The sequence below is a fragment of the Diadema antillarum genome, unplaced genomic scaffold (assembly GCF_040938485.1).
Source record: "Diadema antillarum isolate AM-2024a unplaced genomic scaffold, OU_Dant_1.0 seq00000263_RagTag, whole genome shotgun sequence".
In the NCBI taxonomy this organism is placed as follows: domain Eukaryota; kingdom Metazoa; phylum Echinodermata; class Echinoidea; order Diadematoida; family Diadematidae; genus Diadema; species Diadema antillarum.
In genome coordinates, this window is record NW_027271301.1 from 897,044 (window position 1) to 954,040 (window position 56,997).

The 56,997-nt window shown below is 37.9% G+C and overlaps 2 protein-coding genes across 2 annotated transcripts; one reads left to right on the forward strand and one right to left on the reverse strand.

Annotated features, from left to right (window-relative positions):
- Positions 1-12,572: 12,572 nt before the first annotated feature.
- LOC139729772 (betaine--homocysteine S-methyltransferase 1-like) lies at positions 12,573-19,615 on the reverse strand (the record flags this gene model as incomplete). The annotated part of the gene is made up of 6 exons (XM_071640706.1): positions 12,573-12,856; positions 13,335-13,416; positions 13,807-14,006; positions 16,250-16,361; positions 18,321-18,515; positions 19,391-19,615. Coding segments are annotated over 6 exons (1,098 nt in total), but the record flags the coding sequence as incomplete, so codon positions are not given.
- Positions 19,616-30,111: 10,496 nt separating this feature from the next.
- LOC139729773 (alkaline phosphatase-like) lies at positions 30,112-37,943 on the forward strand (the record flags this gene model as incomplete). The annotated part of the gene is made up of 9 exons (XM_071640707.1): positions 30,112-30,143; positions 30,250-30,478; positions 31,086-31,260; positions 31,977-32,149; positions 32,792-32,996; positions 33,717-33,857; positions 35,907-36,098; positions 36,875-37,009; positions 37,615-37,943. Coding segments are annotated over 9 exons (1,611 nt in total), but the record flags the coding sequence as incomplete, so codon positions are not given.
- Positions 37,944-56,997: the final 19,054 nt, after the last annotated feature.

Consider the following 56,997-nt stretch of genomic DNA (forward strand, 5'->3'; position numbering starts at 1 on the left):
AAGGGTGGAGGCCTTGTGTGTTGTTTGTGTTGTAGACTTGTACATACATATTTTTTTTTTTGACTGTTGCCTGTCGTTTTGAGTTTTCCAAAAATGATGTCATCAGTTGCGTTGTTATGTTCGAACTCGCGTCGTGCTTCGCGGAAAGAGCAAAGGGTGGTTTCAATTTGTTGGAGGCCCGGAGGTCAAGAAAGGGGGGAGGGGGAGGGGAGAGGTTGAGGGTGAGGATGGAAACCTTGTGCTTTTCTTATTATAGCTCTATTTTGTTGTTGCTGCAGTTCAAGTTTGATATGAATTGCCTTGTAATTATGATTTTGTTTTCACTCAAACTAATCAAGGCAGGAAAAACGGCGAGGAAGTCGAGGGTTTACCCAATGCGGTCCTGAATGCCCACAATGTTGATGGCATGGTTTTTATTTTGTTTTGTTCTTTTTTATTGACTTTTGTTTACAATGGACCCTTATTCATCAAGATTTACACATGACCTTAGTCTTTGTCAGCTCTCTTTATTTGGCATTCTACAAAATGAATAAGCCAAAATCATTTATCGTCGAAAACAACTAAGTTTCAGTTTTTCAGTTTAAGTTTGTTTAATTTGTCCACTTGTAAATTTGTTTTAAGTGCAAGAAATCTACAACAATTTGACGATGATGTGACAAAATAATTGGTAATTTACATTTTAAAATACTCATAGCTTTCTTGAAGACGTTTAGATGCATTTAGGTACATGAAAGAAAGGACACATACATATTTTAGGGTACCAAGTGGAGACCGTCATCAATAAGCAGTTGATGTGCTTGACTAGGATGACGACCTCGGAGTATGATTATAACATAATATAATACTATATGTACTAATTGGAACTGAAGAAACAACAACAGATAAACAATCTTCTACCTCTAGGTCATACATGACAGTAAATTTAGCGTAGCAATACTGTCACTGTGTAGCCTGACGAGTCTTGTCTAGAAAGAATTGCCTTGAGTTTGAAAACGTGTGCAAGCGCAGATCTCAGTTGAGCGATCTAGGCAGAGTATGTAGGATCCTACAATGTACGCAGTGTGTGAGTGTATTTTTTGTGTGTGAGTGTTCAATAAATTAGCAGACTTCGCTTAATCGGAAAAAAAGGGTATTCTCCTATCGGTGTGGTACATGCAATTGTAGACAGAACAAGAACATTAATGCATCATAAGTACTTGAAATAAGCAGATGTCGGGCAGAGGTGGACGTGATCTAATTACGCTATCAACCTATTTAAAGATGATTGTCCAATCAGTGATTCCAGACCCAAGTCACTTGGTATAGACCCCGCTTTTTTTTAATTCATGAGAGAAGTACTAGTGCACGTCTATACGTAGTCCCACCCCACCCCCATCTTGAATTGTTTTTTATATCGTCCAGAGGGAACGCCATGAGGCACTTGCCAATGATGCGTTACAGTGGCACTGCACGCAGTTTACCTCGACCAAAGATTACCAGTCCAGTTATCAATGTTCCTACTGACATTTCATCTTCATTCTCAGCAATCGAAAGTGACATCAAGCTAGGGGGAATTCTTGGCACGACGACGCACAGATATGTCAGCAGCATCGAAGCTGGTTAGCAGTCCAAAGTGTTGTGGGAAGGAAAAGTTTCCGAAGAAACTTTCTCATATTATGTATGAATAAACAGCACAAGTTCCGCTACACCGCAAAGCACCGCACCATAAGTATCTCTGCAAAATGCTATAATATTTGTTTATTGCTGCCATCCATTCGACTGCTCATCGCATAACTAAACAAAAGAAATAAGATAATGTTACCTCAAATGAAATTCATTATGCGTAACTGGTAACATGTTTGGGAACACACAAAATTTACAATTAACACTTTTTCCTCAATGATATCACACTTTATACGTTGTTTATCAAAGTTCTCAACAAAGAAAAGTCTTTCAGGCAGTGTGAGAAAAACAAGTAGGGCATGAGAAGTCAGTAAAAGTAAGAAAATCTGTGAGAAAAAGTACACAAAAGGACATAATGTTTAGCACTGATTGAACACGAGTTGAATAGCGCAGATAAATACATAAAGGTACCGACGATCTCCTGGAAAAGCCGTGAGATTCAGTGTGAATCGCTACCATAATACATTGTACCTCAAGTGTCAACAAAAATAAAATGCTGCAAGAACTTTACGACCTCTACAGCAGCGCAGAGAAAATAAATGACAGGCTAACCATGATGTACAAAATACACAAAGATATTGATTATTTTTGGCACAAGACTATGATATCAAACAGGTTACACAGTCGACGAGAGCCAGCCAACCAACCTTTTCTGAGGGTCCCATATCGTACAAGCTTTGCTTTTTAATGGGACTTTCCATTTCCAGTCATATCCTTATTCAATTTGTACTATGCATATGTGTATGTTAATAAATACAATGTTTTTATTCATTTTGTTACTCATTATCAAATTTTTTAATTTAATTTTTTTTACAATTATTACAAATAGGTTGTGCTTATACATTGTATTTAATTTTCTCTATTTATTTGATGGAAATGAAAACAAATTTGAACTTTGAACTTTGAACCACATTCCTATCAGATACCATACTCTAGAACGGAATCGCATTTATTCCACTCCCTAAAATGTAATTAAATACTAATCAGTACTCATAGTATTTATTATGCTCTAGGTTCCAGTCATTCTTTCCGAGAAGAGTAAGGAACTGGAAATCCCTGTCCTCTGGAATTGTTGCAGCGCCATCTGTGGGAGCATTCCGTAATCGACTGACCAGCTGATAACAGTGGCAAGTCTCTTCTTATTCGTATTTGCTGTCTATGTGCTTGTAAGTATTGGCACTCGATTGGACGTAAATAACGGTGAACACACATGGTTTGAAAGAATCTTCAGCTTCCAGTTTTTGTTGTATGAAGCAGACTTAAACAGAAGAAGAAGTAGTAGTAGTAGTACTATGCTTGTATTATCAGCGTCATATTATCAATGACTAAATGTACAATGGTACATAGATGAATTTAACATAAATACATCTCATTGGTATATAGGTGTTGTTGTTTTCTTTTCAGTGTTGCACGTCCTACAAGCTTGGCTTTTTAATGGAACACTCTTTCCCATCGTTATGACTGCTTCTCCTTATTTTTTTAATTATCATGGCAAAGTGTGCATTGTTCTTTTCTATTTTGGCTATAATACCATTCGTGTATATATTTTATATTGTGTTCAATGATCTGTCCTTTCCAGCCGGTGTACCGCTCTTTTAATGGAAATAAATAAACTATTCAAATTGAAATTGAAAAGAACTGAAATCTAATGACTCTAAGCTCTTTACAGGGGGTAGCGGGTTGACAGAAATGTTCAAATCCCTTTTGCTTTAGACGGAGATTTTAGTTTTTTATAAATGTTCTGATCTGTAAATAAGAAATTCACGTTACAATGAAAGATTTTCAGTTTGTTCGTGGTTTGTTGTTGCTGTTGGTGATGATGAGTTGTTGTTCAGGCCCGTAGCCAGGGGGGGTGCGTCGGGTGCGTACGCACCCCCCCCCCCCCCCCCAAATTCTGAAAGGTCCACTTTTTCATAAAAACGGTTTTTAGCAATTCTCAAGATAACAATCCAAATAAATATAAAGACACATTATATGCTACGTAAATGTGGAAGAGCACGTTTAACAATGTTAAAAATAATTGTACGAAACCCTTTTGTTGTATGAACCATCGGATCGTCCCCATGCACACAAACACAAATGTTACAAAATGTATCAATTTGTGCGAGCTATTATTATATTGGCACTGCATGCCATGGCCCTTATGGCGCGAGTGACCAGTGTTTTTTTTTTTTTTTTCCACTGGCCGCCCGAGTACGTGCGATTCGTGGATGACATTGAGGTTGACACTTGCATTTTTTCACAGGAACAGAGGTAAGTGGATAAAAATCCAATAGCCTCAAGTTTACATATATGATAAAAATTAAAGAAATTTCCTCGAAATTACTATAATCGAAAACCTGAGACATTTTATATCTACGTCTCACAAAGATATAGTACATGTATATATAAGTACATGTTGGCATGATAATGCCTGGGGATAGATTATTATGTCAACTATTTTCCATTATGAATGCATGCTCCAATCAAATTGTGAAAAGGTGGTCATGAATTAGCATTTCTTACGAACGATCAGGAGAGACAAAACAAAATGAAAGACCTGTCTTGCTCCAGTTCTCTTGTAACACTCATTGGGCCATTATGCATACCTAACGAATTATGATAGCTGCTTTTTCTAGCCCTTTTGCTAGTACCAACATTCGAGAAAAGATCATCTATCAAGACATAGTAACTGTACGATCTCCGTGCATAATCTAATGCTTTTAAATACACTTGCCTACTCGCCTTCAGCTGGCATTTGCTTACGGTTCCAACAAATTATTAGTTATACATTTTCTCATGTTGTGACAGTTCGATTGGTTCTCATTTTGAAGTGAGCCAAAACCTAAGAACATTCTCACTTATAATTTCCAAAGAGTATTATGCAGGCACGCAAACTCAATTTAGTTGTATTTCATTTAAATGTAATGGGTAAGAGGGTATGAGAGAGAATGCTGAGCTATGAAGTAAAATGGTAAAGTAAAAAGTTTGTCAGATAGTATTACAAAAGCCTGAATATTGCAAGAGCTCCGGAGTAAAAACAGTCGGGGAAAAACCCTATGTATGATAACATTGTGAGAGCGTTAGACTGCATTGTGACGCGTCGTTATTTAATTTACATTCTTTATTCATAGTTTTCATAAAAAACACAGGTAATGAGCCGGATTGGGTTAAAATTCTTACTTACAGCTTTGTAGAAGTCTGAGTCAACAGTATCACACAGTACTTCAAGACGTATTAGTACAAACGATTTCTTGAGCCTGCACCGTTTCAGGCTCTGTTCTGGATACGGCGGTAGAAACTCATTCTTTTTTGTTGTTTATTTTATCATTAATTACTAATCTCTTTTCTAACTTACAGGTAGCGGATTTCTTTGCAGGCCAAATTCGGAAATGTACTGTTGATTATTACTTATACATTTTCTCATGTTGTGACAGTTCTATTGGTTCTCATTTTAAAGTGAGCCAAAACCTAAGAACATTTTCACTTATAATTTCCAAAGAGTATTATGCAGGTACGCAAACTCATTTTAGTTGTATTTCATTTAAATGTAATGGGTAAGAGGGTACGAGAGAGAATGGAAAGTGCTGAGCTATGAAGTAAAATGGTAAAGTAAAAAGTTTGTCAGATAGTATTACAAAAGCCTGAATATTGCAAGAGCTCCGGAGTAAAAACAGTGAAAAACCCTATGTATGATAGCATTGTGAAAGCGTTAGACTGCATTGTGACGCATCGTTATTTAATTTACATTCTTTATTGATATATTTTCATAAATATCTCAGGTAATGAGTCGGATTGGATTACAATTCTCACTTACAGCTTTGTAGAAGTCTGAGTCAACAGTATCACACAGTACTTCAAGACGTATTATAGTACAAACGATTTCTTGAACCTGCACCGTTTCAGGCTCTGTTCTGGATACGGCGGTAGAAACTCATTCTTTTTTGTTGTTTATTTTATCATTAATTACTAATCTCTTTTCTAACTTACAGGTAGCGGATTTCTTTGCAGGCCAAATTCGGAAATGTAGTGTTGATTATTACTTATACATTTTCTCATGTTGTGACAGTTCTATTGGTTCTCATTTTAAAGTGAGCCAAAACCTAAGAACATTTTCACTTATAATTTCCAAAGAGTATTATGCAGGCACGCAAACTCATTTTAGTTGTATTTCATTTAAATGTAATGGGTAAGAGGGTATGAGAGAGAATGGAAAATTGCTGAGCTATGAAGTAAAATGGTAAAGTAAAAAGTTTGTCAGATAGTATTACAAAAGAAACTCATTCTTTTTTGTTTGTTTATTTTATCATTATTTACTTATCTCTCTTCTAACTTAAAGGTAGTGGATCTCTTTGCAGCCCAAATTCGAAAATGCCTAGAGACAGCTAGTAACCAAATATGCTACTATAATCTAATAAATAAGAAATAACCATTCCAGTATGTATCTTAGTGTGCACAGTAAGACAGATCAAATCAAATAGGAAAACATCTGAGCACTAAGCCTGAGGTCTGAATTTGCACTCAACTTCTTCCAATGGCTAACGGATGTTTAATTTTTGAATTTCACTGACCTCCAAATTTCACAAAGAAAACCTTCTTAGCATGATGGTTAATATGACATTTGACTGATATTGGAGATGTTTGCGAATCGGATCTACTACCTTTAATATTATTAAATCTAAAATGATTATTTGAAAGTTCGGAAATGCTGGAAATATCCTACCACAAGGAGGCAAAATATAAATGGTTCACATTTACAATTCATTTTGTTTTAAAAATTTTCTTATTTATTTTCGTTTTTGACAAACTCGCATACCAGGCTTCAGGCCTGCTAACGCGGGTATACAATAGAAAAAATAAAAGTTAAAACAACACCAGGAAAATCACTATTCTCAATTTTGCGGCGCGCTACGCGCGCAGAGTCTCGAACACAATTAAACTTTGCAACTTCCTGGCAAAATGAGTTTTTACTATTTCCTAGATGAAATACCGTAACGCGATTGCATGCAACAGACAAAAATACAAATTTCCTCGAGACTTTAGAACGTCATTAAAACAGTCAAAATTCACAATTTGCGGCGCGCTTCGCGCGCAAATTTTTATACAACTTTTGTAGTTCGGTCGTCCAAAGAATATATAGATATACATATACATATATATATATATATATATATATATAAAATTGTGTGTGTGTGTGTGTGTGTGTGTGTCATCATTGGTATTGGTACCGAAGGTCCGTTTTTTTTTTAGTGACCGCACCCCCCCTTGAAAAATCCTGGCTACGGGCCTGTTGTTGCTGTTGATTTTTTTGTTGTTGCTTATTTCTTGTTATCACAGTGTGAGAATACACATGGCAATTTAATATCTTGACATCTGTGACTGCTCCACTAACTGACGTTCAATATTATGTCAATGCCGGTGAGCGCTATCCACCTCCGTAGACTTAGTATAACAATGAAGACTCACAAGCGGAGTAATACTTTAGGTGACAGATACCACGATTAGTCATTTAAATTGTTCCCAGAATATTTTGTTTGTTATCTGTAAATTGAAAATTTATCAAATATTACACCGAAACCGTGCACCAGATCGTTGAAATTCAATTCTAAAAATGCAAAAGCTTCCTCGTGTGGGAGGGGTACATCTCGTTGCATATATAATACTCATTAAAAGAACGGGATGGTGCTATCAGTTCAGTGTTGATTGTAGAGGTAGTGATGGCGGGTAAGAAATAATAACATTGCGAAGGTCACTACGAGAATGTCTCCGTGTTCTGTAGTTCTGTAACACTCAACGAAATTGCATCCTAATCACGTGATAATTCGTCAAGTATTTGGTAGATGATTGAGCAATGGCACTCTACATCACGTTTCTAATAACCAGCCAAAGTTCACACTTTCCGAGACTCATGTAATAGAATGGAAATGAAATTTAAAGAGGTTTTATATGTCAAATATTTCCCTTAATGTTATCAAGGATATGACCCACTAATGGCTTATCAAAGTACATGCTTATTCAGTCACACAAAGCAAATATGTATTCACGCGCTCACGTATTTCTTTTCTTTGTTATGATTGTATTTCCGATCAAGCATCGTTCCCGTATACGATAAAACCGAACCTACTAATATTTTCAACGCAGGCACTAATATTCACAGACATACACGCTAGTGCAAAGACCCAAGTGATTTCACAGTGTAACAAAGTCAGTGGCGGATCCAGAAGGGGGCGCCACCGGCACACGCCCCCTTTATTTTTCGTAAAAAAACCCCAAAAGAAATAAAAAGAAAAAAAATGTAATGAAACCCGGAAGTGGCACCAGAAATATTAGTTGCGCCTCCCCCTTTACAGAATTCCTGGATCCGCCCCTGAAAGTACATGTATTGTCACATATAATGTGTATACACGTTGTATGAGTGCATCTTGCGCAAATACAATACCCACAAAACATGTCTACCCCCCCCCCCCGACTCATACACACAGAATGATCTGAATACAGATGAATGCATGTTATCTACTCGTCCATGTTAGTTTTAATATATTTTTCTTTGAAGACACAATACAGCATTAAAAGTGGCACATAAACAGAGCAAATTAATTTATTGCTATGCATGTTGAAGATGGAATGGTGTATTCATTTATGTAGCAAATAAAGTCTTAAAATAAACATATACTTTAAAGAGAATGGTGTGTTCTCTTTCTGAGATCGATAATTGCTCATGATTGCCATTTGACGTTCATTCCTTTTTCATTCGCATAGCTTTTGATCCACTATCGATCATAAATAAGGTTGAGTTTACGATTGTAATGTAAAAAACGATTATGCTGTCATTGTGCTACATGGAAATTACATATTAAACGTATTAGGAGCATGGCAGCATTATTCTATTTCTCTTCTACCTTAAAAAGTCTTCATATGATACACAAGTCATGTTTCCCTCAATAACATTGAGTACGTATGATATAAGAGTAGCATGATATATAGGCATTAGACAATGCTCATACTAATGATGTGTTTCCGATTTGTAAACTGCAATGGCTTGTGATTAGAGGTTCTTTATCGTAGACCGTTGATATCGATTACTTTGCATGTTTGGCAGTTTTGTTCTCTTTTCTTTTCAAAATTGTATTCATTGTTTGAGTTGATGTAAATAGATTCAATATCTGTATTTTCCTCGTCGCTAGCATATTTCATTACATTATGAAGCAAATTAGGTCTACAGCGATCGAAACACGTGCTTTTATGTTGACGCTGACACAAATTGCAAAATTTTAGTGCGATTCTCTGTTTTCATCTTTTCTGATGTTCAATGTTCAAACTAAAATTTCACTTTTGGACAGCGGATTGTATTAAGGGGCGTGTTGTGGCACAATGCACATACGATATTTTGATAATACTCGGACTTTATAGAAGTAATAATAAGACTAAAAGTCATTTTATGTCACTTTACATGAACTGATTTGTCATTCAACTCGCAGAGCTAAAACTTTCGGTGCTTTACGAACATGTCTTTGCTTGAATTCTGTTTGCCCCTTAGAGTCACATCATGTACGTTGGTATTTGCGATAAGGATACTCTAAATAGAAGACTGCAAAATATATCGTTCATTAATTCATATTGTTCAACATTCTTTAATATATGAATAAACAATGAGACATAGAGGGTAAAAGTTGCCTTCTGGATTAAACAGGAGACACAAAGCAAAGACAAAGGACATCACAGAATAACATGTAAATACATCTTACATGAGAAAAGACACACTCTACAATATCAGTTACACAATCACGAACAAATTGACCACAAAAAATACATTTAAACACAAACGAATTAAATATGCAATATTTGATTCTAAAACATACATTTTTATCTTAATAATACGATTTTGTCTCATTCTTCTGATTTGTTTTCTTCTCTGTCCCTCTTACTACGTCATTATCTTTTTCCTCTCTCTCTCTCGCTCTCTACTTTCCCCTCCTTTTTCTTAGACACATCTCTTTCCTTTCTTATACCCTTCTCCTTACTCCATAACCCTTTAATTCATTTAACACCTTATTGATTTATTTTCCAAACACTCCACTTTAACCCTCTCATTAAAGAATAACAACAATCCATTAACAATACAGAATCATAGACCATCGGATCTTATATAAAAATATATTCACAATAAACTACATCCCGAATTATTTGTTAAAGTCTGAATATAAAATCTTAACACTAAAAAAGAAAAAAAAGAAAAAACTTTACTAATGTTATAAATGATTATACAAATATATTGTCTAAAATCATCAAACGCCACACATTATATTCCTCTCATAATAAATCGACCCCAAATACCGGGTTCTCTTTTTCACAAGGCTAATTAAGGTGTAACTAAGGCTTTGACATTCCACGTGGGTTCTTTACGTGCATTATAGATGGCATTAGAGGAAACAACTGATATTTTAAACAAGGCATCGATGTAGGGTTTCATTTTTGCCTGTTTATCTACGAACCTGTCAAACTTTCAATATCAAATTCATATGTCGATCACATAATATCATTATACTAAGACGCATTCGGACCTTAATCGGAGCGGGAGTAAAAACAGCTCATTCTTGGTGTTTTATGATAATAATAATAATTATGACAAGGTCTTATCTATCCATGGTAGCCTCTTCAGTGTTTCCACTGCGCTACCAGAGGGCCCTACTATTATCATTATCCTAGGGGTTGCCAGGTACCCATTTATACATCTTGGTCGAGAGGGACCTGGTGGGTAAAAACATCTTGTCCAAGAATGTAAGCACTGGGCGGTAAGCGCCTTTTTTTTTTCGTAACCAAGCGAGAGATTATCTTACAAATATTCATTTATAACCCCATCTCACTAGACGACGATTCCGCTACGATCATCAAAAATCGACAAAGCGCGACGGATCGTGGCTTGATCGCTTTAAATCTTCTCCATCGTATCTTGAGCGGTTCAGAAGCGAGGAGGATCACCACCATCGCCATGGTCGGCGACCTCGCTACGGAAGTTTTGAACATGTCCGAAACTTCCGTAGCGAGGTCGCCGTAGTTTTAGAGCATATCACAATCGCCTCACGAGCGCATAAAAAGCGCCACATTCGTAACTCTGACGGGGTAGCAACGCGTGAGGCGTAACTCAAGCGCATCGAAAGCGGCCCTCACCGCTCATGAAAATTACCACTTTTACAGTATTACGTAACAGGAACCAACCATGAACGAAAGAAAGTGATGCACAGACCAGGAAGGTGGACATGGAGAACAGCGTGTAAAATTCATTTTTCCACGTACACTCAGTACGAATCTGCTCTGTTTATCAATTGTTTGTTTGTCACATATCATTGCAAGTCAATGAAACTAAATCAAGTTGTAATCTTTTCAAATATATTTTCATAAAACTGTCTCATTATAGGATACGATTTGTAGTTTGCTCGTAAGCCGGTTCTTTAATATCATATACACATTTTACCCTTCTAACTGAATGAATGACTTAACTGATAGTGCAATTTCACATCAGGTTCTAACTGGCGTGTTCTAGAATGCTAAGATGTAAGGGTAAAACCATATTCTGCATATCCATGTTGGTTTGACACTGACATCTGCTTGAAGAAATTCAATCGTGAAACCCATTTTATACCCCGATCGCTTGAGATCGTAGCCTGAGTCCGGCGTTAACGTATCACTGTCGCTCCGATCGTATCACTGTTGTAGCGAGGTCTTGATAAGCGCACGAACATCGCACTACGATCGCTTTGATCGCAGAACCAGCGCGTCTCGTCGGCTTGGAAAAGCGGCAAAAACGTGGCAGCGTCGCAGCATTATCTTGGCACTATCGCCTACAGCGCAAGTTGAGCGAAGAGAAACCGTAGTGTAATCGCCTCGGAGGCCAAAAATGGAGACGGACGGCGATCGCGCCACGATTTGTTAAATCGTCACATGGTCGCCATGGTCGCCTTTCTAGTGAGATGGGGGCCTAAGGCCAGCAAAGGCCTCGATTTTCTTGAAGTACGCCTAGTTCTGAGCCGCATCGTACTGTTTAGTGTGTGTTCACACAGAAATGTTGTGTGTTGTGTGCGTATATATATATATATATATATATATGTATGTGTGTGTGCGTGTGTGTGTGTGTGTGTGTGTGTGTATGTGTGTGTATGTGTGTAGGTGTACGCGTGTACAAATCGACAAATCGTCGGTGTGCTTTATATAGCTATCTGCACGCAAGTTGTTGCGTACACCACCCGCGATCTGAATTTGAAGATATAGAAATAAAAGTCTTAGGCAACTGTATTTCAAATAAATTAAGGAAAAACACCCAACACCCACACCCCTTTCCCCACACCCCACACCCCTTATAAAAATGCGCCTCCTTGGTAGAACCATGGAGCTATTTCCTTGGTAGAAATGATGATAGTATACAAGAGACATGTGTTTGGTTTAACAATATTTTTTCCTCATGTTTAGGGATATGATTTCAAGCTTTTTCTCTTTCTTCCATTACAAAATACAAAAAGTCTGTTTTTCTACCGACTTCAGAACAATAGATGGATCATGCAAAGGTGCAAACTAGACAATGACGGGAGGGCGCCCTATTACATGACATGATCAAATTACAATGTCATTATGTAGCATGACTTCTCCCAGTCACATAAGAGGAAACATCGGAGAAGTGTATTCCCCTCTTCAGTGAAAAAGCAATAAACAAATGACGCTAACCTTAGATCTTAATACTGTCGAACAAACAGTTAATCGATAATCGATAACAGTACATAAATAGATACACACAGGTGATTGCATTGAGCAATGTAGATACACAGAAACATAAAATAAAATATACAGTATTTTTCAGTAAACAACAGAGATAATTGAATGCAGGAGACCACCAATCATAAGCGATTAAGCTTGAAATGGATTAACACAAAAGGCAATGCCTACTTGCCATTTTCTAGGAGATATGTATCTGGCCTGTCAGAAGTATACTTGTTAATGCTGTCATCATTCCCAAATACCATGTGCAGTGACATATTTGGTGAAAATCGTGAGGCTTCAGGTTTACGACCGAGGCTCTCCGCCAAGTTTCTCGTGAAGTGAGGCGAGTTTCCACAGCACAGTCCGACGTACTGGATTCCAAGTTGGGCACATTGTTGTCCGAACTCAATGATGTCACTACGGCTGCACAGACGGCAGTCGAGATCCAGAGGAAAGCATCGCGCTCCTTGAAATAGAATAAAAGAGGAGGTGAATTCAAAATGGATCATGATGTTGATGATTTTTATTAATGAGATAGCAGTGTTTACAATTTCAATAGGAGAGCTCATCTTGTATACGATGAATGAACTATGAAAGAAAAGAAAGAACAAAACCACGAAACTATACCAAAGTTGAGAAAAATAAAAGGCAGGCTAAAGTTCTTTGCTTTTAATTGTCTGATGAACCTGTGGTTACATTTTCAATTGTCACATGAGATGTATAGACCAAGAACAATTAACGAATACTTGTGGTTTATGGATGTAACTTACCTACAATGTTATTTTTTTTTTTGTCACGCGCACAAAAACTATTGAACATTAGATAGCAATGACAAGAACTCCAACAGTGCAAATTAATCAATGCAGGATGATGCGCTCATGACTTGTGTCTTTCTGTATTCTGTCTCGGACTAGCGTATTAAATGACCACATGAATTACAATACCTGTTCGTGGATCCTTCAATGTAAAAAATGTTGGTTCTTCCTTATTGGTGCGGTATGGAACAGGCAATGCTGCGAGTGGTGCCTGTGCCAAAATAAAGGAACAAATACAATTTGTGTATTTTACTTTAGATGCGGTGTTACTGTAGTCTCTTTACGCTTCGGGTGTATACATTCTATGACGAAACGACAGGGTCACAAGACTATAAGCTGACACCGGTGTGCGATGATTCATGACTTGAATATTCATGCTCCATAACCAAAGTCTTTGAATGAAAACCTGTTGCAGTTTGATAATAGAATGATAAAGTAATAAAAAACTTGTTGATTTGGTAGTAAATTATGTACTGCCTTATAACAAATAGTTATTGAAGTTTGTTTGTTTGTTTGTTTGTTTGTTTGTTTGTTTGTTTGTTTTTGCAATACATAAGTCAGCTGATCGGTATCATACGTATTTTTAGTTTTGCGTACTGACCTTGATTCCTGCTCCCCGCGCGTTCTTGAGCAAAGGGAGCATAGTGTCCGGTCCTCGAGAACAGTTGAGCCCAACTACGTCGGCGCCTGCCGCTTCTAGACGTCTTAGAGCATCAATAATCTCTACGCCATCAGCAGTGCAAAGTTTTCCCGCGTCGTTTCGTCCAACCTGGACCGAAAGTGTGATTACTGCGGGTAGTCCTGTTTGGCGAAAAATATAGGGGTTCCGTATCAACTCGAAGACTGTCTTGCTTAATAAAAGATTTATCTATTTTTGAAGGGGGTTAAAAGCACTACGCTCTTAAAATATTGGGTAAATTCAGTTGGGTAATTGTTGGTTGGTAAAAAAGTAAAAATCGTCATCCTAGGCGATTATCGCCCAATTGAGCTTTTAGGTGATTAAGCCAACATTGGGCAGTTATTTCTACTTAAATATTGTGCGAATATTTACCAACAGAATTGGTAATGGAGAGTTGGGTACTTTTTGCCCCGCTGCTGTTGTGTAAGTGACGCATTCCCTTTGCGTGTTGGGTAATTTTTGTTGGGCAACTGATACTTGGGTAGAAATTCGCCTTATATAATTTACCAACATTATTTTGCACATTAAGCCTGGGTATTTCTTACCAGTACTTGGGTAATTTTCTAACGTTCCTTTCTAAGTTGGTAAATTTTCATGGACAAGTAAAAAAGTCTGTGCGTGTACGCGTGTATGTATGTGACGGTGTGTGTGGTATAGGCCTACGTATGGAAGGATGGCCGAACCTTACGATTTTGTAGGGGGTACCAAGAATTGCTATAGGGTGTTCTCCATTTTAGGAATGGGGGGGGGGGGGGGGGGGGACACACACACACACACACACACACACACGGTATTGTCTATATATACAGTATATATATATATATATATACATGTATATATATATATATATATCATTATTAATATATATAAGCAAGAGCTACATCGTGGACGTATTTTGACGTAATTTTCTTACGTTTCCTTTTATTCCGTCAACACCGGAGGGGTCAAAAAATTAACATTGCGAGAGCAAACTACAGGATACTCCTACAATATTTCTAGTTTGTGTTTTGTGTGTGTTTGTGTGTGTGTGGGTGTACGTGCGTGTGTGTGTCGGTTTGTGTGCAAATAGTTAGATGACACAATTTGAAACCCATATACCTGACTGGACTTGCTTACCACTTCATTCCAGATTACAACCCAGTAACTAAAACATTGAAATTTTGATACCAGTTGATACCAGTTGGTTTCTATTGGTTTCTAGTGTGTTTTTTTTTTTTTTTTGGCTCATGAATATTCATAAGCTATTCAAATTCTCTTCGTGAAAAAGATAAAATATTGTTTAATTTAATGTTTTTTATGATCTCAATAAACTCTGAAATGTATTAGAAATTTATTCAATATTATTGCCGTGATATTCATAATTTTAACATGTACCTTTGATGAGGTATTTTCATATTTTTAGAATAAAAGTGTAATCTACATGGTAACCATGTCTTAAAGCATTACAACTAAATGGCCTTTGTATGTGAATGAAATACCCCTGGTACTAACTAGGTCTAGGATGTAGGCTAAGCCTAGATGTACTTGTAGGTATGGGTTTTACAACTAGCTGTAGGATTATGATAGGGTAGATATGAACAATGTCTTGACATACACATGTTCTGGTAAACACCCATCCATCAAATGATTCAACACAAAATTTTTGATTAAGCAAAATTCAACTTACCAAACAGTTGGACAAATGGAAGTTGGGCAATGTCTTATTGGGTAAAATTGGTTGGGCAAATGATTACCCAACTCAAAATATAACCAACGGTTGGGAAATTGCAAAGTTGGGTAAAGTCTGATTGGTCAACAGCTGATGGGCAATTTAATTTGCCCAACCACATAGCAAACTCATTGCCCAACATCAGCTGGGCAGATTTTAACCAATAGTTGTGTGGACAGTATGTTGCCCAGTGTTGGTTAAAAGTTGGGCATTTTTTGCCCAACTATTTTAAGAGTGTGTATATCAGGCACATCATGGGTAGCAGATTGGACGTCTGTATCAAAGTCGATATTCTGAGCGCTTATGTTTCTGAGTGCAACATTGCAAAATGAATGAGTTCTTCCCAGAAATCTATCTACTTATTTTATTCATTATTCAAATTATTTCCTGTATGTCTTACTCCTATGTGTTATTTCCTTGGTCGAGCTCTGCATCAAAATTGGTTGTTCTTTTTTTTTTAGTTACTTTCTAGTATGTTTACATTTTGCTAATGAGCGTTCATCAAAATTTGTTCCTTAAACGGCCCGGATATCTCCATTAAGTGACATTTTCAAATTTAGGTCCATGTGTACAACTTGCACCTATAGTATCTGTAAAGTTAACTTTGAATTCAATATTTGCTGTAAATGAAAGGACTGGTGTGTCAAGAGAACTTACCTTTTCCATACTGTTTTATCGCTTTTAGGGCAATGAGCGCCTCCTCATAGTCGACGAACGTTTCTCCAACTATGAAATCAGCGCCTTCCGAAGCTGCCCACTCCACTTGTTCCTATCGCGGGTAGAATCGAAAGAATTTTAGTCAAACAGAAACGCCTCACATGTAGCCTATTCATTATATCATATACATACATACACACACACACACACACACACACACACATATATATATATATATATATATATATATATATATATATATATATATGGCCTATATATTGACCCTAAAGAATTTCAGATTCCTGCAAATTTCACATCATTTGCCCAGCTGCGTTCCAATGGAGTCATCCCACCACGAGTTTGACATTATTTAATGAAAGTAATGAGTCGTACAGCCCACAAGTCAAAGAGCCCACGAGCTTGACACTAGGCAAATAACGCCCATGGGTTAGACATTGGGCAAACAAGGCCATAATACTACGCTTGGCAAATAAGCCCCACATGCTCGACATTATCCAAATACGGCACTCGAGACCGACAGCGATGTAATCTCGGACTCGTGTGCCTTTTTGCCTGGAGTCGAGCTCATGGGCCCTGGTCACGTAATGTCTAGCTTATGGGCTGTGGGACTCGTGGGCTGTATGACTCGTGGGTAAATTCGTGACGTGCACTTGTTACCACTACGTTTATTCGCTACGTTTTTGCTACCTCCGTTTATCTACTGTATTTTCTATGTATGTGTGTGTGTGTGTGTGTGTATACGCGTGTGTGTTTGTATGTGTGTGTGTGTGTGTGTGTGTGTGTGTGTGTGTGTCTGTAGATGATGCACGTATCCGATTTCCAAGAAGGCAAACCTTCTAGAAGGACAGCAAAACTTCAAGGACATTTTGTAAGCAGTCCTATGAATGGTATTTGGCATCGAAGCAAGTGAAGCTGACAGGAGTGCTGTAGGTATAGAGCAACACAGTTCTGGAGAGAAAGAAAGCGCAAAGTATCTGCTGTCTTTACACTGCTGTAATAAAGAACAATGAATAAATGAGCTGAAATTGACGATTTAGCTTAACTGGAGGAAAAGGGAAGAGTAAGGAATTCTTTAATAGTCTCTTTTTGAATACCTTTATTTGATATTACAAAAATCACCACACCAATCAAATTCGTCACATTTTTCTACAATACTTCTAAAAACATTACTATGATACTACCATCTCTCCGTTTATAAGTCAATTACTGATTAATTCATGGGAGCGGAATTCATCTCCCATTTTGCCTGGTACCAAGGGAAACGGAATGATGATGGACATGACCTTGACTTTTTAAGTCTGCATTGTGGGTTTCACAGCGAGCCTATTGTATGGTGTTAGGCAGACTTGCTGCCATAGTTTCTTTTTTTCTGGATTGAACTTCCTTCCCCAGGACATGCATGAGTGGGACATATTATGATTAACTTTTACGTGTCCTTTCTATACTAACACTGAACAATGAAAACAGACATTTTGATATTAAAAAACGTGAACCATGGACTGAAGAGTGTAATCACTTGTCTGTTTTTTGTTGTTGTTTTTTTGTTTTTTTGTTTTTTGTTTTGTTTTTTGTCATCGCAGGTAGCAGGTGAGTGTATTAATTCACATTTGGAAAGCATGGCATGATAAAAAAGAAGGCAGTGCAATGTACACAATGTATAATTGCCAAATCAGCCAAATCAAAATTTACATTATGAATTAGGTTAAACTGAAAAACATAAGTTGGGTTGGGTTTTTTTTTTTAATGTGTGTGTACTTTATTCCTCGATACCTTTACTGATAGTACATCTGCTCCGCCCCCCCCCCCCCCCCATGACACCTGTAGTAATTTTCACACATACACTGAAGTCTTATTTTGAACCTCACTATGTTTACCCATGTGCTCATTTATGGATGCATTATGCAGCGCCTTAAACTGCTTTGCTCAAATGCTAAGAAAAACATAAACGTATATACATTGTACATAAATGTACCTTGTGACCGAAACAGACATGATATAACATTAATTGATACATAGGACTAACCGTTACATTTTGTCAGTCCACTCCTACCTTGAACATATCTCTGACCATGTCGTTTCTAATCTCATCCCCGGATACAAACTCTCCCGTATTGCAAATGTCTCCACACATCAGGGTCCCGGTTTCGTCGGCAACCTCCCGCGCCATCTTAAGAGCTCGTCGATTGATTGTCTCCAAGTCTTTCTCACGCGATACCAAGGTCATTTTGGAACGGCTGGCATAGTACTGCACAATGAAATACATGTACAACGAAAAAGAAGAGATATGAATGTAAGACAACTCAATTTCTTACAAACTTTTTTTTTTTAATTTGTCACTCTCCAAGCTTCACAAAATTCATATCTATTTTAAAAGACTAATGCATTCAGCGATGAGAAGTGAAATTTTGCCCTGATTACAGTTTTTTGTGGGGGTTTTTTTCAATAACAATACAGTAATAAAAATTGATATTTTAAGAGCGCTTTTTCCACTAGATACAAAGCGCTATGAGATGTCATCCCTGGTCGCCATAGGAATTAAAATGTATGCAAATTACCAGCCAGTGACAGTACAAGTCCAGTGCATATATAGGGATATCAAAATAAGTAGGTCTTCAAATATTATTTGAAGTGATACAATGTTGTCCTTTGTCATTTCGCCCGCAATGCAGACGCTCGACGACAGAAAAGGCTATTGTATACTGTATACTTCAAAAAGCAAATGGCACACAGATAAAACCTAATGCCGAGAAACATTCGTTACCTTCACGAGGTGATATGAAAGTTGCAATGAGTAGCAACTTGAACCTGCCCAAATATAGTAAGTCAGTTCATAGTTAGCATTTGGTCTAATATGAACTCTGAACCACAGACTTTTCAAAACATGAATCTTTCCATTTTAATAGTGAAGTTCTTACAAGAATTGGTATGTACTTAATTTCAAATGTGCCAAACTTCAACATGTAACAGTTGCCCGTATGTTTGTACATGAGCATGTGCCATTGTGTGTGTATGTTGTTGTGTGCAGATATCTATTAAAGAATAAAAAAAAACAAAAAAAAAAAAAAACAGAGATGATCAAGGACAATCTAGACCGGAGAGCACATTTTGTGTCATACTCACTGTAAACGCCTGAACTACATCACTACCAGCTCGAACGAAATCCTTGTACATTTGCCGGACGAGTTCAGGGTGTTCAATAACGACCTCGGGAACAAACGGTCCGGCCTGGATGTAGCACAGCTTTTCGAAGGCGAAAACGTAACCCTCGGCAACGATCACGGACTCCCCGCGGTTCAGGCGTTCGAGGAGTCCTAGAGGGACAGGGACGGACAGGATGATGAGTGACGTTTAAAATTTGTACAAAGGTGGAATAGGGCCTATAGTCAGCGGGTGTTAATAAGGCCTGGATAGCAGCAGGCATTTTGTCGGCCCCACATTAGCTACACGCTTTTCGTTAGTCCAATTGCCTTTAGCAGGGTCAACCCACGAGTCCGACACTCCGTGATGTATTGTCGGTCTCGCCGGCCTCTCGTGGCCAAGAAAATAATAAGTTGGAGAGGTTAGGTCATAGCATCTAGGCCCTACCGATGATTCATACGGAAATTGATCATCGGATGACGAAGTTTCTTCTACACTGATGTTCATCCTTTCATCAATGTACTTGAAATGATAACAGCATAAAACTGACTGGGAAACCAAATCATGAACCAAGCGAACCATGAACAGTGCTTAATTTGAATAGACACGCAGCTTTTATGCCTACCTTAATTCATGGCATTGAAAATGTACTGATATAGATTTCGGTGAACGACTTATTGTTCCTTCGACAATTGCTCCGGTCTTATGTTCTCCATAGGACTTTGGGTTAGTGTTTGGGTTGTGATAGGATGTTAAGTTTACTTTGATGTGAGGATTAGGATTATATGGTTAGCCTTAGGGTTACGTTTTTAGCTAGATATTATTTGGCTCAGCGTGCAGATATTTCATAAGAGCAAAAATTGACATACCTTTTTCTTTCCCTTGATATGACATGGCAGCGTACCTAAAGGTGGCTAATGATAACAGTTCCGATGCGTTCCAGGAAAATAATTCAACATAGACGCTAAACAGCCTATAGCTCCACAATATGGTTTAGCCAACATACAAGTGTATTCCACTCCCATCCAAGAAATGTCGCCTGAAAGAACGATCAATATATTTTCCTCTTGAATGGAGCTAAGCTCCATATACAGGCAGCATGCTCAAGTACGACACACACACTCTCGGCTTATTATCTACACTACGTCACGGAACCGGTCTGCCATGCATGAGCGTGTATGTGTGTGTGTGGTTTTTTTTTTTTTTTTTTTGGTTGTTATTGTTGTTTTAAATCTGCGAATCTTTATGATTAATAGCCCTGTTTCGTCCGTAACACACAGGGTAATGGGGTCGAAACAACACCCTTATCGGTCGGTTGAAGGTATACTGTGTAAACAATGAAGTGTACTCGACTTTTACACAGGAGCGTTTAAGAGTAAGCTTTTCAGATCTGACTTTAATGATTATATCTGAGACTTTAAGGATTATTTTACAGACCCATTTCGGGGTCATTTCTGAGTCACTTCAAACTGGATCTGCCGCGCAGATAGGAAGACAATTCACTCTTGTCTCATTGCATAATCATCAGCCACTTTCTAAAAAAGTTTTGTAATAGTAATTACTTTTCGCCATCCCTACATATATAATTGATATACAATGTTAAAGGCTTTTCTTTTTTTTCTTCTTGTAATTCCTTCATATTTTTCTTTTTCCTTGTGATCTGTATATTGTTATGCTAATATGTTGTTATGAGTCCAGAAAATCAATGAAAATATAAATACATATATATTTCGATCTTTGTGTAGGAAGCAAGGTAGAGGGTCAATGACATTCGCAAAACGCAGCTTACGGAATGCTTGCGACTACACAAACGTACAAGCAGCAATACTAACCAAAAGCGTCACTTTGAGAAGATGACATAAAACAATGAAACAGATAAATTAGCGATGTCCCTATGCTTTTTGTTATACTGAGTTGATGTCTGTTGACGCTGTTTGTGAAGTCTGGTCCCTTTCCACGTGCAAAACAGGATCGAAAAGTCCATCTATACTTATAGCACAGTTTAGCCTGCTTGTATACGCTCCTTGTTATAATGTTGAATTTTCATTTTCTCTAGGATGCCACGAGCAGAACCAGGAGCTCCATCTGGTATTTCTGGTAGACCTCACTAAGGCCTTTGATAGCGTGCACCGGAACGATCTGTGGATCACAGCACTGACCACGTCCTTCAAGTGACCCAAGAATTCAGGAAAACAGTGACGACTCGAATTCCTTCCGGTTGAGCGATGGAGTAAGCAAGGCTGTGTATTTGCTCCGGCCTTGTTCCTCTTCCTTTTTGCTGCAATATTACTCGATGCTTTCGACGACTTCGACAGCTCGAGGTGTGTACACCCAGTTCCGCACTGATGGGAAACCCTTGCGAAGACTTCAGGTTAAGTGTCTGAGGCTACATTACGAGAGTTCCTCTTCGCAGAACACTGTGCATTGGTTGCCAACTCCAACGAAGACAAGAGGTTTTTACTGGATCGTCTTGCAGCTGCCTTCGGACTGACGAGCAGTCTTGAAGAGACTGAAACCATGTTTTAGCCTTAACCATCATAGGCAACCAATACACCACAACCAACGACACTGAGATCAAGACTGTGAAAAGTTCTGCTGCCTGAGTAGGTTACAAGCAGCGAATCCATGGGTGCTGAAGTGATAAACAGCGCACTGGAAAGGCAAACGCGCGGCCTGTGGTCTTCTGACAAAGAGACTCTAGCAAATCTGGCATCCTGTACCGAGCCGTGGTCCAGAGTGTACTTCCTTTTGTTGCGAGACGTTGACCACTTACCGCTGGCACATCGTGCTGTTGGAGCAGTTTCACCAGCGATGTCTGCAGATGATCTGCAACATCAAGTGGCAGGACAGGGTGTCCAACCTCCCACTTCTAGAAAAGTGCAGTTTTCCTAGCATCTTAAAGGGAACGCAAACCCAAAGAGCAATGTGGATTGAGTGAAAGCAGCAACCTTAGTAGAACATATAAGTGAAAGTTTGAGGAAAATTGGACAATCGATTCAAAAGTTATGACATTTTTAAGTTTTGGTGTTGGAACCGCTGGATGAGGAGACTACTAGAGGTTGTGACGTATGAGTGGACAACAATGTAACGAAACTATAAAGAAAATTCCACAAAAATGGATTTTTCATGAAAATTACACATTCCATCAACTTGATACTGACAGCGTAAGGGTAGCAATTATCCCCATTGCTTTCTGAAAGCGGTTAGTCAAGTAATCTTTCATAATGCTAGAAAAGTGAATTTTTGTTGAATTTTCTCTATGTTTTCTTTGTATTGTTGTCCACTCATACGTCATAACCTCTGGTAGTCTCTTCATCCAGCGGTTCCGACACCAAAACATTAAAAATTCATAACTATTGCATCGATTGTCCGATTTTCCTTAAACTTTCACTGTTATGTTCTACTAAGGTTACTGCTTTCACTAGATCCACATTGCTCTTTGGGTTTATGTTCCCTTTAAGTGCTAACTGAGATGGACATGACTATATTATTATATTGGCCGCTTTGAAGATTACAAATATGCTACTGTAATATACGGTAAGCTGAATCAGAGGCACCATGACCAGGGAAGATACGTCAAGAGCCAAAAAGACACTCTGATGGTAAACCTCAAGAATTGCAACTTCATTATAAGCTCTTAGAAAGCAACTGTCCGTGACAGAGGTATTTAAGGAGGCACCAGGTTACACATGTACAAAGGCTTTCGGAGACCAACAGAACAATCGCCATGCAGTCAGTGAAGGAATGAAGGAAACAGAGTTCTACTTCTTTAGATTCCATCCCTCGTTTATGGCATCTGTGGCCGATCGTGTGTGTCACAATTGTGACTTCATTTTCACACGAGGACCCACCTCGGCAAATGACTTGTCTGCCTACTTATTTCTCGCATGGACACGAGATTCCATTATTATTATTTGCTCCTTTCATTCGACGAAATGTCATTGTTGACTCAGTAAGGCAAATCTAAACCAGTTTAACCCCCCCCCCCCAAAGAAAAATCAAACAAATCACAATTATTGTCATCCATTCCGCATAACTTTATCATTACATGGGTTTAAACCTCTGTATTGTACTCTTCTCAACATATTTGAATATGTTTGACTAACAGTTTATTCATATCATTTTGTATTGTTGATGCCCTATGACCATCAGTCTGTTTGAGGGATAGAGGGATAAAATACCAAGGCCCTCATATTCTGCAGTCTCCTTTCGATAGCAGATGGAAAAAGTAGAATGTATATGCTACGTATACATATACCACGTTTATACAAACCTAAGTACATGTACTAATGTCTAAAACCCAGCCTGAATGCGCACATTAACGTTATTTTGAGTGTACTTCTCGGCATCAGCTGCCATAACTTGCACCACATTTCTTTCCGTTCTGTAAAAAAGGAAACAACAACAACAAAGCACTGCAAATCTTGTTAGTTTAAACCTTGTATTCAAGTCCATCGCTCCAAAATTGATCATTGCCCTTTGGTATAGTTCAAAGTACATTGATATCACCAGTAGGATATAGCAAGCACAGAAGATAATTAGTGCTGACATAGTAAAAGGAGGTGGATCTCACAAAACAACTGATAAGCAAAAATCTATAAAAATGTTTGCAAATAAATTGTTGTACAATAAATAAATACTATTACAATGGAAGCATTATCCTAATGACACACGTCCATTATACGAGTAGATTTATCATCAAGCTTAGGACTTCTCTAAGAATTTTGTGGTAATACTTCATTAGGCCTGCTTCGTAATATAGATTTCGATTTCTGGAGACGGGAAACGTAACACAAACTCACACAGGCAAAGAGATTAACACAACACAAGGCATGTGGAATGCAAACGCCTGCCGATAAAGTAGCTACACTTACACTCTTTCCTTTGTGTTTATGTGTATTTATACACACACACACTTGCACACACAAATGTATATATATACGACTGTTTTTTACACTTGATATATATATATATATATATATATATATATATATGTATGTATATATATATATCAAGTGTAAAAACAGTCGTATAAACACCGCAGGAGCCAAAAAAAAAAATTGGACTGACGTCAGTCCAATTTTTTGGCTCCTGCGGTGTTTTTATACGACCGTTTTTACACTTGATATCTATTTACTACACACCGACGCAGAACTTTCGTATATATAAACAATATATATATATATATATATATATATATATATATATATATATACATTTCATTACATTTCATTTATTTCCACAGGGTAGATAAAAAGACATACAAGCATTACGTGAGCGCAACTTACATCATGCAAGATGCAATGCAATAAATGTATAACACGTGGAGGAATCAACAATAGGCCATAAAGGCCTTTCAAAGGCTGATCCCTGACAATTAAAAATGGTACGATTATTAATTACTATCACAGAACAAAACATTACAGAATACATGGGACTATACAGATGACAAAACATTACAATAAACAAGTGATTAGGCAAGCAATATAGTCATTCATGCGTGTGTCAAACGAGATTACTAAATCAAAAGAAATTGTTTATACTTTCTTTTAAATGACGAAAGACTAATGGTACTTTTAATGTTGTCTGGTAAGTTATTCCACAAAAGTGGGCCAGCATACCTTATAGTACGTCTAGAAGCATTGTATTTATGAAATGGAATATATAACTTATTACTTTGACGAGTACTGTATACAACACGAGTATTGTTTTCAATGAAGCAATTGTCTAAAAAATGTGGCAAGATATTGTTAATATAGGAATATACAATGTGCAGGTAACACATTTATTAATTTCATACACAGAAAGCAATTTTAGCTATTTGAACAAGGGACCTGTGTGGGTTTGGGGCTGTGAATGGGCAATAATTCTTATTGCACGTTTTTGTAAAATATAAATACGGTTTAAAAGAGATTTTGCACAGTTCCCCCAGATGATATTGCAATACATGAAATGAGGCAAGATCATGGTATGATATAAACTTAAGAGTACGGCAGGAGGAACTATTGCACTTATTCTATTTATTGCTCCAATTGCCCTAGATACTTTAAAACATACATCCTCAACATGATTTTTCCATGTCAGATGATCGTCTAGTATAACTCCTAAAAATTTTACTGTATGTACAATGGGAAGGCTGATACCTGCAATACAAATATCAATATCATTAACTTCTACCACTTTATTTCTTGTTTTAAATATCATACATGATGTCTTGTCAATATTCAGCTTTAATTTGTTTGCTAAAATATAATTATAATTATGGTGTTGCAATCGCATTATTACAACACTGTCAATGCTGTTATCAGCATCTTTATGCATATTAAATAATTTGCGTGCAGCGTGTAGTTCATCTGTGCTGCTATGATTGTATTTGAGAAAAATCTTCTATACCCTCGAGTTATAATGTTCTTTTAATTTCGTTTCGATTTAAGTTGTACCCGTGTTCCCTATTTCGTTCTCCATACTATAGGCTCCTATTGGAACCTGCGCTTTACAAACTCGCCTTTAAGTAGGTCCTATTGTATATTTGTAGCATTTTTACTTTAATCGAAACTCAGACACATCGACACATCGGTTCTATATTAATTATTTTATTGTATATCCAAACTGTACATTATGTATCATCATATTTTGTTAGAATTCTATGCATTTTCAATTGAGAAATACGACAATCAAATTGAAATTGAAAAAAAAAACAAATTTCACTATTACAATTGTAATGAGCTGCTCCTAAAAGGACTATATACATGAACCTTCTTCTGATGTATTAGGAAACAAAAAAAAAACAAACAACGGATAGGAATATGGAATTCAGACATCACCTGCCTACTCCTGTAATAAAGAAGGTTACGAATTTCCTGTCGATTGGAGGATTGTAGATGTTTTTATCAACATCATTAATGTTTTCAAATCATCACATTTGAATTAGCACATTCGAATTACCACATTTGAAGCATGGGAGATGTACGTCAGCTGCATCATAAAACACCCTATACCGTTCAAAGAATTATCAATAATGTCGCAAATATAGGAGATATCACTAATTATCTCAGTAAACCGTCACTGTGATAGTTTATTCTTGAAACGGTTTTTAATAAAACTGTTGTTCACTTTTGTGTATTTGATAATACCTAACAAGCATTTTATAGATTAATATTTTCATGTAGGTCATATTTATCAATAACACATGTTATCTTATAATCTATAGCTGGGTTTGTTTGTTTGTTTGTTTGTTTGTTAGTTTGTTAGTTTGTTTGTTTGTTTCAAGCTCAAGCAGGAATATCGTCAAAAACGGAGGGAGAAGATTAGCATGAAGTGTAGCGAAGACAGTAAAGGAAATAGCAGATATAAGTGATTCTCTCACTGTTCAGTGTGGGAATGATGCTTCCGAAATACACCATGAATATGAATATACGTATCAAAATTAACTATCGTTTCCTTGTTACTGACCGAATCTAGAAAAATCCGTGTCTTTGCTCAAACATCTTTCTGTCCATGAGATTGTCTTCCACTCAAACTTTCGACAGGCCCAGCATTCTTTTTTCGTGGTGTCTTGCTTTATTTTCCTTTGTTTTGTTTTTCTATAGATTCTTTCAGAAGGTAGAATAGACCCTATGCTATTAGTGAAACTTGAGGGATTTTTCGTTGATTGCATTTGTCTTGCCGTCCCTATTTCTAAGCAGTTTCGCTTTTCTGTGTGGACGGAGCCTTAGCGACAAGATCGCTGATTGGCTGGCTGCTTAATCGTGCCGGGTACATCGGGACCGGACGATATTTTGGCTGAGAACCTTTCTTGTTTTTATTAGGACAGGAGGTTTTTCGGTTTTGAGCTTACGCAAAAGAAAATTTTGCACGCGGCACGCTCAACTAGAGACTGCGTCGTGCTTGCAAAAGTTCCATATCAACTCGTGTACGCAAAAGAGTGAATTCCTTGGTGAGCTGGCAGCACTCAAGGCTACTTCGCTCCTCCTTCCGTCACGGCAAGATCGTCATAACTTGAGCATTCTCTGCAAGATGGAAAATTCCTTACCGTTTAAGATTTTCTTATTTTGCTTGATATTCAAGCTCTCAGTCGGTCAAGGTAAGACAATTGTCAATGAATCTCAAGCAGGTTGTTTGGTTTTAGAGTGTCTTTTGCTGTTGTTGTTGTTGTTATACACTTCAAATTTACAATTTACACATTAAAAAGACATGTTTTTAGATGAATTTATTGGAATTCTATTATGAGATGTTTGCATAGTTGATTGGTTGTACGTTAAAGAGAAACAAATGTTGTTTTAAGATTAACATGTTTTCCTCTGCCAGTCAGTGTTCAATAATGCCACACTCCAGATGAGTTTTGCCGTGCCGCTTTTCCTTGTTACACATTGCAGCGTGACAAATCTATCCTAATATTTAATTGGCTCTCACGTCATTGTTCTTCTGTACTGCCTAGCTATACTATGATATCATGCAGAGTATACTCTTAGTAGGTTCTGCACAGTATAGGAAGAAGAAGAAGAACACCATAACCTGTAGGACATCACATGAATCTTAGTTGAAAGACATTTTGAGTTTTATTATGATGCTTTAAAGTCATCTTATGGAATCTTATGGAATAAGTCCAGGTCCCTGGTTACAATGTGATAGAAGTAGTTGACGGGACAGGAATATTTGGGTTACTTTCTTATAATCACTGGAGTATTGTGGCTGCGCAAAGTATCTCAACTCAACTCACCTATAATTTCTTTTTTCGGGTCTATCACTGCTGAACCAAGACTAAAATAGATCGCACATGTAGGTACATCAAACCCAGGCATATATACATGAAAATAGAAAATACTGTAGCATAATCATATTAAAATCAAACTGCAACTAACAATCAAACTAATCCTGTATAAATGTGAAGCCAATGTTTATTGCAAACCTGTTAAGCGTGTAGATGTCAGTACTTTTCCGCAAACGATTCCTATATGCTGGATTGTGTGTGTATGTAAGTTTGTGTGTGTTTGTGCGTGTGCGTGTATATAAGACACTTCTTCTTTGTAATAATTTCTACATCTTTGAATGAAATTCACATAAAGAAAACGGAAAACATTTTGTTTGTGTGTGTGCGCGCGCATGTGTGTATGTGTGTATAATGTGTGTCATCGTTTGCGTGCATTCCTCATGATCCCTCCCCTTAAAGAGATAAGACGTCAAGAATAATTTTCTGTTTTTCCTCAAATGTCTTTATTCAACTGATTGTTTTCAGTCTTGTGATGAATTGACAGGTCATGCATAATTGGGGCCAATCAAAAGGGTTCTATATCTACTGAGATACTAAGAGAATTGACCATAGATATCGGTAATCAGAAACAATTTGAATGATCAATATTTAGACATATTATCTTATGATCACATTGTCTCCACCGTGTGATATGTAATTAAAAACAAATTAGACCTTATCACTGACTTGGAGAACAGTCAAACTCTTATTAATGATTGATATTTTGTTTAAACAGTGATAAACAATAAATGGTTTTTACATAACTATTAACCAAGCATTACCACCCGCAAGCTGTTCCTTATAGTTATCAAGTGATTATTGACGAGCTTTCAGATTTTAATCATGGTTTCTCTTTTCACTGCGTAATCTTAGGGTCATACTGCGATAAAAGGTACGATTTTGCAACAAAAAAAATAGCGCTCAGTAGTTTGTTATGTTTTTGCATAATTTATCTTGGACATGAAATCTAACTCATTGAGTTTGATGAGTTATTTAGATATCAAGGATTGTCATTTTTTGTTTAATCACGTGAACAGTAAAGTAAATTCTTGTAGATTGCATATTTCATGGGGTTTGACTTTTCTTTAATGATGACAATAGTAATTGTATCGAATGCAGGAAATTTTCACATTTAAATATTAAACGGTTTTGATCGACATTGAGGCTGCTCAACATCATGTTCAGAATAGACTTTGTTAGGCGATAATATTAGTTGAAAGGGTCCTACAATGAGTCAGTGCTAATGTATGTGCATCAAATTGATCAGTTTTTGCAAAAAGAGGATATGCTGATATTTATTTCATTTCATTTCATTTCATTTATTACGGGACACGAGAAAATATCACAGGTCGACATATTTGTCTTCACCCTGCATCGCGCCACATTTCATTAGTACTTACCCTTCCATAGTAGGTTTGCGCACCAGAGTCTTATGTGTTGCTTGAAGATGTTTTTTTATGAGTCTACGCAGAAGAACGCAGTACTTAATCGTATCAGAAGCGGAAGAAATGCCAAGAGGGTGAATATTACCCTTTTTTCATACAATATATAGACAGAGAGAAACTTATCATTCGGAAATTCCCAGTGTCACATGATTGATGGTCCTCATATTACTCTAGCTGGAATAAAGCAAGCCTCTCAACTTGGAAAATATTTTCAATGAATTTAAAATCTGACGTGAGCCATATGATTGTTGAATTCATCTTGATCCAATCTGTATTGTAAACCAATCAAAATGGCAACTTACATGAGGAGTGTATATACTAAAGTAGATATGATTTGAGTATGCTTATTGACACAGTCCACGCCGATATCGACGTTACATCTGGCTGTACGTCGTGTCTGTGAATATGTAGGCCTACACCTCCCCCTCTCTCCCTCTCCTTCCCCCCCCCCCCTCTCTCTCTCTCTTCCTCATCCTCTCCTCAATTTCTTTCTTTGTCTCTTCTTCTTATTATTATTATTATCATTATCATTGTTATTATTATTATTATTATTATTATTATTATTATTATTATTATCATCATTATTATTATTATCATCATCATTGTTATCATAATCATCATCATCATTATTTTATTCTATCAAACACTCCAGGTGCTGACTACTGGAATAGCCAGGCACAAGCCTCTATCCAAGATGCGATCCGGATGCAGGAGCGGAATGCCGGCACGGCAAAGAACATCATTCTGTTCTTGGGTGATGGGATGAGTATTGAGACCCTGACAGCAGCCCGGATCATGAAGGGCCAGCAGGCCGGCGGGCTGGGGGAAGACGCAAAGCTGGCCGTGGAGGAATTCCCCCACTTTGGATTGGCGAAGGTGAAGACTCCCCCACAACCGATTATTCCTCATACATTCATTATGCAATCATTCAGTTTAATTTTTCCATTACATTTCGATTCAAGGGGCGCAAATCCTTTGTCGCTACCCCTTTTCGTCCCCAGTCTTCAATCGGCCAACAAGCCATGCATAACAACTAGCACCGAAATATTCTGTCCAAAACTTAGATGGCTTAGGCCTACTAATATCTCAACTTAATCCCTTCGAATGTCCTGAGTGCTTCAACATATCGTTTCCTTGTCAAATGGGCAATTCATTGTTCACTCTAATTATCGTACACGACATTCACTCTTTGTATAGTTATTTTATAATACATTTTACCATAATTAAAAAGATCATCGTTTGTTCTATCAAATTCTAAATTTGCGTCTGTCATTGTAACCTTTATCATTATATCATCTAAAATTTGTAAAACATGCGAAACTTTGATATTTCATGATATTGTTATTCATATGTAGGTTAGATGAAGCTTCAATTTTTTTGCTCGTTTCATTTGGATGGAATGGAGCTTTAGTATAGCAGCAGCTCTTTTCACACAGGTTAAAGTAGATACTAACAAGAATAATAATTTTCTTCACTTTCATAGACGTACTCGACAAACCGCCAAGTACCCGACTCGGCCGCGACAGCCACGGCCTACTTGTGCGGTGTGAAGACAAAGACGGGAGTCTTGGGAATCGACGACCGCGTCGAAAGAGGCGATTGTCTGTCGTCGTTAGGGGGCGAAGTCCAGTCCATTCTCGAAATGGCGCAGGAAGCTGGTAAGGTGTTTACATTTTTCAGTTCTTCCTTCCCGGGATTCCCGTCCGTTCGTTCATTCGTCCTGAGTTACGTTATCGCGATTCAAGAAAACTAACAAACAAACAAACAAACAAAAATAATAGAAGAACCGATCAGTGGATGTGTGTTTTGTTTTGTTTTGTTTTGTTTTGTGATTAGGTATAACTTACACAGTTTAACTTCGTGAGGTGTTTGTGGGTGCGATGATTAGATATTTCTCAACATTATAAACAACTCATCATAGATAACATTAAAATAAATGCACTCATCATTGTCTGAGATTTTTTTAATATTTTTTTATATTTTTTATATTTTTATATTTTATTATTATTATTTTTTTTTTTTTTTTTGGGGGGGGGAAGGTATTTTATTTGCTTTTCCGGTTACCTCTCAGTCCTCCTTACCATTGCATTCACGTTTTTGTTGTGCTTGTTGTTGTTGTTTGTTTTTTTTTTTTGGGGGGGGGGGGGGGGGGGGGGGGTTACCACATTTAATAAGGGTGAATTTAAGTTTCTACCCCTCCTTGACAAGCAACAAAATAATAGTTACATGGTAAGGCAGTTGATTAATGTCACATAAAATGTGAATTATATCTCTTGAATAAGCAAGATGTAATGGATGACAATATTGTGCCATTTTCTTCTCTGATGCCAAGTTATCTGATAATTCACCGTCATAACCTTATCTTTTGACATAGGGAAGTCGGTTGGGTTTGTTACGACCACTACTGTGACACATGCATCGCCTGGCGCCCTCTACGCTAAGGTTCCTGATAGGGAATGGCAGTCGGACATGTCGATTCCGAGGGACCAGCGTGGTCTCGGCTGCATCGATATGGCCCAACAGTTCATCAACAATAACAACATTCAGGTTGGACGTTCACCCTGTTCACACCCCTCGTGCATCTCACATTCAGTATGGGCGAAAGAGACATGTTCAATGCCATACATTTGGCCTACTGCAGAAAGCAGAATCCAAAACTCACAACGTTCATAAAGCATTCTCGGCTCAGTGAGGTACCCCTTCGGTAATGCTCGCTATTTTGCCCTTATAACTGGATCCAGTATCATAAGAGCCTTGTAATTTCATGCAACATTTATTTACTCGCCTTTAGCGACGGCATTTTGAAAGACAACAATTTTGCAATATGATTGCAATTTCAGGTAACACAACGGCAAGGTTTCAACTATGATAAAAAATAGTGCAAAACAAGAACAGACTGCTACAAATAGACATGTATTCACGTCATCACTTAAAATAAAGACAATACAAAGTTTATTTTGTAAAGTCAATGGTAAGAACGTTTGAGGGTAAGTGTTCAAAAGCTTTTGTATTATCATTTTATATTATATTAAAATGAAATGAATTGAATTAAATTGATCAAAGCTGAGCATCACCTCAGTCATTGTTGTTGTTTTTTTGGGAACTGGGAAGCATTATTATACTTCTAGAAATAGATACATAGCTTTGATTTCTCTCCTCTTCTTGAAAAAAAAAAAAACCAAACCGAAGGTTGCTTTGGGAGGTGGAAGGAGACAGTTCCTCAGTAGAGCGGATCGGGATCCGGAATATCCAAGTATACCCGGTACCCGTATCGATGGGAGAAACCTAATCCAGGAGTGGATCATCAACAAACCGGATCCGAATAAGGCGAAGTATGTCTGGAATGAACCGGACTTCGCTGCGATTGATCCGGAAGAAACTGATTATCTAATCGGTAAGTCATTATGGTTTTAATTTGTGGTCACGTTAACTGTCGACCGATATGACTGTGATTTGACATGATATGTTGTCGATTCATCACTTTTACCAAGACAAAAGGATAATCGTAACCTTGGTGGAAATCTTGCTTGAAGTACATGTAGTTACAATATTGTAGATACTTGTAGTTCTTAATTTCTGAATGTTACAACCATGTTTTCAAGATAGAATTGATAAATAGAAATTTTAGGCTACCACTATTTGAGATGAATTATTAATCATTATTTTGCAAGGAGAGAAAACCACGTCGCACTTTGACCACCATTAGTAAAGCAATTGGGGTATTCAGTGTTAAAATAAGATTTCATGAAACAAAACTTAAAGTCTCCTAATAATCAAGAACAGGGAATATCGATTCCTTTAGATTTGACACAGTTGCTATCATAAGAAGCGACATACCATAATGATATCTTACCAAATCTGCATTTGAGTTTTTTGAATGTCGTACCCACTGCAGGATCTAATTCATTCTGACATTAATGGAACAAAACTGTGTCGGTGCATATTTCTGTAGTGAGCGGTCATTACCAAAAATACCGTGAATGTAAAAACTGATGCTACTTGCCATGAAGATCTCTGTTGTACGAGAAACAATCCACGTACTAATGACGTCACAAGAAGATTCCAAAGGTTCCACTTCACTTCCCAGCTCTCCTTTTTTGGACTTGACTCATAGGCCTTTTCTCCTACAACCTGATGTCTTTCGACATCCTGCGTCCAAACGACACTGGTGGAGAACCCAGCATCGCTGAGATGACGGACAAGGCGATCCGAATCCTTCGGAAGAATCCAAACGGATACTTTCTCTTCGTTGAAGGTATGATAAGTTGACACTCCACCATTCCTTTTTTTTTTAACTTACTTAATCTATTCTTACTTAATCATGTATAGGCCCACATTCATAAATTCATTCATTCATTCATTCATTCATTCATTCACATATAGATAGATTGAGGTCCACACATTGGAAGGATGTCCTAATCTGCTAATAACTCGTACACGACCACAGTTCATTATTCGAAGGTTCATGATACTGAAAATGATATGTGAGGGTGGTGAGTTGGCTCAGTCGGTAGCGCGTCTGCCTCACGATCCTAAGGTCCCGGGTTCGATCCCGGTCTGGACAGAGCAATGTTGTGTGTAATTATACCGTCCCCTCTATGATAGCAAGAGGCAAAAGCACTCTGTCCCTCGGATAGGACATTATAATGGAAGTCCCGTGTATGAGAGAGTCACAACTCATGCACGTAAAAGATCCCGCTTCATTCATTCATCGCAAAGAGCAGGGTGTTTAACCCGGTGAAGTGGTCCCACCTCACATCCAACTGGACCTCATGGAAGACCAGCTTAGTGTAGCTGAATATGGGCTATCCAGTCATCTTCTCAGATGGAAGTGAACAAACAAACAAACAAACAAACAAACAAAACGTTATCCCGAAGATTCTGTAATTCGAAAATGAAACGGGGTTCGTGATTCCGGAGATTAATAATCCGAAAATAAGAGGTTCGTTATTCCCAGAGTTCGCAAATCTGAAACGAAATGAAGTTTGATTTCCGAAGGTCTTTTGTACGCACCTTATCTTCCTTTTCGGATTAACACACTTTCGGAATAACGAACACACTATACACTAACGAACCGTCGTATAACACAGGGGCTTATGCAAACACAGAACAATACATTCAACTTTCAACTTTATTTCCATTTCCATTTATTAAACAAAGAAAATAATATGCAATACATTAACAGAACATATTTGTGACAATTTCAAAGAAAACTTACATGTGATCACGAGTAACAACAGGAATTCCTTTTCTAAGGTATATACAAATACATAATACAAAGACTGAAATGGAAATGGAGGGTCCCACTAAAAAGCAAAGCTTGTAGGGTATGGGACCCACGGACAATACATACACAATATCAAAGAAACCAATATCAACTGACATCAAATCAACTTAGGAAGGGAAATTATTTAAGAAAAAGGGGAAAAAAGGGAAAAAACTAAAAAAGGGGGGAAAGTGAGACTATGGTACAACACGCGCCATCGCGGACACAAGCACACTGAACTTCATGATGTACGTGCAATGATAAAACGCTCCCTGGATTGATATTGCGAAGGATTGGGTGTATATACCGGTATGAATGCAGAAGAACGGCTATAAAAAAGAGAAAGAGAATAGACACACTGTTGTCTGGTACAATGAAAGTAATATCTGACATTAAACTTATGTTTAATGTCAGATTCTCTACGTTCTACATAAGAGAAACTTATGTTTGACAGATATTTTCTTGAAAAGATGATTTCTGTATGATTTCTTGATGCTTGTAAAAAAGATGACATGATTGAGACAATAAAACCGAACCTAATTTGGTTGTATATCATAAGATTTCAATAGAAGTAATTTTAATTTGTTCTTAAAAGAATTCAAAGTTTGTGCTGATACTATGTCGTTGGGAAGTGAGTTCCAGTACTTTGGCCCCTCGTAGATGAAGGTGTGCTGAGCTAGCAAAGTCCTAAAAAATGGCAAATGGAATTCATTGGATCGCCTTGTTGGATAATTGTGAACGGATCGATCTTTTGAGAACATTGTTTCAAATATATCTGGAAGATTATTTTTATCATAGTTATACATAAATCATCCTAAATTAAATAAATACACATCATTCAAAGGATGGCGACTATAGATGAGAAGAGAACGTAGAGAATGTTCCATCCAGATTGTGGGATTTTAGAAATACAGATACGAATTCGAGATCAAGTTTTACCTATCAATGGTGTTTGATTATCTTAAACCCATATAGGATTTTCATTGTCGATTTTGTACCCTTGGATGATTGATTTATTCCCCCTTTATCCCATGGCAGGCGGTAGAATCGACCACGGTCATCACTTCGGCATTGCCAACCTTGCCCTTACTGAGACCGTGGCAATGGACAAGGCTATCGACGTCGCTCTGGACATGGTCAACACCGAGGACACATTGGTCATGGTCACTTCCGACCACGCCCACACTTTCAAGATGGCAGGCAACGCCCAGAGGGGGAATCCTATACTTGGTATACCTAAAATGTTGACTATTTTAGATATACGAGTATAGTTTCAACCAAGCAAGCAAAAATGACCCCCTCTCCCAAACACACACACACCAAAAAAAAAAAAGAAATGCTTTTACCACAGGAAGTGTCAGCAAATTTTGACTGTTGACAGTCTCATTGATATTTGTGTTTCCTTTCATTTAATTTGTTCGCCCCGAGTTATGTACCAGAAGTTTGGAACTATTCCCTATCACCTTATATCAGTGAGCTTTGTTTCAAAGGTAAACCTGAACATTGAAGCTCATAAGTTGTATGTTTCAAACTTTGATAGTGTGGCAAATTATTACCTTCTTCTCTGATAACGCTGTGATGATTTTCCTCTTTTTTTTTACATTGAGTTCAAAGTGCCTATTGCAGTTGATATGATAAATAAATTATAACTCAAAACTCCTTGTCCATGCAAATGCTATCATGCGTTAAAACGTTTTTTGCTCTATATAGTAATAGGATGTATTCATCCACTTCATGTGTGGTGTTTTCAAGTCGACCCCAACTGCATCGAATCTACTTATAGGCAGGAAATTGATATTGCCTTGAATTATCTGGTACTTCAGTTGCCAGGTCGTGCATGTTACAATGACCTAATTTCTCTCTTTGAAAAAACACACAATAATATCACTTCAGAGATTGTGGTCGCTAATGATCATTGCTTGATATGCAGAAAACACTGCACGTAGCCCTTCGTGATCTTTATCGTCCGATGTGATGGACCTTTGTTCCTTGGCTCTACGCTGCAGGTCTCGCCGAAGATCGGGCTCTGGATTATGGTTCGTACACAACTCTCGGCTACATGAACGGACCTGGCGCGATTGTGTCAAGTTTGTCTTATCGCGTCCTTGGACGACGCCCTCGTGCGACGGAGAGCAGATCTGGTAATACGCACCACCGTACTGTTCTTCTTCTCCATCATCATAATCATCATCATCACCATCTTCTTCTTCCTCATCTCCTTCTACTTCTTCTTCTTCTTCGTTTATTCTTCTTTTTCTCCTTCTTCTTCCTCCTCCTCTTCCTTCTCCTTCTCCTTTTTCTTCTACTTCTTTTTCTTTTTCTTCTTCATGATTTTCTTCTTCTTCTTCTTCCTCCTCCTCCTCCTCCTTTTTCTCCGGTAGAAAATTTAACTAATGCACTGTTACTAATTGGGAACAATAGGTGTCGTTTCGGCTGACAAGTGCACTGAAAAAACCCCTAGCCACATCTTAGGCCCAATGTGAAAAAGGCACAAAACAATGTGATATAAAGAAGCATCTTGGATAAATGTCAAATACAGAGCTGTATTATCAGATAAAGTGATATATTTTTGTGGATAAGGGGAGTATAAATACATTATCATACGCAGTGCCCACACCACTCAACGTAAAACAAAAACCGAGAGTCTGTTTTTCATTTCCTCCTAGTTCTTCTTCTTCATTCTTTCTCCTATCCCCCGTCTAATATCCCCACCTCCACCTCTCTAATTTCTCCCTCATTGTAACAGAGAGAAAACTGTACTTCCAGCAGGCTCTCGTGCCAAAGTTCACGGAGACTCACGGCGGTGACGACGTGGCAATCTTCGCTGTGGGGCCAATGTCTCACCTCGTGCACGGAGTTCACGAGCAAAACTACGTCATGCACGTCATGCAGAGGGCGGCATGTCTGGGTACATACGCTGACGACTGCGCTGGAGGCATTGATGGCGGAAACGCATTCGGTGACGACACGATTGGAATCTATTCCGCGGGGCACTCTCTGAACGCGAGCCACGGCGCCTGCGCCTTTGCCATTCTCGTGGTGGCGCTGTTTCGTATCCTCCGACAGATTCTGTGAATAGGAATTTGGCAACGACACGATGATATCCGACAGCTTTGTAATGGTCTCTCTTTTTTGTGTCTTACAACAGTCACTCGCTTTAAGTCGTAGCATACTCCTGCGCAGCTTTGATTAAAAGAACTCAATGCAGTGCGTGCTATGTCATTTTCATAATATATATCTTGTCCAAGCAATGGATGTAATGACATAATTAGCTTTCAATGTTAGATTACACTAGTACTCTACTTATATTTTGAAAAAGAGTACAGTCTACATGAACCTCTTGTTTGATGTCTAACTTACGGTTTGGAGCTTGCCAAAGATTGTGTTCATTTATTTCTCTTTACAGTGTTTTTACAAATTTCCATTTCTTTAATTTTGTAATCGTCCTTAGCCTTATTGGGAAGAGCGTACTAATCAAAATTATATTGTATTGTATTCATGCAGTAATACTATAAGCAATAAACTTTCCTGGACGAATCAATAGACGCGGCTTTCGCCAGGAAATACATTAGTTTGTCAAAGTTAGCTAATGAAAGAGACTTCAGAAAAAAAAAGAAATGGTCCTGCCCATCTGATTCAGAACTTAGCTCGCAGGTTGGAGGCACATTGTTGTACTTATTCAATCCTCGGGTAGAACAAGGACTTGAGTAACGTTGTCACAACGCGTATCAATGGGTCATAATCTTAAACAAAAGGTCCAAACATTCGTTTCCTTGCTACCGTACAAGTAAAGTGCTGTCTGAGATTCAGAACCATAATCAAATGATAAAGTCCATCCCTCAGATTCGCAGGAGTGGGAATTTTATGCCACTACCTTCTCATCATCATTGATTATAGACAGGGAGGTGAGACCTCCCTGGTAATAATACAAGACCAAAAGGTCATCTGGAAACACGTTACACCTCATTACAAAGACCCTTGATAGGATAAGTTTGCCATACTAGTAAGTGGTTCCTTGAGAGAGATGAAATGAAATGAAATGCAAAGTCAACGCATTCTACCGATATCAATCCATCATGGCAGTTTCTTTTCCTCATTAAGAAAGTTACTGACACATGACAGCTTAATCAAAATTTATGTATATTAAATCCAGACTCTTGGTATAGTTTTGGAGGTCAAATTAACACCTGGTTTGGGGATATTCACTTAGACTTATTTTGAGCTGGCTTTGCATAATTTGGGGATACCGGTGTGTTGAATGTGTTGATTAATAAGTAAAAGGGCAACTACTAATGATAAAAAACAACAATGCAACTGCTAATAAAATCTGCAGAGACCAATGCTCAAGCACGTTTGTTCGAAATAATTCAAGACACGTGAATGACATAAATCCATCGCTTGAATCACCTGATGTGTGTGTGTGTCTTGAAAAAATGGAGAGGAGAGAGAGATTGTGTGTGTGTGTGTGTGTTTTGTAAGTTGGACTAAGCCCTAGTCATCGACGCAGAGTGGGTTTAAGCCTGCATGTAGCTGATTTAGGAATCATGTATCATGTCCAGATTCTATCCTCTAATATTGCATTTGGAAACGCAATAATGACAGCAACCTTCATTTGAATTAAAACATTTCAGGATATATTCAGTTCTAGGAGTTTACAATTTTTTTCTACAAGCAAATTTCATGCTATTAAATCAAAATATTCCGAAAATCTACAATTGATTTCTCTCCTTTCTTCTCAGTGTTGTAACGTTTCATTAATATCTCGCACCGTTTTATCAGCAGCACACAGTGACACCGCATTGTTTTAGTAGGGTAGTCACAGATCTCAAGAATTCATTTAACAATGTTCATCCATCCCCTAATGTATCTCGATGAATAACAGGGTAATTATTCTGTTTCACTAAACGAGACCAGATATCTCAGACTTCGTCGTAATAATCATACTGATGCGACGATTAATCAGATCATTTCGTTGTATCAAAAAAAACTTTCCTTTTAGATTTTGTACGTTGTTTGTCTGCTCAAAACAAAGATGGCTCAAATTTTGACAAAGCCTTGTAATCAATAAATCATGCCGGGTAGCACAAGGTAGCCCTACGTCTTTAATGAAGCGCAGTGACAGTATACACGGAATGTTTCAATCAATGACATCTCTTTTTTATATATTCTAATAAAGCAGTAATCGTTGTCTGATTACTGCGCCCGAGTTGGGCCTCGAGTTGGAAATGCCGAAGGGAGACGTTTTAGATAAACAATCATCACAACTTGGGAACATCAAATTCATTAGCTAATTACCGCGGGTTCCCTGCGGGCGCTTTACACAGCTCCGCTGACTTACTATCGTACCTCAAAGAGTTTGGCGAAGCGACACATGCCATCATAACACACATACACACACACACACACACACACACACACACACACACACACACACACACACACACACACACACACGTCCATACACATACATAAAACCGTCTTTCGAGTTTTCGCATCTTATCTATCTGATATACCGTGGCCTTTCTTCAAGGAACTAACGGAAGGCAAGTGACCACCATCGAAAGGTTTGACTGAGACATCATCCCCCCCCCGCCACCACCACCACAATCTATGAATGTACAATTATGGCAAAAAAAAAAAATATATATATATATATATATATATATATATATATATGTAATGATGGTACCGATGATAAAAATTATGGTGATGATAACGAAAAAATTATTAAAGCATAGGATAATAAATGATCATTCAGTTAATAATTAACTTTCATCGTCATTCCATCATAGCAAGGCGATGATAATTATATCTACACTATAACTTTTAAGTAGATTCGAATTGGAATTTATTTAAGTGTTGTCCATTGGCATGGATAAAACAAAATAACCAGCAAGAACAACAGAGAAGACAAAATGTCATGTCTTCTGCGTTGTTGAAATGATGAAAATCAATTGTAATACTACCCCTGGAACAACGTTATGCTGACAGCAAGGGTGGTAGCAAACACCATGAACAACATTTACTGTAGGTAGAGTCTTGAGAGGAGAACAGTGGCGCCATGTCTTGACCGCGGCGCGGAGGGACCGACCGTGCGCCAATTCAATAAGCCCTGTAAAATCATTCAGTCGAGTTTTCATCGTGCGACGGGCAGATTTTCACACAATTACTCCAATTATATGTAGTAACTACACTCTGTGGAGCAATTAGAAAAAGGGGGAAAACGGGCTGCTTTGATCATCGGTCGACGCCGACCGACGTCGGAAATAGCTCGGGCGAGGTTCACGTTCAAAGTTCGCCGATGACTATTAGAGGGGCTTCCTCCACAGTCATCGCATCTCTCTTCTCTCCTCTTCTCCTTCCCACTAGTCACTCAAACTCATTCGCGCAGGTTGTGTGTATGTGTGTGTGTGTGAGTTTGGGTGCGTGTTATATACAGCCAAACATACAGACATACTCTCTCCCTATATCTATTTATCTATACTATCTTTGTGTGTGTATGTGTGTGTGTATGTGTGTGTGTGTTTGGGTGCGTGTTATATACAGCCAAACATACAGACATACTCTCTCCCTATATCTATTTATCTACTTACCTATATCTTTTCAATTTCAATTTCAATTTATTTTCGTATTTCTCGATGGAAAATACATGGTATATAACAAAATATAATACAGAATGTCCAGCTTGGATATATACATGAAGAAATAGGAATACAAAAGTAATACATAACGGTCGATGTGTCATTTTCAATCAAAGTAAAAGATGCGAAGAGAAATACGATGGAACCTACTAAAAAGCAAAGCTTGTTGAGTGTAGGTCCCAACAAAAGCCTAGTAAGGGGAACAGGATGAGGAGCACGGGTACAATTAAGACCAAAAGTAATGATAAACAAAAGAGAATGACTATTACTCGGGGCTCAGAAGATTCTTCTCACATGCATTTATGTGTGTGATAAAATGAGAACAAGTAACCACATGCTGCACACTATAGCAGTTGCTCTCATAGCAATTTAGACATGGGAGTGATAATGACGTGAATACTTAAGTACTATTAGGGTTTAAACATTCCGGCTTCCATAGACACGGGGAAAGATTAAAAAAATGGAGAACATGAATCAATTGCAATTCCTATATGTGATATACCAGCCAGCTGCAATGATGCATAAAAGAAAGGAAAGAAAGAAAGGAGGGGAAACTATGCGACACGACCATGGTCTTACTAGAAGTGGAAGGAAAAACACCGATGGGAAGGAATTTGAGAGAGCATGCAACTAAAATGTATATGCATGAGTCTGTTCACATGGCAACAACCGAGTAGTATAACAGAGCAGCCATCAGCATAATAAAAAGGAATTTTAGTGCACTTGTGTGTTGTAGCTATTCAATACATGCTGTCTGAGTTTACGCTTAAAGGATGATAATGACAAGCAGCTTTTAACCTCTGTTGGGAGATCATTCCAATATTTAGGACCTGTATACATAATTGTGTTTTTAGCGAAAACTGTTCGAGTTCGTGGAAGGTGATAAGCGTCACTCTGGCGAGTTGGATAGTGGTGGACAGAATTGTTTCTTATGAACATATGTAAAAAGACACCAGGAAGATCTTTTGAGGAAAGTTTATACATGAAAATACCTAAATTATAACCAAACAAATCTATCAGTTTTAAAATCTTATTTTTCTGAAATAAGGCGTTAGTGTGAGATAAATACCCAGCATGGTTAATAATTCTGATCGCTCGCTTTTGAAGAAGAAAAAGTGAATCCAGTAAGTATTTAGATGCGTTACCCCACGCAAGAATTCCATAATTAAGATATGGGGAAATCATGGTTGAATATACAATCTGCAAGATATGGTTGGGCAAAAAATGTTTCAGTTTGTTTAGGATTCCTGTATTTCGTGACAACATTTTGCTTAAGAAATTAAAGTGAGTTTTCCAGGAAAGGTCACTATCGATGTAAAGTCCTAAAAACTTTGTACTATCTACTCGGGTTAAGTTAATATCATTAATCTTAACATCATCAGGAATAACTTGCAAAAAATTGCTAAATAACATATAATGTGTTTTATCAACATTTAATGATAACTTGTTAGCGTAAATCCAGGACTGAACAGATTTCAATTCATTATTCATTATACTTACGAGGGTATTGGGATTGCGGTGAGATAGAAATAAATTAGTATCATCAGCGAAACAAATAAAAGAAAGAATCTGTGACGAATTTTGGAGATCGTTGATGTACAGGATGAATAAAAGTGGGCCAAGAAGAGAGCCCTGGGGGACACCGCAAGAAGTTGACGTCATACCTGACTCATAGCCATTTATGTAAACAAATTGTTTTCTGTTTGTGAGATAGTCTTTAAACCACTCTAAAGCCCTCCCACGGATACCGTAATGGCTTAACTTATAATACAAAATTTGATGGTCAATGGTATCAAAAGCCTTCGAAAAATCGAGAAAAACACCGATGGTGTGGGAAGCATCATCTAAAGCATGAGCTACTTTATCAATGAAGGCTAATAATGCGTGAGTTGTGCTATGCTGTTTTCTGAATCCAAATTGGAAATTAGAAAGAATATTGCAATTAACAAGAAATCTAAGAGTTCGTTTATAAACAAGCCTTTCAAGAATTTTTGAGACTGAGGTTAAGAGAGATATCGGGCGATAATTGCTCACAAATTCTTTTGGACCCTTTTTGTATATGGGAACAACTCGAGCGATTTTCATGTTATCTGGGACTTTGCTACTAGATAAAGATTGATTGAAAATATAAGTGAGTGGAGAAATTATTTCATTTATTATATTCTTCAGAAGAAAAGCCGAAATACCATCATTACCTATACTTTTCTTAATATTTAGGTTATCAACAATTTCTTTGATTTCTTCTTCAACAATAGGAATGAAAAACATGGTTTGTACATTCCTGTCTTTTAAAAAAGAATGAAAAGTTGTCTGGGTATTTGGTATTTTGCTAGCAAGATCAGGTCCTAAGTTAACAAAGTAATCATTAAATACATCGGCCATTTCCTGTGGATCATCAACTTGATGACCGTCATTCAAAATATGAGTAGGGGAATTTGTAACAGTGCTAGATTTCAAAGCTGTGTTTATCACCCTCCACGTACTCTTAATGTCGAACTTGCATTTTTCAAACTGATTTGCAAAATACAGTTGCTTGGCTAAGCGCAACGAAGAAGTAAGTACATTGCGGTAACGAATATAACGGGATTTGGTTACATCATTCGGAGATTTTCGGTATCTGTAAAACAATTTATTTTTCCTATTGATAGACCTAAGTAGGGACTTTGAAATCCATGGTTGTTTTGGTACTCTCTTATAATTTAATCTGAATCGTCTAAATAAGGGTATATAAACATTACACATATTTATAAGGATGTTCATAAAAACATCAAAGGACGAATTTACATTTCTTTGGTTATAAACAGAGGACCAATCAACTGACCTCAATCCCTCTCTAAGTCTATCAAGATTACATTCGGACATATCACGAGAACCTGAATTAAGGGTTGGCATTTTCCTAATAGAAAACTGTGGTACAAGCGCATATATCGGGAAATGATCGGTGATATCAGAAACTACAATACCAGAAGTAACATCAGTCAAAACATTATTAACGAATATATTATCAATGAGAGTAGAAGTAGCATCAGATATCCGAGTAGGTTTCCTGATAAGAGGAATGAAGGATTTTGACAACATGAAATTAAGAAAATCTTGACTGCATAAAGCGTCATTACAATTTAAAAGATTTATATTAAAATCACCCATAAGGAAGCATGTCTTAGTATCAAAATAATCATTAGAGAGAAGATTGTGAAACCGCTCAGTGAATTCATTAAGGTTGGAATGCGGAGGTCTATAAATTTCCCCAAAAATGATATTCCCCTTAGTAGGGGTCATGACCTCAATAAAAATACTCTCAAGGCATTCAGACATGATACAATATTCATTTAACAGTTTATGGTTTAAATTTTGCGTGACGTAAAAACCAACACCACCACCTCTTTTAGTAATCCTGTTGTTGGTAACTAATTTAAAACCGTCTATGGTAAATAGAGAAGAAGGTGACGTTTCCTTGAGCCAAGTTTCACTGAGACCAATTATGCTGTGTTTAAATTGTAATTCGTTGAGAAATACAAGTAATTTATCAAAATTTTTATTAAGGCTTCTTATATTGAAATGTGAAACAAAAAGCTCATTAGAGTGTGAATGGGAAAGTGTAATCATTTCTTTTTCCAAGTGATAGTGAGAAAGTTGGCCTTCATTTCGAGCAGACGCATCATTAGCGTCAAAATCAAGCTTCAGATCTTGGGTTTCTGTGTTTAAAGAAGTAACAAAATCGGAGTCTTCACCTTCTTCTCTATCATAAGAATGTAAGAGGGAATTCAGTGCAGCTGGCTGATAATCGTTTACATCACTATCTATATCAGAAGAAGAAATAGCGTTTATGAACTCATCCATATTCAGAAGTGCACAAACACGAGTTGAATAATGAGTTGTTTACCGGAAATACATGTTCATGACTTAGATTACCGTATGTCCCTTGGAAACGAGTTACAAAAACAACATTCAGTTGGTAAGCATATGCATACCACACTGCGTTCACATGAGGTAATGACCTTGCAGTTGGTAATAACTGGAATGCACAGCGAATAATGAAACCGTGTTCTCTAGGGATGGACAAATACAAAATGTCGAGGGACAGACGGATAATAAAGGAAAATTCCGTGTGACACACAGGTGAGAAGAAAGCGTCATGAGTGATCTGTGTCACAAACACAAGAAGACGCGGAGTAAGGAGAAATGTACAAGCTCTTATGTGGCATAAAATTGTAGTAGAAAAAGCAGGTGGATATATTTGTCTGAACATATCAAGCACAAACGAGGACATAAAGCTTTTTTCAAGAATAAAGTTCAGAGTGAGTTTTTTAGAAGTCATGTTATGGGTGTGCAGAAAATTGCAATCAGAGAACATGTATAACAACGACAACGATATGAAGATTTGGCTACAATAGTTTGCAGACATGTGGTTTAGCATAAAGCCGAGCGAGAAGACCTGGGATGCATGCATGGACAATGATTTCTGGTTGGCATAATTATTAAGAGGTTGCAAAGTAAGAATTGACTGATACGCATTCTTAAAGAAAAGTAGATCCAAAATTATGTACAAAAACAACAATGTCAGCTATACAACAATGTCAGCTATACCCTCGCCCTCTGACACACAAACAATGAGTATTTAAACTACACTTATCCCCATCTGTCTCCCCTCACTACCCCCTTCTGTATCTCTTGCTCTATCTATCTATATATCTATCTATCTATCTATCTGTCTGTCTGTCTATCAATCAATCAATCAATCTATCTATCTATCTATCTATCTATCTGTCTGTCTATCTATCAATCGATCCATCTATCTATCTATCTATCTATCTCCATATAAGTACGTATCTATCTCCCTCTGTCACTCAAACGTTTATGAAAGCTGCCCGCAGTCAATCCCCTGCATCGTCTTCTCCCCTTTTCTCTATCTTCCCTACCTGCCCCCCTCTCTCTTTCTATCTTACGAAGTCCATTTCTTTTCGCTATCTTCTTCTCTTTACCGATCTAGCATCTCGAATATTTCCACGAATTTGTTTGTTTTGTTTGGGGTTTCTTTTTTGTGTTTGTTTGTTTGTTTGATTTTTATTTTTGCCATCGTATTGTGTGTTCTAATTTACTGACAAATTACAATTTCAGCAACTGATGATAGTGGGAAAATAATCGTACATCAGCAACATTGTATCACTGCGCATTAAGGTACACTTTCTATAACCTACCCCCTCCCCCTCCCCCCCCCCCCCCAACACAAATCTTTTCGATATCGTTCAGTGTCCAAATGGAAAAAGTGGCGTCTAGAAGCGTGTGTAGTAGGAGCTATATTGTGATGTGATATATCATTAGTATCATTCATTAGTCTAAAATGTGGCCTTTTCAGATCATTCACCGACACTGGCATGATAGACTGCAACGTTTTGATAGATAAAGCTTCGAGGGAACAGAAGCCAAAATCCAAACCGTCCGTGCCCCTTCGACAGAATGGCGGCAAAAACGGGGTGCCGCAAAGTGTGAATCTCGGGTCGGCGGTGCCTTTGGTCGTCCGTCAGCCTTGTAATTACATCATTGTGTCTTCAGTAGAAAATGATGCTCCCTAAACATTGGCGGCCGAGCGTAAAAGAAGATGAGGCTTATCTTGTCATCTCGACGGCATCTTTTATTCACGCCGCTCCGGAGATGGCGTGTCGTGACGCCGGTCTGGAAACGAGAGAGGGAGAGGGGATGAATGGAGAGCACAGACAATGGGGGAAAATCTTTATAGAGATGGATCGTGATTGGGTATCAATATCACAGAAGGTGAAGACAATAAACAGAATCATAAAGATCGAATAACATCATTAATAGCCTATTATAGATGACGCTAAAATGACTTTGGACAAAACTTTCACAAACATCGTGCATAGGAAACAAGGACAACTTTTTAGGCAACATGGTGATAAGATTGCAACATCTTTAAGTGTATACATACATACATATATAATAATATACATAAAGATGTGTGTGTGCTTGTGTGTGTGTGCGTGCGTATGTACATTCTCATATACTTATAAATTACATACATGATTCACAAGAGTCAATAGTTATCAGTTGAGGTCGACCATGAATGGAGACAATTTGCTGACAGTTTTTCATTGATTTTGTATACAAAGTGATTTATGATTTTCTTCTGAGTTACTTATTTACTTGGACCAGTGCTGGCTGTAGAATATATAAAAGAAAACATTCTGCATGCTTTTAGCTTGATTCAAGAAAGAGAAGTTATACTTTATCACGAAAGACGAAGAAACATGAGAAACATACTGTATATTGTTGACAACTGCATCCCATATTTCCACAACCAATACAGTAGATCTGGTAGTTACCCCCTTTTTCCTGATCCTAAATAATCGAAACAGTTACCATATCCACCAACATTGGATGCCTCCCAACCCCCAACCCCATAAAAGACCTCGAAAAAGTGTAAGCTTCCAAAAAGGAAACATATCGATTTTTGATGAACGAGATCATAGTAGCTGGCAAATGCTGGAAGCGTTTAATTTCTGACGTCATAACTTGTGATGACCGGAAAACTCACCGTTGTGACGTATTCACCGAATGGATTGTCGTAAATCGTTGCCTATTCAGGGGCGTCACCGGCTTTTTTTCAAGAGGGGTGCGTTTTGACACTAAATGTTTTCGAGATTTTTTGGACAGACATTTGGAACATAGTAAGCTCTCAATCCCTAGAATTTTACTGTTTTTTTAGGGAAACCAAGCGGGGAAAGGACACCGGCATAGCTAGGATTTAATCGGGGGGGGGGGGGGGGTAGTATGCGAGGGAGCGAGCAAGGGGGGGGGGGGAGGGTGTGGAAGTGCCGGAGGGGGTTGTACCCCCTATAAATGGACTATGGAATGACGGTGTGAAACGACAATACTGGCAGCGATATCAGGAGAATGGCAATAACGACTACATGCGAGCGAGCGGAGCGAGCGAGCTTGAAAATTTTGACATTATATGCCGTTTGTAGCCATATTTTTTTTGCTTTGGAAATTAAGGGGGGGCACACCGCTGGCAATTACTGGCAGCAACATCAGGTGAATGGCATAATAATCAAATGCGAGCGAGCAAAGAGAGCGAGCTTGGAAATTTTGACATTTTACAGTCCAAAAACTGCCATTTGGAGCCATATTTTTTCGCCTGGGAAATAAAGGAGGGGTGGGGGCGCAACGGGCGCAACTACCGGTAATTACTGGCAGCAACATCAGGAGAATTGCATATCAATTAAATGCGAGCGAGCTTGAAAATTTTGACATTTTACAGTAAAAAAAAACTGCCGTTTGTAGCCATACTTCTTTTGCTTTGGAAATTAAGGGGGCGCACCGGGCGCAACTGCTGGCAATTACTGGCAGCAACATCAGGTGAATGGCATAACAAATAAATGCGAGCGAGCGAAGAGAGCGAGCTTAAAATTTTGACATTTTACAGTCCCAAAACTGCCATTTGGAGCCATATTTTTTCGCTTTGTAAATAATGGAGGGGGGGGGGGGGGGAGGGCCGCACCGGGCGTAACTGCCGGCAATTACTGGCAGCAACATCAGGAGAATTGCGTAACAATAAATGCGAGCGAGCGAGCGAGCGAGCTTGAAAATTTTGACATTTTATAGTAAAAAACAAGCTATATTTCTTCGCTTTAGAATTTAAGGGGGCGCATCGGGCGCAACTGCTGGCAAATACTGGCAGCAATATCAGGAGAGCATAATGATTACATTCGAGCGAGCGGAACGAGCGAGCTTGAAAATTTTACATTTTACAGTCCAAAAACTGCCGTTTGTAGCCATATTTTTTCGCTTTGGAAATTAAGGGGGGAGGGGCACCGGGCGGAAATGCTGGCAATTACTGGCAGCAACATCAGGTGAATTGCATAACGATTAAATGCGAGTGAGCGAAGAGAGCGAGCTTGAAAATTTTACATTATTTCTACAGTCCAAAAACTGCAGTTCTTAGCCATATTTTTTCGCTTTGGAAATTAAGGGGGGGCGCGCCGGGCGCAACTGCAGGCAATTACTGGCAGCAACATCAGAAGAATGGCATAAAGATTAAATGCGAGCGAACGGAGCAAGCAAGCTTGAAAATTTTGACATTTTACAGTCCCCAAACTGCCGTTTGTAGCTATATTTTTTCACTTTGGAAATTAAGGGGGGGGGCGCACTAGGCGCAACTGCCGGCAATTACTGGCAGCAACTTCAGGAGAATGGCATTATGACTAATGCGAGCGAGAGGAGCGAACGAGCTTGAAAATTTTGACATTATATTACTGTCCAAAAACTGCCGTTTGAAACTATATTATTTTGTTTTTTTCGCTTTGGAAATTAAAGGGGGGGGGGACGCCCGGTGCTCCCCTCCCCCTGGATCCGCCACTGGTAGTCAAGGGTGTGGGTTTATGTTCATGACTGGGGGAGGTATGACCAGCGAGGTGGCGTCGAAGTGACCAAGCGGGGAAAGGATGTCCAAAATCTGCACTTTAGAGCATCCCCTAAACTATTGTGCGTATTTGTTTGTGTGTGTGTATATGGAAAAGTTAGGAATTAGCCAAAGTCAAGTCTTTTTATTGGCAATGCAAGACATTTTTATATAGACTAGTATGTAAAGCAACACTGCAAAATCGATGATCTATAGCTTTGATATAACGAAGCGTAAGGTACAAAGGTGTACATTCTACATCACATTGCGCAACATTGTAGCGACTCTTCGTTCGGATGTACTGAGTACACTGCGCACATCCTGCTTATATGCAGAATGCCAACCAGGAATCACGCTGAATCACAACGTTTTGTCGGGTCCGGGCTTTTTGAACAATGTTTCACACTATATACCTATTTAATTATGGTTAAAAGAAATCATAGAAAAAAATCTTATTTCTTGATCACCCTTTCATTCAAAAGCAGTTTACTAACACTTGAACTATAATTTCGGTAAGTCGTTTTTTTTTTACCAGCGGATTGGGAGGGTGGCGCACCCCCCCCCCCCTCCGTAGTTACGCCACTGCTTTTGGGTGAAATAATTGGACAGATTTCTTGAATTCTAACAAAAAAGCAAGATAATCTTTTCATCGCGGGAATTATGATTATGTGGGGTGGGGCAAATGGCGCGCTTGCCTTTCAATATTTTATGGGGGCAACATTTTTGTTTTCTTTCAAAAGCAAGAAAATCTTCTCATTTCGGGAATTATTAATTATGGGGGGGGCAAAATTAAAATATGCTTGCCCCTCCAATATTGTTATGGGGGTTACTTTTTGTTTTTCTGTCAAAAAAAAAAAGATAAGAAAATCTTCTCGTCTCTGGAATCATGGAGGGGGGGGGGGCAAAATGATATGCTTGCGCCACCATTTTTTTTTCATTTCTTTTTTTTTTTTGATGAGGCTAAGGCTCGCTCTAGGGCTGGCAATATGGATTGGTCAGAAGTAACGTACATAGACCCTACATACTTGTAAGTAGCACACGTACATGCAAACGTGTATAAGTGCTCCGTATCGTACGGATGTACAGTACGGTCGATGAATAGTAAACACTGTAGAATACTAATAGATATGCATAAAATCAGTGCTGCAGAACCAGGGGTGCGAATTGTTTTTGCCGACGATTTGTGCGTGTGTGTGTGTGTGTGTTTGTGTGTGTGTGTGTGTGTGTGTGTGTGTGTGTGTGTGTGTGTGTCCCTGGTGGAAAATATTACAAAAAAAAATAGAAAAGAATAATTATTTAGCGTCCGGCGTTGAGGTCGCTCGCAGACTGATTTTTTTCTTCTTTTTTTTTTTTAAGGATCTGAAGGGGGGTGCGTTCGCACCCAACGCACCCCCTCTGGTGACGCCAATGCTATTGACCCTAACTTTAAATGCTGTCGTCTGATTTGGGTGTTTTCAAGAGATAAAGGAGTGTCAGCTGGTGACGGTGAAATAGCTGTATTCTATATATGAGTATAGTAGAGGAAGAAACAAAGATTGATAGAAAGATGGAGAGAAAGATGAAGGTTGATATAAAAAGCTCACGATACACCTGACCACGTGAAATCGTACAATAAGTATCAAAGAGTTGACCTCATCCGCCTATATTCCCCTCCACCGTCAATACATTCTGCGGGTCAAGGTTTGACGGGGTTTTTGTGTTTTGCATGTTGAAATCGATAAAAGTGATTGAACTAAAATCAGGCACACAGAATGGTAAAATTTTCGTCTGAATCGGACAAAATAAAAAGAAGACGAAGAAAGGCACAACGTTTTAAACTTTCAGAAATATTCATGGAATGTTTATGTTGGTTGTAACCACATTGAAGCAAACTGGCAGATATTATGATGCCACCGCCTCACAAACTTTCCCACTGGTTTGTATGCAAAAACTTAAGAATGTTTTATTTGGTATAGATGATTTAGTAAGTGCAATACAATTTCCCCCCAATCGTCATTGTTGCAAGATTATCATCACAATGTAAAAATATCTTCTTCTTTTTTTTTAGGAAGGATGCAAACTCTTCTTGATAGGTTCTGAGATATGTTCAGGATGTTTGGAGAAATATATTTTTAGGCTTGTGTCAACTGCACAATTTGGTACACTGTAAAAACATCGGTGTTAGATTTAACACCACGGGTGTTAAATCTAACACCGATCAAACTTCAATAAAGGACCACACCCACAGGTGTTAAAAATGCACAGTGATGGTGTTGAAAAGTGTTCACCTGACACTTCGTGGTGTTAATTGACACTGTACCTGGTGTTATTTTGACACTGTACTGGTGTTAATTCAAAAATGACACCACATGGTGTTGATTTGATATTTGTTGGTGTTAATATCAATGGTTTAACACCCGTCCAGCTTCAATAAGAGACCACACCAGCTGGTGTTACTTTGGTGTAAATTTATTTTCACATTTTTTCAAAAATCTAGTATTTTAATGTAAAATTCTTGATCGTCTTGTTTAAATTGAAAATCAACAAGAAGTGCAGTTACTAAGAAACTCTTCAAAAAACAGTTTAAAATTTGGAAATGACACCCGGAGGTGTTAATTTAACACCATAAATGAGCACCGAAAATTTAACACCAGCTCGGTGTTCACTATTTAACACCGGACTTTTTGCAGTGTACGATTTCAACTGGTATAGAAAAGTATAATTGATCGCTAAACTATTATTGATTATCATAAGAAGAGATGCTTTTTATTTTCTCCTAAATTTTTGCTGTCTTTTTGGCGAATGATTGAACGGGACAGCTAATTTTAGCACAGGGAAGTAAAAATGGTTCCTTTTTTTTGTGAAAGATATTCCGCTTCATGGAATTTAACTCCGATATGAATAAGATTATCTCGTCAGTTTTCATGAAGGTTTTAAAAATCGGTTGCTGAAGAAGCTGCTCATAAAAATCGACTTATCGAGAAATACTCCCTTTAGTTTTACCTGTAAATGCAGACGTTACTACAGTCGTTGGCTTTGGAAATAACTTAATCAGCGCATGGTTTTGACTCGAGAGATGACCGTGATAGTTGGTAACCGAATGGCCATATCAAAGCAGTAACGTAAGGTATGTCTTAATTGATAATAACTCTAATCATTATCATCACTGGAAACCCGTTTACGTGTGATAGATATTAATGATGTGAGGTGAAGATCAGAAATGTTACATACCGATAAGCAACATAAGAAACAAGAAACATTCAAATCTGCTTGGTATTTCAGTACTTAAAGATTTTGTAGGTAACGACAATAAAATAGTCGGTTGCATATACGCGGGAAACTAAGAGAGAGTGAGAGGGAGAGAAAGAGAGAGAGAGAAAGAAAGAGAGAGAAGGGGGAGGGAGAGAGAGAAAACAGAGGTCGTTGTGCCATGGAATCGCAGCATGCCGCCATATTAGATTGGTCTTCGCTCAATGACAGTGATGTTGGTAATAGCATGTGCACACAAGAGTCTCATCTCCATTAGCGTGGAAGGTCACCGGAGGTCTGACGCCCACATTCAAAAACAGAGGCGGAAATTCCGGGGACATCAACCAGCCCGCAGAACACCTGGCCCCCAACGTTGTTTCGTCTGCTCGCACTCGATTAAATGCGAAGAGAATCAGTGAGTGTAGTGTCATGATTAGATGATGTTATGATTAAACATAGATTTAAAACAAAACAAAAACGGGAAAGTATAATTGGATGAGAAAGTTAAGATTATGCAGGTGTTTCAAAAAGAGTTATCGTTAAGATATTTTAGCACTAAAAGTTTCATTCCCTTAATCCTCTGTGCGCCTTGAGTGCCGCATGGCACCGTAAACCTAATTGCATGGTACACACTATGTAAGCTTCATGGCACAGAAAAACTTAAAGGGAATGAAACCCATATATAAAGTGGATTGAATGATTGCAAAAATATTAGTAGAAAACACCAGTGAAGTTTGAGGAAGATTGGGCAATCCATTCACAAGTCCTGAATCTTTAAAGTTTCGGTGCAGCCTTCCATGGATAAGAAGACTGCCCAACAAGGAAAACGATTAAAAGAAAATTAAAATGAACTTACACAAAATTTTATATTTTATGACATCTATACATCCCTAAACTTTTTACCCTCATATGTTGAGGATAATATTATTCCCCCTGCCCTCTGAAAGAGGTTAAATTAAGTGGTCTTTCGGTATGCTAGAAAATGTTCATGTGAGAACGCTTTTTTACCAAAATATTTTACACCAGACACAATGATATTGTTTATTTTTAACGGAAGAGGGCAGTATTGCACGTTGTAAAATTGTCTGCTCGTGTGTGACTGGTCTCACCGCCTTTCTCGGTGATGTGCGAGGGAGGTAGCCATTTTATATGACATTCCGATGTTATATGACACATACATGTGGTCGTAGAACAACGAAACAAGTACTATGTGAAAAAAGTAAAGATAAAATATCTTAAATCAACAGCATTGGCTATGAAGATAATTGTATTTCATACTGACAGGCATGCTGAAAGGCTTGCATCGAAAAGCGGCCACACACCGTGAAGACACGTAGTCTCTCTGATGTTATCATTTACACAAAATTAAGTTATAAATCAACAAAATAATGAAGCACGGGAGTGGGAGGATCTTTCCACTGCATGGTATAGCGCGCAAACGTTCGGTTGAATAAAATGCTGGTAATAATCCGCTCCGCTGTATTATGCACCTGACGAATGAACAATTTTACGATGCTTACAAAGTTCATTTACATTCAAGAAGATTCGTTTTCGTGCTTCGCTATTCAAGTTGAGATATCAAAAGCACCCTTGAAATGGGACATACTCACAGACCCCAAAGTGGAAGGAATTTCATACTCAAAAAGAAATCAAAACCTTTCTGGAACAGTGAAAGAGAAACTTGACCTTGCTCCTCAAAAAAAAAAAAAAATGGCGCGGAAAATATGTACTATAACATATCCGAGTAACAGGTCAAGGATATGTGTTTAATATCGTGAAAATGAAGATATATTTTTTAACTTTGAGAACATTGTTTTCTCTATATGATTCTTCTACCGTGACACCACGCGTTGTTGTAGAACTCAGATTTACAGAGGGCAACGCGGAATCGACAAAATTTTGACCATGGCATAACGTTAAAAGATATCCGATTTTCCTCCAACTTCCACCAAATTTCTCCCTATTCTTTCTTCAATCATGAATCCACCTACAATCTTTGGAGAAAATTCCTTCTTTAAGCTAAGGTTTAAAGCTGCCGTGTTGGTTTATTTGTCTGCATCGCATAAGATCTTCCTGTTAGTTAGGCAGATGCTCTCTCATCGAACCAATTGCCTGCAAATATAGAAGCAACCTGACGGTCGGCAAAATGTCGACAACGTTTGAAACGAAAAACCTTGGACGCCGCTTTTTATCGGTCTATCTGCCGTCTAATTCCAGCTGTATGATAGCCCCTGATCATTTTCGCACCTCGTATCCCGTCTAATTCCAGTCAGTCGGCGAGACCGTCATTAAATGTTCGTCACATCGCCGTAACCTCGTACGTTGTTGAGCCATCCGCGCGCACACCTGCGCCTTCGCCGCCTTCTCATTGGCGAAATATTCATTATAGGTATCTGCTCCAGTTTTTTTTTCTTTACTTTTTGCTGTAAACAAGCGCATGGCATGACGCCATTGGTGTGTGTGTCTGTGTGTCCGTGTGTTGTAAGTGTGCAATGAGAAAACATTTTTTTTTTTTTAAATTCATGTTCCATATTCCACATACGTAGTACAAGTTTTATATTCCATTTGATTTGAAGGAGAAATGTTTTTCACACAATGGTCAGTTTGAACCAATAATGCACAAATGTATAAGGACATATAATTAACGTGTAATATGAGGAACCCACTAAAAAGCAAAGCTTGTAGGATCTGGGCTCCAAAAATATAACATAGGGTTTTAGTACAGTATATCAATGTCAGAAGTGACGTAACATGCAAAATTCAAAATATCGAGAATATTACAATGTTTACGGGATGTACAAAGTATAGTATACAAATGTATAATGTTTATGATTAACTTATGGTATAAATGCTAAGAAAAGTAGCAAGTTGATCAAACTAATGAAGCCATCCGAGCGAGGCATCATTTGAGTATATGCAAAAAAAAAATTCAAGTGATTACGGCAAAATAATTAAACGTAGGATTTTAGAAAATTGGCTTTGAGATTTTTCTTAAAGGAGCTTAAAGAACTTGAGTGCAACTGAACCGAATCTAACTCATTCCAGAAAGAAGGGCCGGTCGATGTAATTGTCTTAAGGGCTAAAACTGTACGAACAGGGGAAAAATGATAGGATTCGCTGTGTCTTGTAGGGTAAGTATGAATATCACTGTTTTTCACAAACATTGAGGAAAATATACTAGGAAGGTCACCAGTATTCAACTTATACATGAAAATTCCGACATGATATAAGTACAAATCAGAAATTTTTAACAATTTACTTGAAACAAACAATTCATCAGTGTGATCAAAAAATTGTGCTCGATTTATAATCCGCAAGGCCTTTTTCTGAACCAAAAATAACGAATCAATTTTAGTCTTTAAGCAATTCCCCCAGGCTAATATTCCGTAATTCAAGTAAGGTAATACTGTGTAGTAATAAAGTTGTATAAAGAGAATGCAATATTGGCTTTTGGAAGAGATATTTCAGTTTGTGAATAATTCCAACATTCTTGCACAACAATTTACATAAATAATCAACATGTACCTTCCATGAAAGGTTACTGTCAATATAAATACCTAAAAATTTTATTGAATCTATTTGATTTAACTGTAAACCGTTCATTAAAACTAAACCTGGAAGAGATTTTATTGTGTTACTGAAAACCATATAATTGGTCTTATTTATGTTAAGCGACAATTTATTTGCCTGAATCCACTCAAACACCATCTTAAGTTCATTATTCAAAGAATCGAGCAAAACATAAGGATCTGAGTGAGAATAAAAGAGACTTGTATCATCTGCGAACAGAAGAAAAGACAGCAGAGAGGATGAGTTCCGGAAGTCATTGATGTATAAAAATGAA